The sequence below is a fragment of the Stegostoma tigrinum genome, chromosome 30 (genome assembly GCF_030684315.1).
Source record: "Stegostoma tigrinum isolate sSteTig4 chromosome 30, sSteTig4.hap1, whole genome shotgun sequence".
Taxonomy (NCBI): domain Eukaryota; kingdom Metazoa; phylum Chordata; class Chondrichthyes; order Orectolobiformes; family Stegostomatidae; genus Stegostoma; species Stegostoma tigrinum.
Genome location: NC_081383.1, coordinates 29,018,268 through 29,090,356, shown reverse-complemented (window position 1 = coordinate 29,090,356; position 72,089 = coordinate 29,018,268). Strand labels below are relative to the sequence as shown.

The window sequence follows — 72,089 nt, the reverse complement described above, 5'->3', positions numbered from 1 at the left end:
GCTCCCATTATCAGTTATGCCTTGTCTCTCGCCTTCAATCCTCTACCTATTCTTCATCACCAACTGCTCCCTGACCCACTCCCATACTGTGTCCAAAGAAAAGTGACTGAGTGACTCCCTCCCTTGCCTTGTTTGGGACATGTCTGCTGTATACTCTTCACTCAGCCAACTGGCTAAACAATTGAGATAGAAGGCACATTCAGTCAGGATTCACAAGTGCAACCCTGCAGTCTGTCACTCTCAACTTCAACTCATTGGATTTCCCATAAGAAATTTCTGTTCAGGAGAACCTCATTGTGCAGTGGGGACAGGCTGCATCACGATTAAACAGTAACCAGAGCTATCATTCTGATTGAGTGAAACCACAATTCTCAGAACTTTGTGACAATTTATTATCCATACACAAATACATTTGAAATATCCTCCTTGCAGCCTTCCTGAAGCTTTATTAGTTTCACAGTGAACAAAATTGAATGAACAATAGAACATACAGATGAGTAGCATTATTGTTCTTCCAGTTACTAACTGCATTGAGCAGCTTAAGGCTTTGGCTTAGTTCCCAGCAAACTTTCAGACCTTTGACCTTAAAAAGGGTTATGAAACATTTGTGGTAAATACCAGACTGGTCTTTGTAATATTATGGTCGCAGTGTGATGTGACAACTGGGGATCAATGTAGGTCAGGGAGTCTGGATCACTGGAGCAGCCGTCAAGTCATGATGCAGCCTGTCCCCACTGCACAATGAGGTTCTTCTGAACAGGAATTTCTTATAGGAAATCCAATGAATTGAAGTTCAGGGTGACAAACTGCAGGGTTGCACTTGTGAATCCCGACTCAATGTGCCTTTTAACTCAATAGTTCAGCCAGTTGGCTGAGTGAAGAGTGTAGGGCAGATATCTGAACTGAATTTACTTTTGATATCCTCCCTTTGTTGTTGAAGGCGTTGCCTATCATCAGAATGCAGATATCACGAGCACCAGGCACCACCCTGTCAAGCTACAGTTCTGCAGCAGGTGTTGTTAGACAGAGATGTCAGATTCTCATACCTGCTCCAATACAAAGCTGACAGGAATTACCATCTCTACTGATCTTCTTAGCACCAGGGTCTTTTAAACAAACGGTACTATCCTTTTTGGTAGACCAGCTGAATAAGAAATTCAGAGCACATTGAACTTGGGGTCTCCCCACCCAGTCAAAACTCTGAAAAAGTGTTTGGGCAATGGGCTTCATTTATCCACTGAGCACCAGGAAGAAAGTCTATTTCAGGACAAATTATGAGATGGGGCATAATGGCTGTGAAATTTTACCCAATGACTTATGTTCAGAACGCAAACGGTTAATTTCATTTTGTGCTGTGGTGTAGAGGTTGCTTTCTCCCATTAGCCATGGTATAATCAAATGGGTCATTGTTAAACCTCACAAACAAGCTTCTTTACCTCCTGTGGAGACATCCCTTTCACCAGGCCTCTGCTTCGCAAGGTACAAAGTCCATCAGTCCTTGCTCTTTGCTTCCCACCCATCCCCCTACCCCTCCCCACCCCAGTCTTTATCCCTTGTCTCCCTCACCCCTCATTCATAATCCTTGCAACTTATCCCTGCTTCTCACCCCTGGCATTTCTTTCAATTTTTACTGTTATTACTCACCCCATAGCCCGCATTTCTGATTACCTTTAGTCTGTGAACCAGGTTGGCATGAGAAATTTACAACTAGACTGCGAAAGTAAGCAGCATCTGATAACTGACAAGGCACACCATTCAATTTATTGTTTTTCAATTTGCTCCTCTTCCTTCCTATGGACACACTTTCATTGTTTCAGTACTAAGGAGAGCACAACACTGGCACCATTGAAAGATTCAGGAAGTTGAAAGCCCTCAAGGAGGTTGAGGGATTGTTTAAACTGAAAATGATGAATTCCCACGAAGTTGGAAAAAATGAAAGTGGCTACCAATACAGGCAGTATTATTGGATATCTATCTATGCCCCCAAATACAACAACCTGAGAAAAGCTATGCTGCATAGGGAGGATAGAAGTTTACAAGGTGGGAAGATATACAATGTGATGGAAAAAAGGGACCTCCTGTTAGTACCTGATTCAAGTGAATTGACTTTATTATTTGTGTGTGTGACTCTAATTCACCAAATATCTACAATTTAAATCACCATTGATGACATTATGTTCAGCTGCCTGGGTTCCAATTACCTTCCTACACCTTGATTTCTCTAATTGCTTCCTGCTTTAAAGGTGCTTCTTTAAATCTAAGATTTAACAAAGATTTGTTATCAGCGCTAATAGCACCTCCTGTGACTCAGTGTCTAATATTCCCTCCTGTGCTGTATGTTGTGACATTGACTTCTGTCAAAGCCACAAAATGTTATTGTTGAGTTTTGTAATTACTGAGTGCAATCCTATCCTGAGCATGTAGATACACATTGACCGGTAGGAATGACAGTAAACTGGATCAGGAACATCAGCCATTTTCCTCTCTTTATTCCAAGACTGCTGATCTGAGCTGTTTTTATAACTAATGCTATATTTAATCCCTGGGTGAATATCACCTGTTGGTTTCAGTTCCGAATGGATACTCCCAAATGGTTATTCTCCTGGGTGAGATTGTATGAACTGGATCAACTTCTTAATTCAATCCCCCTCTGTTTGACCAACAGAGGTTAATAGATATATGAATGGGAAGGGTTTAAGAGGGATTTGGGCCAAAAAAGTGGTAAATAGAAGTAGATCAGATGGGATGTCTGATCAGTGTAGACGAGTTGGACAGAAGGATCTGTTCCTGTGCTGTATGATCCTATGACTGTATATTTAAAAAGAGCCTTTCTTGTGTTAAAGAAAGGATGAGATTATTAGTTAATGAACTGGACAAAGGAATAATAAAATGTGACACGTGTACAGATTAGAAGTGAGAATTGAGTAAAAGAACAGCAGTTTAATAAGATATGTGGATTAGTCTCTGGGTTCTATGAAGTCTAGATGGTGGAATGTTACAGCCAGTAAGTTGGATGATGCTGGTAATGTTGACATTGGTAATGAAGGTGTTGATTTGGTTCTGTGTGTAGCTGACAGACTTTTGTATGGTTTTGTACCCAACTGTGACAACACTGGCTTTTCAGTCTCCCAGACAATCTATTTTACTAAATTGCCTTTGCCAAGAGTGTGTTCAGGGGATATTGCTGTATTGGAACAGTTAATATATATATTATTTTGTCAGACATTTTGATAGAGTTACAATTTAGCAATCCTTTTATTTTTATTTTGTCTGTATTTTTACACTACAGTGAAAATAAAGTGTGTTTTGCTTAAACTTGAGTACTTTGTATCTAGAATGCAACACCTTACACTTACCTTTAAAATAAGTAAAAGTTTGGGTCTAGGCTTTCTTCTGTGTATATTTTGAGGGGTTTGGTCTGGTTCATTACACATTCTACAGTCTTTGTTCCTTAAAGGATGAAGTGTGATCCATACAGAGCTTTGTCAAGCACTGCTGAAATTACAAATGCAATCACCTTTTGGCTGCATGCCCTCTTCTTAAAAAAAACCCAATCAGACTCACTATTGTCCTTCAGGGAAGAAAATCTTCTATGTGATTTCAGACCAACAGCAATGTGGTTGATTCTCAGCTTCCTTCTGAAATGGCCTTGCAAGCCACACAGTTGTCTCAACAAAGAAATGAAAACAGACAGACCCCCTGATATTGACCTAGGCACAAAAAAAAAGGCAAAAACAGTTCTTTGGACTCTGCAAAGTCCTCCTTATTAACCTCTGGGGGCTAGTGCCAAATTTGGGAAAGCTGTCTCACGGACTAGTCAAGGGACAGTCTGACATTGTCTGTAAGGTCTGATTCCATCAGTGTGACTATGTCCCAGACACCACCATTACCTTTCCTGAATATGTCTTGCCCCTTTGGCAGGATAGACCCTGCAGAGAGGGCGGCGCAACAATATATGGTCTAGACGGAGTTGCCTTAGGAGTCCTGACCATCGACTGTAGACGCCATGAAATCCAAAGGCTTCAGCTTAAACATGGGTTGCCACGTACCGTCCTCTCTTGGTTGGCGAATCAAATACTCATCCATGTTGAATGATACATGGAAGAATCACAGAGAGGCAAGGGTACAAAATGTACTTTAGGAGGGGGATTTCAATATCTACCACCAAGAGTGGCTCAGTAGCAACACTATTGATGAAGCTGATTGGGTTCTAAAGGATGTAGCAGCCAAACTGGCTGTACAGCTGCTGATGAGGGAATCAACAAATGGGAAAAACACACTTGACCTGACCCTTACCACTCTGCTGGTTTACAGGTGAATTTGACAGGGACAGACCTCAAAGAATTCTCGCAACCGAAGACTGGGTATCCATCAGGCGCTGTGGGCCATCCATAACAGCAGAATCGTACTCCAGCACAATCTGCAACCTCATCTCCCAGCATATACCCCACTCAACTATTACCATTAAGCCAAGGTTCAATGGAAAATGCAGGAGGGTATGCCAAGAGCAGCACCAAGCCTATCTAAAAGTGAGGTGCCAAGCTGGTGAAGCCACCAAACCGGACTACTTGTGTGCCAGACAGCATATGCAGCAAGTGATAGAGCTAAGCAATCACACAAACAACAAATCAGATTTAAGTTTGCAGTCCTGCCATGTCCAGTCACAAATGGTGGTGGACAGATAAACAACTCACTGGAGAAGGAGGCTCCACAAATATCTTCATTCTCAATGTTAGAAGAGCCCAGCACGTCAGTGCAAAAGATAAGGCTGAAACATTCGCAGCAATCTTCTGTCAGAAGTGGCAAGTGGAAAATCCATCTTGGCCTCCTCTCGTGGTCCCCAGCATTACAGATACTAGTCTTCGACTAACTTGATTCACTCCACACAATGAGTCATTGGATACTGCAAAGGCTATGAGCCCTGACATTTCAGCAACAGTAGCGAAGAACTTGTGCTCAAAAAATTACCACTCCCCTAGTTAAGTACAGTACTCTTCCAGTACAGTTATAGCACTGGCATCTACCCAACATTGTAGAAAATTGCCCAGGTATGCCCTGTACACAAAAGTCAGGGCAGGTCCACCCCAGCCAAATAATGTCCCATCAGTCTACTCTTGATCATCAGTAAAGTGATGGAAAGGGTCATTAATAGCGCTACCAAGCAGCACCTGCTCAGCAGCCCAGTTTGGGTTCCACCAGGGCCACTCAGCACCTGACCTCATTACAGCCTTGGTTCACACATAGACAAAAAGAATTGAATTCCAGAGGTGAGGTGAGAGTGATAGCCCTTGACATCAAGGAGTCCTAGCAAAAATAGATTCAATGTGAACCTGGCAGCAAACTCGTTGCTGATTGGAGTCATAGTTGGCAGTTAGTAAGATGGTTGTGGTTGTTGGATGTCAATCATCTCAGCTCTAGGACAGGAATGAACTCTGCAGGAGTTCATCAGGATAGTGTCCTGAACTAACCATCTTCAGCTACTTCATCAATGACCTTCCCTCCATCACATGAGGAGAGTGGAGATGTTCGCCGATGATTGCACAATGTTCAGCACCATTTGCGACTCCTCAGATGCTGAAGCAGCCCATGTTCAAATGCAGTATGGAGGTTTGGGCTGACAATTGGTAAGTAGTATTCACAACACAAAAATGCCAAGTAATGATCATTTCCAATAAGAGACAATCTAATCAACACCCCTTGTCATTCAGTGGTGCTGCCATCACTGAATCCACCACTATCAACATCCTGGGGTTACTATTGACCAGAAACGCAACTGGACTTGCCAGAGAAACACACAGCGGCTACAAGAACAGTTCAGTGGGTAGAAATACTACAGCAAGTTACTCACCTGGTGACTCCCCAAAGCCTGTCCACTACAAGACACATGCCAGGATTGTGATAGAATATTCCCCAATTGCCTTGATGAATGTAGCTCCAACTCACAGAAGTTTGATACCATCCAGGACAAAGCAGTCTGCTTGATTGGAACCACATGGACAAACATTCACTCACTTTACCAGTGACACTCAGTGCATATTGCTGCTACTATCTACAAGATGCACTGCAGAAATTCACCAAAGATCCTTCAACAGCACCATCCAAATCTATAACCACTTTTATCAAGAAAGGCAAGGGCAGCTGCAAGTTCCCTTCCAAGTCACTCACATCCTGACATGGAAAGTCACTGATCCTTCACTCACACAGGGTCAAAATCTGGAATTGCCTCCTTAATGGCATCATGAGTCAACCCACAGCACATGGACTGCAGTAATTCAAAAAGTCTGCTCACCACCACTTTCTCAACAACAGCTAGGGACAGGTGATAAATGCTGGTCATTCAGCAATGCTCACCTCACTCAAGTGAATAAAAAGAAACTGCCCCAGTATTCACTCCAAGTGATTTGCAATTTTCTACTGTTAAGAGTGAAAAACATACTGATTTTAATCCCAAATGTGTGGCCAAAGTTTATAAATCCTACTCTTCTATTTCCCCATATCATTCAGGGAACCATATAACATTCCCATAACCTTGAAAGGTCACCACCAAGCCATGTGGGTTTGACAGTGGCTTCCAAGGGGTGGAGGGAGGTCCTTTATAGTTAGGGAGCTAGATTGTGGGGGCAAGTGCACTGCAAGCTTCCTCACTGCTCTTACCTCTTATCTCTGATCTCTTTACCTTCAACTTTCATGACATCCGTCCCACAAAGTTCCTAGAACCCTGGTGAATTTAATCAGGAGACCCCACTCCCATTGGCAAAAGTATCAATGATTACCTGCTAGTCTCTGGTTGGCTGGCAGCTCTTGCTAGCCTCTGGTTTCACCAGCAAGAACCTTAATTGTGGGAGAGACCTATTAATGACCACTTAACTGCTTAAAAGACACTTCACTCTTCATCTCTAGACCCATCCTATGAATTTGCACTGATTCTCTGACCATGGGATGTGTATCTGTTGGTTCCCCAATATTAAGCTCCTGGCCTCAAAAATTGGCCCTTTAAGTTCTAGCATAATTTTGATATATCTATACATACCCCTGTCTTGCTGTCCAATGGTCAAAATGGAACTGGGTATTCCGGTCAGGTCTTGCCAAACCTGACAATAAATCAGGCATCATTTCCTTAATTTTGAATTAGAATCCTCCTAGGGTATTGATCACTGCTGCAGTTGTCTGTTTGATTACTTCTTGTATCTGTGCACCAATCTGTAATAATCTGTAGATGTATACCTAAATCCCATGGCTACTCCACAGTCCTTCATTGTTTCACTTTGTTCTCCTGGATCTAAATGGTTGGCCTCCTGCTTTGACACACTTAACTCCATGAGCTGAAGTTTTCTTCAGTAATGGGAAGTAGGAATGGGAGCTGTTTCTGATTCCCAAATCCAACCCCACTGGAAAATAGTTATTGACCTCAGCTTTCACAGATGAACCCTTTAACTGAGTTACAATTCTGTTGTTGTCTTACAGCACCCAAATCACAGTGTTGTCCTTTTTCCTGCTAACCATCTCTTGTGTATTACCTCATCAAATACCTCCCAAAGTTCCAATAGACAACCCCAGGCACTGCCTTATGCTACAAGCTAGCCATTTCTTCAAAGGAAATCAACTGGAATGTGCCCTGCCCTTCCCAAATCCATTCTGACTTGTTTGACCAGTTCATATCTGTTTCAAAAATTAGTTTGATTTAGTGTCGATTAGCAGATGGAGCCCTCTTTCACCAAGTAAAAGGGCTGTTGAGGGGATTTTACTGATAATTCAATCAGCTAATCTTATCTATTCCTGATTTATAAGATTTCCTCAGTAATACCTCCTTAATAATGGGATAATTTTATGAAAAGTGAAGAGTCACTCTGGCATAAATTTTATCTTGTGGAACTATGTGGCTTTGAAAGTGGGTGGGGATTAAAGGTATAGAAATTGACCTGGTGCCAGGAAACCAAAAGAATCCATCAACTCCCACATTTACTGTGCTGTGTGAAAGCTAGATACGAATAGACACCCTCAAGGGAAGTGGGATATCAATTTCACTTTGTTAATCACTCAATCCCAGTGATATTTGTGCAGCTTCAGGAATTTAATATGTGTTTCTCTGGTTTTCATGAACTTTCCAATGAAAACCCAGCACAAATAGCAGAAATTGAGGAGGCTGAAGACATGACAGGGAAAGCTGCCAGTATTATTTAAAGCCCCCAGCTGTCTGATTTTATGTAGGCTTTGTTCATGGTACATGTACTAAGCAGTAACTTTAACAATCTAAGTGGTTACTTTCACAAGTTTAGTAGTTTGTTTATCTGATTTCCACTTCAAAGGTAAGATCTACCAGATCAGCTCTGGATATTTTAGGGCCTGGTTTGGTCTCATCAGGCAGCCCATTAAGCTCGTTATGATTCTCATTTTTGTGCACTGCCAGGAGGCTGACTCAGAATTTCCATTCAGGGTCAGTCTAAATGCCTCGAGGTGCGGGTGCATCTAAAAGATGACCTGGAGAGGAATTATTCCACTGTTCTGTTCCCAACACACAGTGCTCACCTGGCTGACAAGGTGGGAGCCAAACATTCTGCCATGTATCTCAGCACAGCATGTGAGTACGCACCCTCAGGACATTGTTGATTCTGTATACCCTTCCACTAGTTTTGTACATCACGTGCACACATAGGTTTAACCACTGTAGCAGTGATGTTATTAAACGATGCACCTGAAAGTTTGCAGAAGGGAAGTTAGCAGTCATACGGAAACTAACCAATAAGAGGTAGATGTACTCCATTCTCTTTAACTCAGAGAATGGTTAGAATGTGGAAATCATGACCACATAAACCGATTGAGACAAATAGTATAGATATATTTGAAGGAAACTAGATTGGTCTATGATGGTGAAAGAAATCGAAGAATATGTGGATAGGATTGGATGAAATAGCAACATAGGAAATAGGAGCAGGTACAGATAGTCTCTGGGTTGCAAACGGGTCCTATTCCTTCGCCTGCTTGCAAGTTGACTCGTATGCAAGTTGGAATACAATGAAGGACAATATAAAGTGGCTTTTCAAAAGCACAGGAAATGTTTGTATGTCAGATATTTAAAATTACAGCCCTGTAGGGGAATCAGTTTGTTAAGTGTGAGCATTCTTAAGTTGGACATGTAAATTGGGGACCCATTGTACAAAACCATTCGGCCTTTCATGCTTGTACTGCCACTTAACAATATCATGGATGATCTTCTATCTCAATGCAGTTTTGCTGCACAGATCTCTTGATGTTTTTAATAACTAGTTGTTAGTAGTAACTAATGGCAGGTAATATCTAACAGAATGAGCAGAGGCCTATGAGGAATATAAACAGTCTACTTGGACTCAATTGACTGCTTCTTTGCTATAAATTCTATGCAATTCGACGTAAAATATTGCACTAAAATCCAAGTGTCCATGTTCCCTTCAAGAACTTTGATAAAAATTTGTAATGTTTTAACACAAACAGGGAATCCCTTCAAAAAGTTGTTACCAAAAATATCCCCCCTTGGAATCCCACCACATGAGGTAATTTCCTTATGAATTGATCTATGAAATTATCATTTTGAATTGTAGAAGAATTACACATATTCAGTTATATTTAGTGTTTATCGTGTGAACAGTACATTTTTCTAACTACTATGGTGACTACATGTTTCTTTTAACTTTGGACTCTCTGGAATATGGGACCTAAACTGTATCCTTGGACACATTCCTTTGTATTTTAATGTGGACCTTTGTGTTCACAGAGACATCATGGCAACTAGCTGCATTCGTTTTAAATTATCCACATTTAAATAATAAATTCAGGTCTTTATAATTGTGAAGTGTTAGCCTGACCTGCTTTACATCACTGGAAGCATTTTTTTGCATAACATTTGTTCAAAATGTTGTTAAATTCCTAATCTAATGTTACAGAGAAACTACACAGATTTTACTTAACCTTTGCTTTCCAAAGTATAAATATAAAAAGACAGATTAAGATTAATCAGGTTGTTTCTACAAAAAAACTTGAAATGCTCTGTTAAGGAAGGAAACGTATTCACATTCCAAAGGCATATGTATGTATGTATTTGTACAGAAAGATGCTATATATGGTGATGGTAAGTGGTCAAGCGAAGAGTCCAGTGTAAGATATGTAAACTTTGGTAATAGAGATAGATCTAGGCTAGCTTAAATAAGCAGTAGTTATGTGCTTCTAGTTATTGACTAGAAACAGATTGTGCATGTAGCAACACATCCATGTCCAATATGGGATGGAAGAGCTTCACCAAGAAACTACCTCCACAATGGAGAAAGAATAACAACACGATAGGCCTCTTTATGATAACATTAAGGCATGACAGCAATACATAGGAGATAATAAAGGACTGCCAAAGGAGCCTGCTTCACATCCCAGAATTACAAGGCATATAATATCTGTCACAAGGTATTAACCATTGCATTGTTTGTTAAATTTATATTATTTATATTTAATGGATTTTCCCATGTTGTTACAAATTAATCTGCCCCTCCTATTGATCTCTTCTGTAACCATAGAATTCACATTGGATTCTCACACAATCCTCCCTTGCTTTCCTCAGTTTATTCCCCTCCATCGACCACATCAATTGGTTTTCATGTATTCGGGTAGGGTTACCACAATATCTAGTTCTTCACACACAGACCTGGACAGCGTGTCTGGGCAGAAATTAAACCATAGAAATCAAAACATTATACTTTTGCTTAACCATGAGGACATCCTTATTCAATCTGTACCACTCCATCCAGCAGGACCTCCAGGGTTGGGCATGCAAAGCAAGGTGTCAGTTTCCCCTTGCTTGCCATGTCTAACCCTAACTCTATCGCAGGAACCATTAGGGCTGCTCCAGACAGACTGGCGGTGTTTAGGTACACAGTAGGATTTTAAAGATTGAGAACAAGGGATGCCAGTCTTTCACGGGATATCCACTGAGTGGTAAAGTTGTTCCAGGAATAATGTGTGCTATGATGCGGATAGATTCAGACATGGAGACACTATAGGGGCTGTAAAGATAGTTAATAAAGTGAGTTTGGTGAGTTTTGTCAAGAAATCATGTTAAACCTTATGGAGAAAATTACTCCAAAAAACTCAATATACCTTGCACTTAACCTCAAAAATATAGGATTGTGCCCATTGATGATGTGGATGAAGAAAATAGTGTTCAGGGAATGCAATAGGATCACAGGATTCCATGAGCTGTCATAGAGTCATTCAGCATGGAAACAGACCCTTTGGTCCAACCAGTCCATGCTGAACATCATCCCAAACTAAATCAGTTCCACCTGTCTGCTCGTGACTCTCCAAACCTTTCCTATTAATGTACTTATCTAAGTGTCTTTTAAACGTTCTAACTGTGTCTGCATCCACCACTTCCTCAGGGATTTCGTTCCACACACCAATGACATCTGTGTAAAAAATTTGCCCCTCGTTTTTTTTAGATCTCTCTCCTCTCACCTTAAAAATATGCCCCCTTATCTTGAAATCCGTCATCATAGGGAAAAGACACCTACCATTAACCCTATCCATACCCCTCATCATTTTATAACCTATAAAGTCACCTCTCAACTTCCAGTAAAACAAGTCCTTAGCTTCTCCCATGTTCTTCTTGTCTGATGTTTTTCTTTCCAAGAGTTTTCAGTTTTTTTTAGTGAGGGAATAGAGCAGTTGGAACACAGCAGATTAGAGGCATGAGATAACAAGGTGTAGAGCTAGATGAACACAACAGGCCAGGCAGCATCAGAGGAGCAGGAAAGCTGATGTTTCAGGCCTGGACCCTTCTTCAGAAATGGGGGAGGGGAAAGGGACTCTAAAATAAATAGAGAGGGGGGAGAGGCGATGACGGAACGTGGATAAAGGAACACATAGGTGGAGAGAAGACGGACAGGTCAAGGAGGCGGGGTTGGAGCCAGTTAAGGTGAGTATGGGTGGGGAGTGGGAGAGGGGTTGGTCGGTTGAGGGAAGACAGACAGGTCAAGGAGATGGGGACAAACTGGGCTGGTTTGGGGGTGAGGGCGGGGTTAGGGAGATTTTGAAGCCTGTGAAGCTCACATTGAGACTATTGGGCTTCAGGGTTCCCAAGGGAAATTTGAGGTGCTGTTCCTGCAGCATTCAGGTGTCATCATTGTGGCATTGGAGGAGACCCAGGATGGACATATCATCCAAGGAGTAGGAGGGGGAGTTGAAGTGGTCCGCGACTGGGAGGTGCAGTCGTTTGTCATGAACTGAGCGTAGGTATTCCACAAAGCAGTCTCCAAGCCTCCACTTTGTTTCCGTGGTGTAGTGGAGGTCACATCAGGAACAGTGGATACAGTATACCACATTAGCAGATGTGCAGGTGAACATCTGTTTAATGTGGAAAGTTTTCTTGGGGCATGGGATGAGGGTGAGAGGGGAGGTGTATGGGTAGGTGTACCACTTCCCGCGGTTGCAGGGAAAAGTACTGCGGGTGGTGGGGTTAGTGGGGAGTGTGGAGCAGACAAGGGAGAGAGCAGTCCCTCCAGAGGGCAGATAAGGGTGGGGGAGGGAAAAAATGTCCTGGGTCGTGGGGTCAGATTGCAGGTGGCGCGAATTGTGGAGGATGATGCGTTGAATCCGGAGGTTGGTGGGATGTTAAGCGAGGATGAGGGGTATTCTGTCTTTGTTGTTATTGTGGGGAGGAGGTGTGAGGGATGAGTTGTGGGAAACACGGGAGATGCAGTCGAGGGTGTTTTTGACCACTGTGGAGGAGAAATTGCGGTTCCTGAAAAACGAGGACATCTGGGATGTCTGGCCTCTGCCGCATTTGCTCCCGAGATGAGGCATTCCACTCCTGAACATCCCTGATGTCCTCAGTTTCAAGGACCACATTTCTCCTCCACTGTGGTTGAAAATACCCTCAACCGCATCTCTTGCGTTTCCCACAACTCATCCCTCACACCTCAATAACAACAAAGACAGAATCCCCCTCATCCTCACTTATCATCCCACCATGCATTATCCACCGCCATTTCTGCCACCTGCAATCTGACCCCGCTACCAAGAACATATTTCCCTCCCCACCCTTATCTGCCTTCTGGAGGGACCACTCTCTCCGTGACTCCCTTGTCCACTCCACACTCCCCAAAAGCCCCACCACCCCTAGTACTTTTCCCTGCAAGCACAGGAAGTGCTGCATCTGCCCCTACACATCGCCCCCTCACCCCATCCCAGCCCCAAGAAAACCTTCCACATTAAACGGCTGTTCACCTGCACATCTGCTAATGTGGTATACTGTATCCGCTGTTCCTGATAAGGCCTCCTCTACATCAGGGAAATCAAGCGGAGGCTTGGAGGCTGTTTTGTGGAACACCTACGCTTAATTTGTGACAAACAACTGCACCTCCCAGTGATGAACCACTTCAACTTCTTCTCCTGCTCCTTGGACGACATGTCCATCCTGGGCCTCCTCCAATGCCACAATGATGCCACCTGAAGGCTGCAGGAGCAGCACCTCATATTTCGCTTGGGAACCCTGAAGCCCAATGGTCTCAACGTGGACTTCACAAGCTTCAAAATCTACCCCCTCAGCTGACCTCATCCCAAAACCAGCCCAGCTCGTCCCTGCCTCCTTGACCTGTCTGTCTTTTCTCCCAAGTATCCGGTCCTCCCACCTCACTGACCAACACCCAACCGCACCTCCTACCTACCAGCCTCATCCCCGCCTCCTTGACCTAACTGTCTTTCCTCAACTGACCCACCCCCATCCCAACTCCCTACCTACACTCACCTTTACTGGCTCCATCCCCGCCTTCTTGACCTGTCTGTCTTCTCTCCACCTATCTGCTCCCTTATCCACCTTCCGTCATCGCCTCCGCCCCTCTCTCTATTGATTTCAGAGTCCCTTTCCCCTCCCCCATTTCTGAAGAAGGGTCCAGACCCAAAACGTCAGCTTTCCTGCTCCTCTGAAGCTGCCTGGCCTGCTGTGTTCATCCAGCTCTACACCGTGCTTTCTCAGATTCTCCAGCATTGGTAGTTCCTACTATCTCAGATTAGAGGCAAATGTTGAATGAGAATAGCTAGCTATCTTCCAAATCTTAGTGACTTCTCTGCAGGGGGAGGAAAATATGTCATCTTTTTAGAGTCTAGAGACTTTCTGCTGCTGCCCACCTGTCCAGGAGAATTGTTGTCATGCTGAGTAGTGCAGACCTACATGACTGGTACTGATTGAAAAACCAGTGAACAGACTATGTCTGTGATAGATGTGCAGAAAACACATTCATGATGCCATCCTCGCCCATTGCTTGATCAAAGCAACAGGGCAATACGACTCACAACGAGTTCCAGTAACTTGTTTTAAAACCGCAATATCTTCTTCGACTGTTTCCTTTGTTGAAGCAATATCCCAGAACCTCAGAAATAAAGAAAATTTTTAAAAGCATTATCTTTACACCATCAATTTACCCAGGAAGCTTTAGTGGCCCTTTCATCACTTCCTGTTGTGACTCTTCAAGTGGAGCTATGAATTATTAAGAAAAAAAACTCAGGTTTGTAGTGGGTTCTTAACGGCTGTGAAACCAATAATAGAACTGAGTACACATTCAACAGGATTTGACAGATGGTGCAATTGATCTCTTGAGTTTCACATTGACTCATGGTAGAATCATGGGGCATAGAGGCTGCAAACAACGAGAAATAATTCAGTGTGGTTTTACCTTAGTGTTTGTCCTAACCACAAATGCAGAGCACTCGACTGCACCAGGTAACCTATCTGACTCATCTGTCAATGCAATCCAAAAGAAACTACAATTTACTGTGTTTTCTCATGAAGTGAGTGCATTCTATACTGTGCAGTAGTTTTGCTTTTGTTGCTTGAAGCTGAAATTTTGTGGTGAACACATTGATAACAGATTGTTTTCTGGGCTGTATTAGGTCTGCATGTAATTCAAGTAACACCCATTGTACAAAGCTTTGCTGGTTCTCCTAAGTATGTTACCCATGCACCAATGAGCTTCACAGGACCAGAGTGACAAAGGAGCAAATAGTACATACATTTCTAACAGGAGGCTCCCCTTTATTTTTCATTAGAGAGAACATTACAGACTGAAAATGGATGAGGTGTTCTTCTTTGAAACCACTCTTCAAACCAATCAAACTACCTTCCCAATCTAGCACCCCTCCAGCACCTCATACCATCCCACCCTACAACTCCTTGACTTTGACCTTATGTACATGATCATCCTTCCTTTTGACCAGTAATTGATGCTACGGCCTTCATTTACAGAGATAGTGGCCTCGTGGAATACCACTTGACCAGTGATCCACAAGTCCAGGCTATTGCTCTGGGACCGTGGGTTTACATTCTACCACTGGTAGAATTTACATTCAGTGAATAAATCTATTATATATAGCTAATCTCAGCAATAGTGACCACAACAACTACCACAAATTGTTTAAAAACCCAACTGGTTCATTAGTGTTCTTTAGAAAAGGAAATCTGCTATCCTTACCTGATCTGGCTTACACGTGGCTCCGGACCAACAGCAATATGGCTGTGTCTTCTGAATTGCTGAAGCAATTTCAGTTTTTGTTTCAGGAAATAAGACACATTGGCTCAACATAAATTCCATTTTTATGTTTTCCTCTGTATAGCATCCTTGAATATTCTGTTAAGGGACTGTTATAATTTCATCTTGATCTTAGCCTTGTCTGCGTTCCTAAAAATATTTCTGAACTTGGAACTCTTTGCACTTGTGCTAATATTTTTAAAAAGTCTTACCCTTTTCCTGTTCCATTTACCAGGTGGCCATCCTATTTGTGCTTTTATTTTCCCTTTCATGCCTCACCCATTCTTCGTGCATGAACCAGTGGGCTATTCAACTGTAAAGGCCTTCACAATCAGGCCTGCTGCTGCCTTCACATGGGACCTGCTGTGAGGCAGATGACTGCATTTGAAATTCATACAAAAAGAGTTGAAAGATTATTTTGTTAGATGTGAATAAAACTATGATAAATCGCAAACCTGTCTGTTTTGCGTTTTCTTTAGCAGGAGGGTATTAGATTGAGACCAGGACCTGCAACCATTGCTGAATTTGCTGCCTTATCCCAAACCTAGGGAATCTCTAGATAATTGTACAGCTCAGTTTTCCCCCACCCATTTCAGAATGTGGACCAGTGCCATGGCAAATAACATGTTGACTTTTGAGCCATTTTGATTCTTATAAAGATCTACTACTTCTGCTTTAGCTGTGTTGGCATCACAGACTAATATCTATAGGCCACCCATGTTAAATGGATAGCACTATATAAATGAGGTGTAACCTGCTGGTATTGTCATTCTGACAAGGAAAACTTATAAATGGAAATAACCTACCTATGATGAAATTGAAGGTTTCAAGTGGTTGGGCTGTGACTATTTCTTTTGGCAGTTCATTCCATTGTAGGAATTTCCTTGGCGTGAGAGTTTATTGATCTGTTTTTATCATCTATTATTTCAGTTTGGACTCAAGACAGAACGGCTGAGGAGAAGGCAAAGTCAAGAACTTTGTTCAGGCTTAGACTTGAAAGTAATATTATTTATACATTCATATTAGCTATTGCGATACATAGTAATCATATATTTACCAGGTTCTGGTCTTATAGCTACAATAGTAAGGACTAATGTATCTTTGTCATGTCTTCATGTCCATGTGTACTTGAATTCTTGTATTCTGGTTCCAGAATATTCTTACTCAACCCACACTCTGCTATTTACGCCCTAAGCTACAGTTCTATGACATCATCATAAGGTTGCACCCAGATCCTGAAATCCTTATTAACAATATATTGTCTTGAGGTTGTAGACATGCTCGCTGAGCCAGTGCATTTGGTTGCAAACGTTTCGTTACCCTGCTAGGTAAGATTGTCACTGTGCCTCCAGGGAAGTGTCGGTGTTTTGTCCCGCTTGTTATTTATATGCCTCAGTTTGCTGGGGTGGTTGGTATTACTTCTGGTTTTGTTTCTTAGTGGTTTGTACACAGGGTCACTGTGCTTGTTGAGGGAGTTCTGGTTGGAATATCAGGCCTTCAGGAATTCCCTGGCATGTGTCTGTTGGCTTGTGTGATTATTGATGTGTTGACCCAATTGAATTCATGTCCCTCATTGTCAATGTGTACTGAGACAAGTAAGAATTGGTCATGTCTCTTGGTTGCTAGTTGGTGTTCATGTACCCATATAGTTAATTTTTCTTCCAGTTTGGCCTATGTAGTGTTTTTCACAGTTCTTGCATGGTGTTATGTATATTACGCCAGTTTTGCTGGTTTTGGGTCTGGGATCCTTTACATTCATCAGTAGCTGTTGTAAGGTGGTTGTCAATTTGTGGGCTACTCTGATACCTATTCAGACTTACTCAGAAGGAAATGGACCATACCTTGAAACAAGGTGTTACTGCACCTGAGACAAAACCAACAAACTGGTGCTTGAGAGTAGTCCCAGAATCAAACCCCAACAAACCCGTATAGATCTTACATAGATGAATAATGCAGGTGAATGTGAAGTTCATCCTATGTCATCTGTGAACAAGAGTTTAGCAAAATTATAATAAGACTTCAAATAAACCAAATACAAGTTGTGTTTTTCATTTGGAAACCATCCTTTAAGGAACAGTGTAAGTTGCTCACAGCTTTCATGACACTGTTTGAACAGTTTCATTTCAAGATCATCACATCAGTGTCAGAAATCTTCCAGGAGACAATGTCAAACATTCTAGAAAGACTGGATAGAAATGTATGTCACATGGATAATGTCCTGATACTTGGATCCACTCAGACACTGGAATGCAAGCTGTGCTGCAACACCTACATGAAGCCTGACTTGCTGTCAACAACAGATTTGAATTATTGTAGTCAATTATCAAATTCCTTAGTTATAATATGGATTTGTCCAGTGCCAGAGTTGATCCACAGACGACAACAGCAATCAAGGAGTTTCCAGCTCCTCAAAATATGACTGAGCTCCACACATTCTTGGATGATAAGCCAAATTGGAAAGCAGTTAGCCACCTAGATTTCATTGATGAGCCACTGTTTCATCTGTAATGACAATATTTAGTGCTGGAACGAAGCACAACAGAAGTCTTTTGAGAAAGTTACAAAGTGATGTTAATGTTTTAGCTCAGTATAACCCAAAGTTGCCCTTTAGCACTGCCGCAGATTCATCTTCTACAGGACTCTGAGTTGTGCTTTTTCATAGACACACAGATGGAAAGCCTGAAGCAGCTTATAATGCAAATCATTTTCTGACAGAAACTGAATAGAATTCTGCAGTGGCAGAGGAAGATGCATTAACTGCAACATTGCCTTGTCAAAAGTTTGTGGATTTTGTTGATGGTCTCACTGCAAAGTAGAGACAGACCACAAAACTTGAGTTATACTTTTAAATTATGAGGTATAGAAACTTGCCTCAAGTGCTTAACAATTTACATCGAGAATTGTGATCTCTGATACAAAGGCAGAGTATGTTCTGGGAAAACAGCAGACTACAGCAGGTGCTTTATCTTATACCGCTGTAGCAAAGCCTGCAAAAGGAGTTGTAGTTTTAGTTGAAGAAGTGGACATGTCCACATCAATAATAAACAAACTCTCACATCAACAAATTACTCAACTGAAAGAAATCAAAGATGCACCAAGCTTTGATGATGGATGTGCTCAGGTCAGAGAGTACTGTATCAAAGGATGGCCAACATGCATACCACACAATCCCATGCTCAGATGGTACTGTAAATAGAGAGGCCACCTCAGTGTGGTGGATGATTTACTCGTTTACGAAGAGAAATTGATCCTTCCAAGAATCCTGAAACTCGACTGCATATCTGTGTATCACAGAATGTAAGTCAGAGTCAAATATTCTGTCTGGAGGCCATATATCCCAAAACCATTGAAACAGGTATATCAATCTGTATTAGTGATACAATTCGTGGCTGGGAGACAACAAAATTGTTGGTGTCATTTTCTTTTTCATCGAGACCAAAAGAACATCTTGGAACGAACCTGTTCAATACAGAGGACAGATATTCATGATAATAGTAGACCGCTTCTCCAGACTGATTGAAGTCAAGCATCTGCAAGGCCACACAACTGAAGCAATGACTGCATAGCTGAAAGAAATCTTTGCAACGAAAATCCCAGAATCCTGGCTCTTATAATCTTAGACGGCAGAACACAGTTTGCCAATGAGTATTTTAAAGCATCCACCCTACCTTCTGAAGAGATAGCAAGGACTGCCAATGCTGGATTCAGAGATAACATAGTGTGGAGCTGGAGGAACACAACAGACCAGGCAGATTCAGAGGAGCAGGAAAGCTGACCTTTCAGGTCAGGACCCTCCTAGAAGGGTCTCAACCTGAAATGTCAGCTTTCCTGCTCCTCTGATGCTGCCTGGCCTGCTGTGTTCCTCCAGTGCTACACTGTGTTATCACCTTATCATTTAAATGTGTCCATGCTGCCAGCTCACTGTGTTATCCTCAAATCAATGGTGAAGCTGCAAGAGAAGTGCATACAGTGAAAGTATCACTGACAAGAGCGATGATATTCAACTTGAAATTGTTAGCTATCATTTACAGAACTCCAAAATGGGTTAGCTCTGTACAAACTCATGATGGAAAGAAGACAGAGAGCCCAACTCTGTGCTCTCTCATAGACACTCATTCCACATGTACAAAATACTGACTTGAGACAAGTGAGGGGAAAAAGGATGAGTACTGCCCCAGTCAAATATCACCAAAGGTTACCAGACCAGGAGAGAGACATCTTGGATTCAGGACCATGCCCACTTCTGGCAGAACAGACTCGCATCCATGGCCCTACTGCATTCTGACTGAAAATGTACAGTCTATGCACTTATATCTGCACAGAAACATCCTCTTTACTATTGAAGCAGCATCAACGCTGAAACAGCCCAGAGATGCTACATTACCCAATTGATCCAGATACTGGCCTGATTGCTGAATTGGATCATTTGCCAAAGCTCCTTCTTCCCAACAGAATCTGAAAAATCAGAGGAATCAATTTCTTGATCCAAAGGAGTGGACTAGTTACAAGTCGTCTCGGTAAAAGAGAAATAACTCAGAAAGGTGTAATATATTTCGTAGAATCAATGACTTCAGGGGAGTAGTATAAGGCATTAAGTCTGATTGTCGCGTGATAATTAGATAGTAAATTTCATCACATGAAGTAACACAATATCATATTATTGCTCTTCCAGCTTCATGTCAAGGTGAAACCACAGTGAGGTATTTCTTCAATAAATTTAATATTTCCCTTTTCTCAGTAGACTATAAATATTCCTTAGCAGCACAATAACACCAAGAATATTATAATTTTAGTATATATCTGACTGCCCCAGGTCAGGAAGATGAGCTTTGCTGCTGCATGCTAGAAACAATATGGATACAATCAAGCGTAGTTAAGAAGCCCCACACAGTTGAGTAGCCAGTTAATTGTGTTTAAATTCAAATATGAAATAGGCATTTGGGTGTGACACTGTGTCAGCAACTTAGGAAGGAGACGTAATTACTAATGTCCCTGCAAGCGATGGTGAAACCTGCTACAGATCAATGGGGATTCAATGAAACATATATCTCGTGTTATCAGGAAGCGTATGTTTCCAGTGCTACACTTGCCCCCACACCTCCTCCCTCACCCCTATCCCAGGCCCCAAGATGACATTCCACATCAAGCAGAGGTTCACCTGCACATCTGCCAATGTGGTATACTGCATCCACTGTACCCGGTGTGGCTTCCTCTACATTGGGGAAACCAAGTGGAGGCTTGGGGACCGCTTTGCAGAACACCTCCACTCGGTTCGCAATAAACAACTGCACCTCCCAGTCGCAAACCATTTCCACTCCCCCTCCCATTCTTTAGATGACATGTCCATCATGGGCCTCCTGCAGTGCCACAATGATGCCACCCGAAGGTTGCAGGAACAGCAACTCATATTCCGCTTGGGAATCCTGCAGCCTAATGGTATCAATGTTGACTTCACCAGCTTCAAAATCTCCCCTTCCCCCACCGCACCCCAAAACCAGCCCAGTTCATCCCCTCCCCCCACTGCACCACACAACCAGCCCAGCTCTTCCCCTCCACCCACTGCATCCCAAAACCAGTCCAACCTGTCTCTGCCTCCCTAACCTGTTCTTCCTCTCACCCATCCCTTCCTCCCACCCCAAGCCGCACCCCCATCTACCTACTAACCTCATCCCACCTCCTTGACCTGTCCGTCTTCCCTGGACTGACCTATCCCCTCCCTACCTTCCCACCTATACTCTCCTCTCCACCTATCTTCTTTTCTCTCCATCTTCGGTCCACCTCCCCCTCTCTCCCTATTTATTCCAGAACCCTCACCCCATCCCCCTCTCTGATGAAGGGTCTAGGCCCGAAACGTCAGCTTTTGTGCTCCTGAGATGCTGCTTGGCCTGCTGTGTTCATCCAGCCTCACATTTTATTATCTTGGATTCTCCAGCATCTGCAGTTCCCATTATCTCTGTTTCCAGTGAGCATTCATTTACTTTGTCAGCATGTAGTGTGACATTTGCGCAGCAGGAGGTTATTGTTCCTCTGCCAGAGCACATGCCATCCTCCCATTGGCATTTACATTCACGCTATCATAATCCCACAAAGAGGTTTCACAAGTGTGTCCCAATATTGTCTTCATAACTGTCATATTTGCGATCAGTCAGCTATTAACTCTCTCATTTTTGAACAGCTTTGTTTTAATAGACACCCTCTTTATATTTCACAATTCTTTAAAAAAATCCTGTCCTTTATGTGCCCATTCTAATTTCAGAGCTGACAAGAATGGCTGTAGGAGCTGTTTCAAGAGATAGACTTCTTATTAAGTTACTCTTCTCGTGCTGGTAGCACCTCCTCAACTCCTCCTTGCTAAGCATGGTTCCTTAACTAAGCAAATGTGCGCACACGCACGCGCGTGTGTGTTTCTGCCTTGTTTTGGATGTTTATCTTGGGATGAATGAGCAGATGTGTCTTTCACGTGTATCTTTCTTTGCTCCTGCGTTTCTGCGTGTTTATATAGAGTCTCTGTGCATTTGTGTCTGCTGTATGCTTAATTTGTGTGTGTGTTTTTGATAATTGAATGTCAATTGTATTTTGTATCTGTTGTCTATGTGTGACTATGTGTTTATAGTTGGCCATATATATCTTTTAATGTACTCACCGTACAGTGACGTTGAATTCCTTATGTTGAACCTTTGAAGATTTGTTTATTGCCATTTATGTATTATAAAGTACCTATGCACAATTAATCTAAATTTGTTCTTCCTGGAGAAAAGCACTTCAGTTACCTGTGTGGACTGATCAATGGAAACCAACTATCTCAGAACATTTCGTATACAAAATAGGGCATTACAAAGGGGCGTCAGATCTATATGTACAATGAACCAACGCATTGTCCCAGTCAGGCCAAGTTCCTTCTATGAACCTGCTGAGTAATGTAATTTCTATTGAGACCCTGAGTGGTAACATGCTTCTTCGCCTTTTTCTTTCATACACTTTGGATTAAAGTGGCAAAGAAAATGAGCAGCTGGGCAAATGTTTGAAGCTGAGGAAGCTGACTGAGATAGGTCTTCCAGCTGATTATGCTGATGGGATACAGCTTGGCTTTGCTGTTACAACTGATACAGGACCCACCTTTCCAAGTCAGCCAGAAAAATATACTTTACCAGATTGCGTTGATATTAAGTTCAGCCGCTCGAGTCAAGAGAACAGTGGCTGCAGAGCAGAGGTGATTGGAAGATCTTGTTGGGTCTCACAATATTAGGTTAGATACTGCTGTGTTACATTGCATTGACCATGATACAATAAACAGAGGATCCAGATAATAACTGGAAGCCACTGTCACAGTTTAGAATCAAGGAAACCACATTCTCCGTCTGTTATGCAAACTTAAATACTCAATGCCTGATCCAGTAATGATTATTAAAACCAGATTTGCATTTAGCCAGCATTTCATCACATTTCCTTGGAATTACTTAAAGGGCTTCAACAAAAATAACAACTCACAGATAAACAGTGCCATCAAAATAGCACATAATTTTTAAGAACGAAAATAGTGGCAAAATGGTAAATTCATTAGATTAAAAATTCAGGAGCTCAGGCTAATGCCCTGAGGACATAGGTTTAACTCATGCCATGGCCGCTACTAAAACTTTTTTGTGATGATTGCATGGCCTAATGATAATGCCATTGTTGTGGGTCACATTCTTGTAAAAGCTTTTGTGGCACAATGGTAGAATCCCAACCTCTGAGCCAGAAGGTTCACCATTTCACTACCACCCTTCTCCCTCCCCCCTCCACCTCTTTATCTGTGGTTCCACATCCAGTCCTGAAGAAGAGTAATACCCAAAACGTTGACTTGTCCTTTCCTCCAGGTGCTGCCTGGCTTGCTGTATTCTTCCAGCGTCCTGTTTGTCTACCTTGGATTCCAGCATCTACAGTTTTTTTTTGTCTCTAACTGGGTTCAAGTCCAACGTGGCCTGATTATATGTCATATCATGTCCAAACAGATTGATTAAAATAACAGTAATTCCAGGGCACTTCACAGGTGTAATGAATAACTTTGAAATGTAGCAACCATTGATAAGTCATCAAGTACAACTACCATTCGGTAAGGGCAAAATCACACAAAAAAGATGCTTGTGAGACCTCAGACCCTTTGTGTCATATATGCCTGCTATCTGTTTGCTGACTATTTTAAGCTTATCTTGTAGGTCCCACTACCTTCACATTTCATGTTATATCATGTTCAAATCCTGTCTCCATATTCAGAAACCCCACCATGACCTCTTCCTTTTTCCCTCTACATCCACTTTCACCTTGTGATATTCCTTCCTAAACAGTCCATTCCTCTAATTCCAGCTTTCCAGTTATCATCCTTTCTTTATTCAGTATTGGCAGCAAAATATGAAGTTCCATTGTTCCTATTATTGAACCTTCCCCATTGAAACTCTCTGCTTTTTAAAAATAACTCCTTAAAGTGTAGAATGCTAAAGGACAGAAACTGACCATTCTGCCTGTTGGGTCTATGTCTGTGTTTATTCTCCTCTCATGCCTTCATCAAACTGCATCTCCCCTATTGACATATTCTAATTTTTGCCTGCCTCAAGTATGATCTAACTTTCTTTCATTAAATGCATCAATTTATCTCTTCAACCAAGCTTTCAAACACCTCTGCTGAGCTCTTCCTTCCTGACTTGGATGTCTGTTTCCTCCCACCTCTTTGTGAAACATTTTAACGGAGAAAAGTTTCAAAACAAAGCCAGTCCGTTTGAATTAGCAATTCCATCTGATCTTGTTGGTATGGCCTGAGAGAAGAATGAATACTGACGAGGACAACTCCCTGTTCTTAAATAGTACATTTGAATTTTGACTCAAACCCTGACTTTAACTTTGTATTCTAAGAACAACATTTCGACAAAGTAGCACACCCCATTAATACAGTTAGTTTGCATATGGAGATTGTGGGTTCCAAGTTTGTACTCAGAAAAAGTAGTGTAACCATATGAATGCATGTTTATGTGTTTCAGTGGCCCATGTGCTCTAAAGTATTTTAAAACTCCTCTCCAGAAATGAATGAGGAAAGATATTTTGTTAATTGGAGTCAGTTAGCTCAGTTGGCTGGATGGTAGCATTTGCAAAGTAACACCAACAGCATAGGTTCAATTCCCACATTAGCTGAGGTTGCTGTGAAGGACCCTCCTTCTCAACCTCTGTTTAAATGACCACCAGTTGTCTCGCTAACTAGAGAGTAGGACTAAGGCAAAACTTTTTACTTTAACAATTATTTAATTGGGCGCAAAAAATGCAAAACAAGTTTGTCAACCATGGCCAACGAAAGAAGTTAAGCATTGCTTAATATTAAAGCAAAGGTTAAAGTTTCCAGATATAATAGTAAACCTGAGGACTGGGAGGATTTTGGACTACAGCAAAGGAAGACCAAAAAACTGATAAGGGGAGAATAGAATATGAATGCAAACTAGCGAGGAGAAATTTTAAAGACTGTAAGAAGATTCTACAGGTACGTAAAAAGAAATGTTTGGCCAAGCCACCAGAAGGTCTGTTACAGGCAGTTCAGGGAAAATTCATCATTGGGGAAAGGGAAACAACAGAGAAGCTAAATGATTATTTTGTATCTGTCTTCACTGGGGGTGATACATCTCAAAGAAATCACCCAGAATTAGAAATCCAAGGAACTAGGGACAACGAAGAATTGGAGGAAATTAGTGTTTGTATGAAGGTCATGTAGGAGAAAATGGTGGGAATGAGGGCTCATAGATCCAAGGACCCGATATTCTGAAGCTCAGAGTATTGAAAGAGGTAGCCAAGGAGACAGTGATGGTCATTTTCCAAAATAGCAGTATGACATTTGCTAGACTGGAAGTTGCAAAAGTCACACTACTAATGAAGAAAAAAGAAAGAAAGAAAATGGGGTCCTACAGACTTGTGAACCTGACATTAGTATTAGAGAAAATGCTTGATTCTGTTATAAAGGATGTAATAAATGGACATTTGGAAAATAAAGATTTTATTTGGTTTCTTCAGCATAGATTTATGAATGGGGAATTGTGTTTGACAAACTTGGATTTTTTTTGAGGATGTTACTAACAGAATTGTTAGAGTCAATGGATACATTATGTATGGATTTTCAGAAAAATTTTCATAATGTCCCCAACAGGAGGCTAGTTAGCAAAATTAAAGTATATGGATTGGAGATATTGTACTGACATAGATTAAGGATTGGCTAACAGACAGAAAACATTGAGTTGAAATAGTGATAATGGGAACTGCAGATGCTGGAGAATCCAAGATAATAAAACATGAGGCTGGATGAACACAGCAGGCCCAGCAGCATCTCAGGAGCACAAAAGCTGATGTTTCGGGCCTAGACCCTTCATCAGAGAGGGGGATGGGGTGAGGGTTCTGGAATAAATAGGGAGAGAGGGGGAGGCGGACCGAAGATGGGGAGAAAAGAAGATAGGTGGAGAGGAGAGTATAGGTGGGGAGGTAGGGAGGGGATAGGTCAGTCCAGGGAAGACGGACAGGTCAAGGAGGTGGGATGAGGTTAGTAGGTAGGAGATGGAGGTGCGGCTTGGGGTGGGAGGAAGGGATGGGTGAGCTTTCCGGAGAGACCACTCTCTCTGTGACTCCCTTGTTTGCTCCTCACTGCCCTCCAACCCCACCACACCCGGCACCTTCCCCTGCAACTGCAGGAAATGCTACACTTGCCCCCACACCTCCTCCCTCACCCCTATCCCAGGCCCCAAGATGACTTTCCACATTAAGCGGAGGTTCACCTGCACATCTGCCAATGTGGTATACTGCATCCACTGTACCCAGTGTGGCTTCCTCTACATTGGGGAAACCAAGCGGAGGCTTGGGGACCGCTTTGCAGAACACCTCCGCTCGGTTAGCAAAAAACAACTGCACCTCCCAGTCGCAAACCATTTCCACTCCCCCTCCCATTCTTTAGATGACATGTCCATCATGGGCCTCCTGCAGTGCCACAATGATGCCACCCGAAGGTTGCAGGAACAGCAACTCATATTCTGCTTGGGAACCCTGCAGCCCAATGGTATCAATGTGGACTTCACCAGCTTCAAAATCTCCCCTTCCCCCACCGCATCCCAAAACCAGCCCAGTTCGTCCCCTCCCCCCACTGCACCACACAACCAGCCCAGCTCTTCCCCTCCCCCCACTGCATCCCAAAACCAGTCCAACCTGTCTCTGCCTCCCTAACCTGTTCTTCCTCTCACCCATCCCTTCCTCCCACCCAAGCCGCACCTCCATCTCCTACCTACTAACCTCATCCCACCTCCTTGACCTGTCCGTCTTCCCTGGACTGACCTATCCCCTCCCTACCTCCCCACCTATACTCTCCTCTCCACCTATCTTCTTTTCTACCCATCTTCGGTCCGTCTCCCCCTCTCTCCCTATTTATTCCAGAACCCTCACCCCATCCCCCTCTCTGATGAAGGGTCTAGGCCCGAAACGTCAGCTTTTGTGCTCCTGAGATGCTGCTTGGCCTGCTGTGTTCATCCAGCCTCACATTTTATTATATTGAGTTGAAATAAGTGGGTCATTCTTACGTTAGCAAACTGTGACTAGTGTGGTACTATAGGATCTATACTTTGGACTCAGTTGTTCTCAATATTTATCAATGATTTGAAAATGAAGGCCCAATACAATATTTTTAAATTTGTAATGATAGAAAACAAAGGTGTGCACTGTGAGGAAGATGTAAAGTGTTTAAAGAATACTTGGTTAGACAGGCAAGAAGATGGCAAATGAAATATAATCTGGAAGAGAGTGATGTTATCCATTTTGGCAGGAGAAACAGATGTACAGAGTGTTTCTTAAATGGTAGGAAATTGGAAAGTATGGCTGCATGAAGGTACCAATAAGTCACTGAAAGCTAATTTTCAGTTGTAGCAAGGAATAAGGAAAGTTAACGGTATTTTAGCCTTTATCTGAAGAGGATTTTAGTACATGAATAGCAAACTTTACTTTAGTTGTATGTAACTTTGGTTAGACTGCACCTGGAATATTTTGTGCAGTTTCTGAAGAAGAATATAGTTGTTGCAGAGGCAGCATTACTCCTAGGATGCCAGGACTGTTACTTGAAGGGAAATTTGAGAAACTGAGTCTTTATTCTCTAAAGTTGTGAAGAATGAAAGATGAGTTAATTAAAAAGTACAAAATACTTAAATAGATAAACACTGTAAATGCTAGTAAGATTTTCCCCTGTTTAGGGAGTCTAAAAATAGATCCTAAGTTCAAAATAAGGGGGCAACAACTTAGAACTGAGGTGGATAGAAATATTTACACTCAAAATGTTGTAAATCTTTGGAATTCTCTACTCCAGAGTTCTGTGGAAACTCAGTCATGTTTAAAGTAGAACGTGACAGATTTCTAAAAGCCAGTGATGTTAATGGATATGGGGATAGTATGGGAAAAAGGCATTGAAGTGGATGCTTAGCTATCACCATCTTGAATAGTGGGGCAGGTTTAACTGGATGAAAGGCCTACTCCTGCACCTGTGTTCCTATATTCCTATAATTTACAAAACATGCTTAAAATAAAGGACTCAGTTCCTAATCTTCTTCCACTTGTCTGTTCATTATTGTGATACAGGACTGCTTATTCTGGAGGAACTTGGAGAGTCACACATCTAGTGGGCAGACTGGTTCACGTGGAGAGGAGCAGGTAACGGGCAAGAAAAGAGCTTCCTCAGGGAAGATAGTACTGTTATGGCGTGACCCAAATTAGATTTCATTGGTGACTGTCATTGATTGTGTCACAGCCGCTAACCCTTCAAATAACACTGCCATTTCTGGAACATCTACTGGGCTGCAAATAAAGTAAGGCCACTCTCCCAACAAATGCTTTTAATGTTCATTAAACCTTGTCCCATGCACTGTGATCCTGAAATATAGCGACTAGGACAACTTCGCCTTGTGCTAAATTGGTTGATCTCAGCTGGGTGTCTATGACTGACCTTACTTCCCTGGAGTTAGGGAGGGAATAATTTTTACTGACAATTTACAGTCCATATGTTGTGTGGCCTTTGCAGAGATGTGTTTGCAAGTGAATCCCACAGTGAAAATTTGGCTGCCACATTCTGCCTAGGGTTGTCCATGAAGAATGGCCAATATAGGGCCGGTCTCAAGGACAGTTAACACCAGGTGAACTGGTACCCACCTGGATTAGTACTTTCAGGAGATAGAAGGAAACTGATGGAAAAACTTACAAAGTCCATGCTATAACAAAAAATACTACTTGACAGCGATTCAAAATTGTAATTTCTTCTTGAGATGCAAATAATAATTAGCAACCTTCTGGGATTTATTATCAAACATCATCAGAAAGTATCTGTTAGTCTCTGCCTTGTAATCACACCCTAGCAACTAATGCAAAAATGGAAATTGCAAGAGAAACTCAGCAGGTCAGGCAGCTTCTGTGAGGATAAAGCAGAGTGAATGTTTCAAGTCCAGGAACCATTCTTCAGAACTGACTGTAGCTAGGAAATAGTGATATATACATATATAATATATATGCTGATAATGGGGTTGGGGGGTGGGGGGGCACGAGGCAGTGATTAGGAGTGAATGGATCTGTGGAGATGGAGCGCAGAGAGAGAGATAGATAGTTAGGGAGACAAGGGGATGGGTATAGTATGCTTGGGAGAAAGGAAAACTGATAATGGAGAACATAAGTAGGTGAAAATGGATTGACTGTGCTGAAAGCAGCCCATGTCATCACAGGGATAGGGCTGTGGGGGTGGATAAAGGCCATGGAAGAAGGTATTCAGGCTGTAAAATTATTGAACCAGATATTGAGTCCTTAAGGCTGCAGGATCTCCAAGTGGAAAATGAGTTGATGCTCTTCCAGCTTGTGCCGAGCTTTGTTGGAGTCTTGCAGCAAGCCTGAGACAGAAATGCTGGCCAGGGAACATGGTGGTGTGTTAAAGTGTCAGGCAACTGGAAGCTCAACATTATTCTGTAACAGAACCTCGGTGGTCTGCAAAACAGACAGTCTGCATTTCATCTCCCAATGTAGAGAAAACCACATTGTGAGCAGTGAATACAGCAGACTAAATTGAATGAAATGCAGATAAATTGCTGCTTAACCAGGAAGGGGCCTTGGATAATGAGGAGGGAGGAAGGAAATGGGCAGGTGTTTTTCCTTCTGCAGTTGCAGGGGAAGGTATGATGGCGGTGTGGGGATTGAAGGAGGAGTGGACCAACATGTCCCAGAGGAAACAGTCTCTGTGGAAGGCTGACAAGGAAGGGGAGCGGAATATCAGCTTGGTGGTGGCAGATATGGCGGCTTATGATCCTATGAATGTGGGTGCTGGTAAGGTGAAAATTGAGGATGGGCTGACCCTAATGGTGTTGGAGGCTGAAGTGCAGGGAATGGATCAGGTATGGCTGAGGGCTCTATCATACATGGTGGCTATGAATCCTCAGAGAAAGAAAAACTTGGATATTTCTGAGGCTTCCCTGCAGAAGGTGGCATCATCAGAACAGCTGTGGTGGAGATGAGAAAAGTGGGAGATTGTGAGGAGTCCATAGAGGGAGCCAGTAGGTTTGTAGTGAGTATCTGTGGCCAAACTATCCCCGGAAATGGAAACAGAAATGTCAAGGAAGAGAACGGGGAGTCAGAGATGGACTAGGTGAAGGTGAGAGCAAGGTGGAAATTGAAAGCTAAATTGATATTTTAATTCTGGATGAGAGAGGGAAGCAGCACTCATGATGTTGTCAATGTACTGGATAAAGAGTTGTGGGGACAGACAAGAAATGTTCCACATATCCCACAAAGAGACAGGCATAACTGGGGCTCACGCAGGTACCATGGCCACACTTTTGATTTGAAGAAAGTGAGAGGAATTAAGAAGTTGTACAAAGTGAGGATGAAGGTGTTGGTGGATGGTGCTTCAAGCTTTTTGTTCCAGGAGGAAGTGTAGAATCCTGATACTATCCTGATGGGGAATGGATGTGTAAACGCATGTTGACAACGAATGGGAGGCGGCTGGTACCTGCAAACTGGAAATTCTGAAACTGGCATAATGAAGAATTGCAGATGTAAGTGAGAAGGGCCTGGACAAGGGGAGAAAAAAATAAATCAAGTCAAAGAAGGAAGAGATACATTCCAATAACCAGTTACTGAATTGAATTAATAACCTGGTAATCTGTTTAAAGGTGTAACTGAACTTGTCACTGCAAATTACTTGCCTGAACTTGCTTGCCTGAACTCAGTTGCTTTGCTGGGAGTGTCCACGTAATAATACAGCTCAGACAAATACCATTTGGCTCATCATGCCTGTATTGTTGTTCAATCAAGTTATGCAGTACATCCAACAGCCCTGGTCCGAACTCTATGATCCTGTAAGTACCTTTCTTTTCAGCATTTATCCAGTTCCCTGTTGAAAATTACAGTTGCATCTACTTCCCCCACCAATTCAGATGATTCAATAATTTCATTTGGTACTATTTGAAGCACTGGAAATAATTTTGTGGCAACAATAACACGATTTACATTGTTACATCAGAGCACAGGCCAGAGCAGTATTCCCTGCTGCTGTTGTTTAGGGGAAAAGGCCCTCTTGATTCAGTGGTAATAAAATGTGAGGCTGGACGAACACAGCAGGCCAAGCAGCATCTCAGGAGCACAAAAGCTGACGTTTCGGGCCGAGACCCTTCATCAGAGAGGGGGATGGGGGGAGGGAACTGGAATAAATAGGGAGAGAGGGGGAGGCGGACCGAAGATGGAGAGTAAAGAAGATAGGTGGAGAGAGTGTAGGTGGGGAGGTAGGGAGGGGATAAGTCAGTCCAGGGAAGACGGACAGGTCAAGGAGGTGGGATGAGGTTAGTAGGTAGCGGGGGGTGCGGCTTGGGGTGGGAGGAAGGGATGGGTGAGAGGAAGAACCGGTTAGGGAGGCAGAGACAGGTTGGACTGGTTTTGGGATGCAGTGGGTGGGGGGGAAGAGCTGGGCTGGTTGTGTGGTGCAGTGGGGGGAGGGGACGAACTGGGCTGGTTGAGGGATGCAGTAGGGGAAGGGGAGATTTTGAAACTGGTGAAGTCCACATTGATACCATATGGCTGCAGGGTTCCCAGGCGGAATATGAGTTGCTGTTCCTGCAACCTTCGGGTGGCATCATTGTGGCAGTGCAGGAGGCCCATGATGGACATGTCATCAAGAGAATGGGAGGGGGAGTGGAAATGGTTTGCGACTGGGAGGTGCAGTTGTTTTTTGCGAACTGAGCGGAGTCCCCTCCCTACCTCCCCACCTACACTCTCTCCACCTATCTTCTTTACTCTCCATCTTCGGTCCGCCTCCCCCTCTCTCCCTATTTATTCCAGTTCCCTCCCCCCATCCCCCTCTCTGATGAAGGGTCTCGGCCCGAAACGTCAGCTTTTGTGCTCCTGAGATGCTGCTTGGCCTGCTGTGTTCGTCCAGCCTCACATTTTATTATCTTGGAATCTCCAGCATCTGCAGTTCCCATTATCTCTATTACTCCTGATTCAGTGGGATTGCTTTACATTACCAGGTACACGATCTTCCCTATTAGAGTGCTTTTCATAGAATCATAGAATCCCAACAGTGAGAAAGCAGGTTATTTGGCCCATCGAGTCTACACCGACGCTCCAAAAAGCATTGCACCTAGACCCACACCCCCGAACCCTATCTCTTTAACTTTGCATTTCCCACGGCCATTCCACCTAACCTGCACATCTTTGCGCTGAGGGAGAAAACTGAAACACCCAGAGGAAATCCATGCAGACCTTGGGAAAATGTGCAGACTGCACACAAGTCACCTGACAGCAGAATTGCGCTTGAGTCCATGGCACTATAAGGCGGCAGTACTAACCACTGAGCCACTATACTTCGGTTATATTTCTTGTCACTTTTCGTGACACAGCTAAGATTTATTTCCTGAATGCTGTTCTGCCCACGTGACCGTTCTTCATGTTTGAACCCAGAAGTTGCGAGTCATACAACTGCGAAGATCATCACAGCTGAGTCTGGTCTCGCTTTAACCTGATTTAAAGTTTTCCATCGGGAGCAGTTGGTGGAAATTCTAACTGATATAGTCTCCTTCACGTGTGCTTTTCTCAGGCCGCTACTAATACTCTGACAAGACCAGAGATTGAACCTGGCACCTTCCTGCTCTGCAGCACACTGGGCACTGGATTAAAAGTGCTGCAGGCAGCTCCTTAGTTGCAGTGTCTCCTGGCAAGCTTGTGTCTGTATATTGGATTACGACACGCTAGGACGAGAGAGAACACCCCGAGGGCGAGGAGCATTCCGATTAGAGTAGTCACTGTCAAGATGTGGTTTGCGCACACTGGACGTTTAAAAGCATATTACAAATGCGTTTTTACTGAAATCGTAACAGTCTGTAATAAATGCAGGTTTGATGTTCATAAATAATGAGAAGGGTGCAGCAGAGGGTAGCGTTTATCTGCCTCTCGCAGCTGGAACAACCTCCTTTCATTTGCCTTCCCACGCCTCCTCCCTAAATGCTTTGTTCAATACAGATGTTTTTCATGGTATCAGGTTCAGCTCCTCTACAGTCATTTAAGGCATTAATCATCTGTGTGAAAATAAAATCTAACTTCCCCGTTAGCCAAAGGCTTAAAATATCAACATGCAATTGTTGGCAGCCCTGTATGCGTGCGTGTTCCGTTTTTATTCCAGGTTAAGACTTTACTGAAGAGCCCTCGCTCTCAGCACAGCGCCTATTCTCAGTGCGATCCAATGATATGTTCTGGGTGGTAAGAAAAGGTGATGTGACTGCTTGACGTCAGTTTCCTGTCTGCCCCCCGTTTCCTGCGGCTTTCTCTGTGAATGAGCCAAAGATGTAGAGAATTGGAGAAGGGGAGGTCGGTTCCGCCCAGCCTGGAATTTGTCAAGTTTCTGCCCATATATGGGCACGTGTTCACTGATCGGGCGGGGGAAAGAAGAGGTGTTTGGTGAAATTTACTGAACCTCATGCAGAGGACGCAGTAGCTGCGCTGTTTTCTGCAAGCGGGCTGAGTTTAAACTAACATCACAAAGTCTACAAAAGCATGGCTGGAAAGCAGTTTAACAGCGGACCCGCGTACGGTCTCTCAGCAGAGGTGAAAAGCAGAGTGAGTACAACTCTTAGTTTGAGATTTGTTTTTTTAAAAAAAAGTCTCAGCCAGTTGCTGTTTGTAACTTGCTAAACACAGGTCGTTTCGTAGCGGTGGTTTCAGCTTCGCTTCAGAGTTATCGATAAGTTTTGTTTTGAAGTTGGGCGTTGTCCCAGTTGCTGCTGCCAGATTAATTCAAGTATTTGTTCCTATATCTCCTATCATCTTTTGTGTCTCAGTCCTCAGTTAATTCTGTGTGCCAGAGTTATTCTATCCCCCATTCCAGCTAGAGGTATTTGGAAACTTTCTTCCAAGATACAGTGGGCGGTGACACTTATTCAAGCAAGGATTAATTTCCTGTGTGTTTTGCTTTAAGCGGTAGTTGAGAGAGAACCTTTTAAATTCTTGGTTTGTTGCATGTCTTTTCAATTTCCAGTATGTTACGCAGTTTTTCAAATCCAGCAAAAAAACCGTTTCATATTACTTAGAAATGGGATTTCAAATAGAAGATTCCGATCGCGTGAAAATTATTCATTGCAATAATGAAATATTTTTGGGATGCTTTGTCAGGAACGGACAATGACTCCGAGGGAATCCGATTTTCGTTTTGATTTTTCTTCAGTGTTTGAGCTGATTAATAACCGCCAGGGAGCTAGCTCTGCACTGTTTCTGTACCTGCCCTGGATTAGGATTTAATCTTTGTCACCTGTCCTTCCACTTTGTGTGCAAACAGTTGTTTTTCTTTTGTTTGAAATTGCCCATATAAAAACTTTTCCAGCAACAAGGGAATCCAAAACAGTAAAAATTATACCAGAAACTGAGGCTGCACTATATAGGTTGTAGTTCTGTACTTTGAGTTAACCATTGAAGTAAGCCTCATGTTATCATTTAAAGCCACTGATTTGCACCGCTGTAACATCAGCTAGCTGTGAACCTGCATCTACTGCTGTAACCATGCCTTTACTGCCAGACTTGACCACTAAGTGCACTCTTTCCACATTAAACACTTAAACTTGAAATTGCCTAAAACTTTTCTGCTTTGTGTTCAAGCTTGCATCATGGATGTGGTTAAAATAAATAGTCTTTTTTTTGCTAAGGTGGAGAAGTCCAAAACTAGAGGGCATAAGGTGAGAGGGGAAAGATTTAAAAAGGATCAGGGTGGGGGGTAACTTTTTCACGCAGTGGGTGTTATGTGAATGAGCTGCCAGAGGAAATGGTGGAGACTGGCACAATTACAGCATTTAAATGACATCTGACTGGGTATAGGAACAGTTTAAGGGGAGGAAAATGACCAAATGCTGGCAAATGGGACTGCCTGGTTGGTGCTGATGATTTGGACCGAAGGGTTTATTTCTGTGCTGTGTGACTCTGTTTTGTCCATCTATCGCACTGTTTGCTGACTCCTGTTGACCCCTGGATCAAATATGCCTTAATTTTAAGACACTCATGCTTGTTTACAAATTTCTCTCTGGCCTCTCTTAAACTTTGGAATTCATTCCAGATCTAGAACCTGAATTAACATCTGTTCTCCAAAGCACTCCCAAATTTAATTGTTCCATCATTGGGTGGCAATATCTTTTTGCCTAAAAAGTCCATTAGAAATATGAGTAGGCTATTAAATCTTTTCAGCTAGTCAGCACCTCCAACAAGATCAGTTTTCAATTATTAAAGCTCAGACCTTTGGAATTTCCTCAGATGTTCTGCATTGTTCACTAAACTTTGGGACATCTGCCTGAATATCTCCTTTTGGCTGATATTAAACGCATCTGCTCGTGCTCTTGGGAAGAACTTTTGGGAGGTTTTTGGTTGAATTAGCTCAATGCAGACAGTGGTGTGGGGACTACAATTAGTGTGGATTTTTGGGGCATCCTCAACTTTCATACAGTAAGCTCCCTCTGTGAGTGAGAATGATATTTCTTAAGCAGCATGACTGAAATGGGTTACTTTGGTCACGATATTGGGAAGACATTCCTAATTCTGTTCAATTTTCCGCCATACCTGAGCGAGCAGACCAGAGCTTGATTTAAACATCTCAAATGGAGAAGTGCCTTTAAAATTCAACACGACCTGGTAGGGAGAGGCTGAATAGGCTGGGGCTATTTTACCTGGAGTGACTGGCTGAGGAGTGACCTTATAGACCTTCATAAAATTGTGAGGGGCATCAATAGGTAAATAGGCATTTTTTTTCCTGGGGTGGGGGTGCAAAACTAGCAGGTATAAGGTGCAAGGGGAAACATATAAAAGGGACCTGAGAGGCAGCTATTTCTCGCGCAGGGTGGTGCATGTATGGAATCAGCTGCCTGAAGAAGTGGCAGAGGCTAGTATGATTTTACAGCATTTAACAGGCATCTAGGTGGATATGAGTAGAAAGGGTTTAGAAGAAAATGGGCCAAATGCTGACAAATGGGAATAGAATTACTTAGGATATCTGGTTGGCATGCATGATTTGGACTGAAGGATTTGTTTCTATGTGGTATTATCTATGACGACTGTATAAAACCACTCTTGTATTAGGTAGGTTATATGCTGGAGTATCTGCAGTGGATGGGATCCAACAATCCCTGGATTCAGAGGTAGGAGTGCAATCACTGAGCGAGTGATGACCTTTTTGGGACAGGATTGAGTTTGGCTGTGGTAAGTGTAACCTGCCTACCTGGAGTGATTGTTGTGGGGATGGGCAGGTAATGGTTTATGACCCAGGTATTCTAGTAAAGATCTCCAGGAGAAGAGGGAAGAAAATTTAAAGGTAGAGATGTGTTTTTTTTTAAATTTCATAGGGGTGCTCCTGGGTGTCAATGTTATAAACTTTGGCTTTTTTCCTCTAAATGCTTTGCTTTTGGCTTTGTAATAAGGTGACTTGAGTTACCCAAGTAATGAATCTTCACATTTATAACCGAGAAAGGTAAAGAAGTGAATGATCCAACAGCACCCCAGTGAACAGTAAGGTAATGTGAGAAGAAACAGAAATTGTGACCAATTGAGGTGAATTTTAACTAGTTTCCATTGCTTGTGGATTGTAGGAAGAGTGATACCGTCTCAAAGCTTTGGGGAAAGTGTGTAAAATGATGCAGTGATCTGTTTTTAAATGTGTTAAGGATATAGGAAGACTGGGAGCTTTGGAGAACTGAAAAAAAGAGAAGTTGAGAAGAGCTGACTATTGCAGCTTTAATAAATAATATGACAACATCTCTCCCCAACAGTTGATGAGTTCATAGGTTTTTCTGTAGTCTTGTACTAATCTGGTTTAATCAAGATCTAAAAGTCACCATAACTTGGTGTTACATCAAAACTGTCAGAAATTGATAGAATTGTTTGTTTTCCCCTTAAGTTTCTCCCCTCTCTACTAACAATTTTGCATGTTCTACCCTTCTCTTTCTCTAAACATCATAGCCAAGAACCCAAACTTTACTTTTTAACTTCTGAAATAATCTATGCTCGTAATCAGTTGAATCCCTGCTCTTCAAAAATTGGCGGGTTTGAGGTTGAGATTTGTCACCCTCCCACTTAATAGAAACAGAACGGATACCATCAAGTGATATGATATGTTGGTGCTTTGAGATCTGCTGTCCTTTAGGTTGCTCATGGTAGAACAATTTTTGGGTGACCTTTGTAGAGTTTTATAAAATCATGAGGGGCATAGATATGGCGATTGGAAAGGTCTTTCCTTGGGGTGGGGGAATTCAAAACTAAGGTGCAGCTTGTAAAGGTGGGAGGAGAAAGACTGAAAAGGAACCTGAGGGGCAGCCTTTTTGAATAGAGGGTGGTTCATGTGTGGAATGAACTGCCAGAGGAAGTTTTAGATGCAGGTATAGTTATAACATTTAAAAGACATTTGGGCTGGTACACGAATAGGCAAGGCTGAGAGGGATCTGGCCAAGCGCAGGCAAGTAGGACTAGTTTTCAGTTCAGGGAGACTTGGCTAACATGGATGTGTTGGACCAAATGTTTCTATGCTGTATGACTGTCTGTGGATCATCCTGTGCAAAAACTTCCAGTTATTTCTGGCTGCAAACCTTTCCTGGTTATTTCAGATTTAGCTAATGCTGGGGATGATTGGGGGGTTGATGGTTTGCAAAGCTCCTGGCATCTTTAAATAGCTGGGCCTGCAGGTAACCTAGAGACATTTGGAATAAAATTGTACAAATCTGGAACCATACTGGACTGAATTGGTTGCATTTTTAAAAAAAAATCCATATCCAATTCAAATGATTTTAACAAGTTGAATATTAGAATTAACACTATGAATGTTGAATTGAATTCTCCCACTTAGTGTAATCCGTTTTGTAGCCAGTTTCTTCTGTAGTGGCTTAGGACGACAGTGACAATGTTAACATGGTTGGTATTTGTTTTGGTAGCAAAGACTGTGACTGGTGCAACCACTGACTTCTAGGTAAATGTAGCCAGGATGCTTTAGCAATGAAAGCTGAGAGTCAGATCCTCACCAGATTTCTCAAACAGTTGCAAAAAAATTTGCTCAAAGTTTTGCACTAAAGTTCTTTTCATGCATTGTGACCTAACATACGTGCATCTTGTCTCTTTGAGGTTTTGTCATGGATGTATATTTCTATAAAATCTCCCTCGTCTCCCCTGCCTACTGATAAATGCTTCTCCAATAGTTGCTACTCAACATTGAGAAATTTCCTGACTTGGTGAGCTCGCTGTCATTAACTGAAAAGTGTTAGGTCATTGCTTGCACAATCTATGCTGCAGAATTTTGGATGTTTCAGGCATGAGGGAACTGAGACATCCTGGACAGCAGGGAGGTTGTAGCAAGTGACGCAGACAACAAAGTACCTATTACTTCAGAACCTGTGGCATCAAATCTTTGCCAAATTTCATGGTGCTTGAGAAAACAGACAACCAGCCTATAGTTTGAAAGTCACCACCTCTAAAAGATGTCTGAGATAGTAGGAACTGCAGATACTGGAACATCTGAGGTAACAAGGTGTAGAGATGGATGAACACAGCAGGCCAAGCAGGAAAGCTGATGTCTCAGGCCTAGACCCTTCTTCAGCTTGGCCTGCTGCATTCATCCAGCTCTACACCTTTTTACCTCTAAAAGATGGTTTTGTTTGGTTGCTGGATTTCACCTGGGAATGTCTGGAGGGCAGCTTGGAGCTGTGAGCCATCCAAGTGGCCTGACCATCATGGTAAAGATTGTAGCCATTTGTCCTGGAAAAATTCAGAGCCCAAAGTGTCACTATTTGTTCCAGACTTTATTTTCCTAGTTGTTGTATCGTTTTTTTTTAAACTTCCCTTTCTCAGGAATCACAAAGCTGCTGGGGGGAAGGCTGTTTAGTCTGAATAACTTAGGCATCAGGATAGAGTAGGTTTGGTTGAGCAATCTTCTGCTTTCTGTCATCTGTCTCTGTAGGTGCAGTACAGCTTGCAAGTTGTAGAGCTGTTTCTAATCCAACCACATGTAGGAGTGATATGTTCTGAAAAACATACTGTCTGTGCCAGTCTTAATATTTTTCATTTTCCCACGCCAGTAGCTGCACCTCACCTCCATGCTTTTTCTTGAGGTTGTTGGCTCAGAACTTAAAACAATTAAAGAAATTAGGGGCACAGGTAATATTGACAATACATTGACTGCAATAGTCAGAAGACATGGCTGAATTTCGCCATACCTTTGTGCAGTGAAGCAAGTTGTTATACGGCTAGCAAAGACAACGAAACTGCTGGTGGATGGTATAAAGTAAGTGAAATATTCAGGGCAGGCAACATTTGTGGCGGGAGAAACTGAAGTTAACTTTGTAGCATTTTGAGATGAATGTCTCTTGCTTGGAAGAGTTCTGAAGTACAGATGTTTGACTCAACATTAGCTTTATTCTTTTTCCTCTCTCCACAAATGTTGCCAGGCCCTGTTGAGGTTTTCCAACAGTTTCTATTTTTAAAATTTATTTTAATTGGGGATGTACACAATTGGTAATATACAAAGTTTAGGTTTCTTTTGTACAAATCTCTAGCTGGCTTTTTCAGCCATGAAGGCTGCTAGATTTGTAGTGAATAGACATTGACAGTGGAGAAAGAACAAAGGCTGTTGCACGAGACTTTATTGAAAGCTGCTTCAGAACCTGCAACAATTGAAAAGGTCAAATAAAGAGCATGCAAGTGAAAGCCCCCAGAACTTGGCAACACGTCACCCACATGAAATGTATGTCAACTTTGCATTCTTATCTTCTGGATAACAAAGAGAATTAAAGTTGTTTTGAATTTGTTGGCTTTTTTTTTCAAAAATGTTGGAAGTCAGCCATTTCAGTATTTATTCTGGCAGAAGCGGAATCATTTCACCTTGAGTAAGGCAGTACACCCTGTGGTGCATGTATTCTGTATTTCATAGTGCATGAACTGATTGGTCTGTCTTTCGATGTTTCAGATGGTGTGTATGAATTTTTTACATACATTAAAATGCTTGGTGACATGAGAAAAATGTTTTAATTCTTCAAATCTTTTATACAATCTAGAATGCACCACCTGAAAGATTGGGGACACACTCAGTCATGGCTTTTTCATAGGGAATTAGATAAAAAACAGTTGAATGGAAGATTATTACAAGAAAAGGGCAGGACAATCTGATGCTTTACTGAGAATCTTCTTGGGTTGATGGGCAAAATGGCTGCCTCCTTTGTTGAAACTGTTCACTTCCAGGATAAAGAAACCAGAACTGAACTAAATGATCCTTTGCCTGGTGTTCACTCTGATAGTCCTCAAAGACTGAGCTATATGTACTAAAGGGAAAAGTTCAGGTTCATTTGGCAAAAAATACAATGTTTTATTATGGAGATAGTAAGAACTGCCAATGCTGGAGTCAGAGATAAGTGTGGAGCTGGAGGAACACAGGCCAGGCAGCATCAGAGGAGCAGGCAAACTGACATTTTGTGTTGGGACCCTTCAGAAAATGTTTTAATATCCTTACTTTATTTTTCTCCTAGACAGCTTGCGTTAGCACCGCAGGAGCTTTCAGGGCAATCTGGAAATATTGAAAACTACAACAGAAACTAGAAGCAATATTTATTTGTATAATACTCATTAATTCTGACTGTGCAGAACATGTATAAGCCAACTGTATTGAAAAATGAGGGGTTCTCATAAGTGACTCTTTCCTGTTGTTCCACTGGTATTCAGTAAAACTCCCACACTTGCATGTTAATGCACACTGTCGTGTACTTGGGGATGTTTAGTTTCCTGACGATGTATGCTAACCAGTTGTTGCTTCTTGGTTGAAACAAGTTGTTTTGATAACCAGTAACTTCTTCTTATTTAAGAAAGAAAAACCTGGTTGATGAGTTTTAATCAACAAAATAAACAGATTGACAATAGTGATGTAGACAAAGTATTTAATCAGTCATCCTGGCAATTTTTGTTGTGACCCTGTAGAATAGTAGGATTAGAGACACAGTGCAGTTGTTTCTTTTAGTCTCAATTGTAACAAATACCAGCTTTTTTTATAATTTATAAATGCTTAGTTCCTGATTTTCCTTGCATTGTTTAACGGTGTTGAATATTACTGTTCATCTAGTGAACCCTGTTCCCGCCAAGGGCCATCTTCTGATTTCCATCAGATTGATCACTCTCTTTGGGTTTTTTGGGGAATAACAACAGAAGCAAAATAAGGTTTCTGGTCTGAGCAGAGTCTGTTCACTTCAAGTAGATCAGTCGCAAGAAATTTAATATTAGCTTACCCTGTATACAGGAAGGGGAAAATCAGTCAGTGCATCTGCTTCTGATCTTTGAAACATTGGCTGTGAATAATTGCTAAGAACAGGGTCAGCTTTCACTATGACGACAATCAATATTGAACATTACTATTAATACTCACCAATGTCATTTGAATGGGCACCACTGGCCAGCCCATAAAATTTATAACCCAATAAGAGACAGCAACCCGAAACTTGCTCTTAAGTGGGTACTAAGAAAACATTTCCGAATGTCACTTTGATTTCACCCAAATATTTTGGGGAGTTTCCACCAGAATGCTAGAAATATTTTTAATCTTGTATTCACTATCAGTTCTGCTTGATATCCCCAATGGTTAAAAGCAGGCAACTTACAAATTGAGTGGAAGACTTATTCATGCTCCCTCATTTTTTGATTTGACAAATCATAGCATTGCTTGTGTATTACGTATTGCTGAGCATTCCAGCTTGGTTATTTTTAATCTTAAATCCCTTACCTTGACCATTGGGAAATAAGGATTAGGCTGCTCATGTTCGTTGAGGTCCTTCAATAACACACTGTGCCTGAATAAATTGGAATCTTTTAAGAGTATCTTTTAACTGTTCTGGTTCAGTAGTTTTTTGTTTGTAATTGTTGAATGCATTCGACAATCAGCTGACTGCTTCTTTATGAAGATTCTCTGAATTGCAAATGAAGGATCTTTGTTTATGGGCGACAGTCTAGCTGGATGTGACATTGTTTTTCAGAAAAAATTGACCCTCAGAAGGAAGGACATTTGGTTTTCTTTGTGTGCTTTAATGTCAAGTGCAGCTGCTGCCTAGTGGAGGAAAGTTTCAGCAGATCAGCCAGATTTGTACATTCCATTGCTTTGGACTCTACCTAGACTGGCTATTCTTCCAAAACATTGCTTAACACACACACACTTGTTACAAGTTACAACACTCTGTTTTATATTGCATCTGATGTGGGTTTTGTCCATAGTAGGGCATTTTACCTTGTGGCAGGATTTATATCATTTATTGTAGTTATAAGCAAACCAGGCACCTATATCATGGTATTGAGGAATCCAACAAATGTTTGTTACAATTCACTAATAAATACAAATAAGACAATCTTCAGGCACATAAGTGTCTGTGCTTAAGTTTTTGGGTTACAAAGAGCAGCATACTTGTATCTCATTTCAATGATTCATGTAAGATGATGTATAAACGTGTTTCTTTTCAAAGTATTGTGTCTCTAAAAGTATGTTGACTGTGAGGCTCAACACATCAGTATCAAGGGTTCATTTCCAGTTGTCAACTTGGGCAGCATGGTGGTTCAGTGGTTAGCTAGCACTGCTGTCTCCCAGCACCAGGGTTCTTTTTTTTTGTCCTCAGACACCCTCTGGCAACTGACTGGGTAGAGTCTGTGCTCTCCCTGTGACTGCATGGATTTCCTCCAGTTGCTCTGGTTTCCTCCCAGTATCCAAAGATTTGCATGTTAGATGGATTGGCTATGCTAAATTGTCTATAGTGTCCAGGGATATGCAGGCCAGGTGTGTTAGCCATGGGAATTATGGGTATTGGGTGGGATGCTGTTCAAAGAATTGATGTAGACTAAGTGGGCTGAATGGCCTCTTCCCACACTGTAGAGATTCTGATATAATAAAAGGCTTCACTGTCAGGACTTGGGATAAGTGAGCTGGAGGTTTGGGGTGGGGGTTGCGGTGCGTTTGCCAAAAGAAATTCCCATCCTCCAGTTGGAAGGGGATGTGAAACTCTGGTTTGGTTACACTAGAGGAACTTTTTGTTTCCTGACCTCTTGGTTTTGTTTTTAAAATAATCCAATACTTCAACTCTGTAAGTAGGCAGGGAGTGCAGAGAGAGAGAGGATAACTTGTCCCAAAAAGTTATGTTTACAACCAAAGTACAAGGTACATACAGTTGATAGGGTATCCCATATGTCAAACTGAGCAAAGGAAACTCTCAAGTCATGATCTTCTTTTTGTTCTTTTAACATTCTTTCAAAAACCCTTCCTCCAATACAACCAAAGCTTGTTTCCAGAGTATTGTGTGGTTACTGCTTTGAGGCTGTGGATGACTCGTGTCGATATTCAATCTAGTAAGTGTTTCACTCACATTTCCAACCAATCTCCAGCTCTGTAACTCTACATTTTTTTGGTATTCCCCTGAGCCAACCATCATGGGTTTGAGTATTTCATGGGTGCTCGTTGCTGACTGACATATGATTTTACAATCGCCCAATGCCTGATTGAACCTTCCTTCTGTCAGGCATTTAACCACAAAAACCAAAAGAACTCTAGATTCTATGAACCTGGAACAAAAACGAAAAGTTCAGCAAGTCTGGTAGCATCTGTGAAGGAATAAAGAGTCAACAGGAATGTGAGGGAGGGTCACCAGACCCAAAACATTAACTCTGTTTTCTCCTTCACAGATGCTGCTAGACCTGCTGAGCCTTTCCTGAAACTTTTTGCTTTTGTTCCAGGTTCATAACCAACTTTTTAGGCCAGCCTAGACAGTGAATTCTGTTTAGCTCTTTGAGCATACAATGCATCAAAGAGACCCTAATTCTGTTCTCTAGTGTTCGCACAGGCATTTCCTAGCACAAACCAGCATATTACGATCAGCCATTTTATATTCCAGCCCCTGGTGCCTCTTTATGTCCATATTCACCTGAAGCCAATTGCGGCCCCTGCCCTCTTCGATACAATGCAAGCAACCAACTGTTTTCTCCTGGAGCAATTTGTGACTTGCACACTTGGTGTAACCTAAGCCAGGATGGCAACAGAGGCACTATCACTGTCATCAGTCATGGTTTAGTGGTGACATATTCAATTCTGACCCAAGAAGGACATAACCTCCACTGGTGAAATGTAACATTGACTGACTCTACAGTACATGACAGACTGATTAATTGCTCTCGCTCATACGTATTAAATGAGGCTATGAGATGATAAAGTGTAGAGCTGGAAGGACAGAGCAGGCCAAGTAGTATCCTGCTCCTAACATGTGACTTGGCCTGGTGTGTTCATCCAGCCCTACGCCTTATTATCTTGGATGAACCATCAGTGTTTGGCAGGCATGTATAACTTGCAAATATTAAATGTTTTCAAGGTAGAAGCTTAAGCATTACTTATAGATCTTGTAACAATATTTATTGAGCACAGGCATGTGTATTAAAGACCATATGAATATAGAACAGTACAGGCCCTTTGGCCCATGATGTTATGCTGACCTATTGTCCTACTCTAAGATCAAACTACCCTGCACAGCCTACATTTTACTATCATCCATGCCCAAGAGTCGCGTAAATGACCCGAATGTATCTGAATCCACTACAACTGCTGGCAGTGAATTCCATGAACCCGCCACACAGTGTGAAGAACCTACCTCTGACATCTCCCCTATACCTTCCTACAATCACCTTTAAAATTATGTCCCTCTTAGTGGTCATTTCTGCCCTTTTGTTTTCTGTTCTGATTTTTCTCTTGCTTCTGTGAAACTGCTTCAGATTCTGACCTGTACTGGGACTTAACTATTCCTGGATTTGGACATCTCCCTTGTAGGGTATCAGGAGGCTCTTCCTAAATTAATACTCATCTGCACACGTAGGCAAATCCACTGACCCAGGACCCTGATTCTCCTGGCTAGACTGAGGGCTGTATTCCTTCAAATAACTTAAACAGTTAATGATGAGCCAAAGGTTTGTCTCTGAGCTTTTTCTGCCTAGGGCTTTGATATTCCCAATGGAGAATTTGGGAGTTGAGCTGTAAATAATCCTCGTTTGTAGTTGTGGGAATGATCTGTGCAGCTGGTGGGATAGGCTGTTGCCTTTTTCCATACTTTGAGGATAGTTTTTGTTTGTTTCCACAAATTTAAAACTAGGACCAAGTTCTCTCAAACCCCAATGTATATTATATGTGAGGACAAACTCGAGCCCAGCTGTGCTGCTGCTGCTTCCCTGACCCACCCCCTCCTCAATGTTTATCCATCCTGTTGACACACCATCTTCGCTAACATGAAGAATGGCCACTGGAAATGTGTTAGAGTGTAAGCCCAAATGTTGACAGGTGCAAACGGGTACCTGGTTGCTAGTCAGTACCTAGATCTGAATCAATTCCTCAGCTGGGTGTGATTGTTTTGATTGTCAGCTTAATTTCTTGTTGACTTGATCCCTCAGTTATTGGTTTCTGTATTCAACCAGTCACAGCTGTTGAAGACTATGAAATTACAAGTGACCAAACTACATGCTGTAGACTTGGAAATGTGGCCTTTGAATTTCCAATTATTTCTAATCGTGATGTGTTCCTTTTGAGTCCCAATTTATCATAACCATAAACACTGCTGTTGGCTTCCTATACCTTTTCTGCCACAGCTTCAACAGGCACCTAACCTCCCAGCCTATATATATATATATATATATATATATATATATATTTTTTTTTTTTGACGCCTTCAGTCTCGACTGCTTTAATGCCTTCTATCCACTTAAACTCGACCTTTTAAACATTGAATGAGAGGAGATCTTATAGAAACATATAAGGTTATGAAAGGAATAGATAAAGTGGAGGCAGGGAGGTTGTTTCCACTAGCAGGGAAACTAGGACTAGAGGCCACCGCTTCAAAATAAAGGGAAACAGATGTAGTACTGAGGTCAGGAGGAACTTCTCCAGCCGAAGGGTTATGAATCTGTGGAATCCTTTGCCCAGTGAAGCTACCTCACTGAATGTTTTTAAGGCAAGGCTAGGTAAATTTTTGAAAGGTAAAAGAATTAAGGGCTATGGTGAGTGGGCGGGTAATTGGAACTGAGTCTCAGAAAGGTCACCCATGATCTTATTAAATGGCAGGGCAGGCTTGAGGGGCCAGATGGCCGACTCCTGCTCCTAGTTCTTGTATTCTATACCTGGAGCTTTGCTGTCTAAATTCTACATGACACTGCATTTCACTTAGCCATCACCTCTGCTCTAGCTCACTGGTTTCAGGACTCCTGACATTATAAATTCAAACTTACCTTGTTCTTTCACTGCCTCACACCACCTCCAATGTTTATAACCCCAGCCCTATATAACTCTCCAGATTTGTCTGTTAGCTGTCTCTCTCTCAGACCTTTTTGTGCATCCCTCCCATTTTGAGACTGGCCTCGCTGTTGTCCAATTTATTCAGCATTTATTGCCCAACCTAAATTGCTGTTTAAAGGAAGTTTGTTGCCTTCCTGTGTGTCAGACATCTTAGTACCTGTTTTCTTTGTTCCATCTTTGTAATAATGCCTCTGAAATGACATGTGCAGCACAATGGCTGAGTGTTTAGCACAGCTGCCTCACAGCATCAGGGCCCCAGGTTTGATACCACATTTGGGTGACAGTCTGTGTGGAGTTTGCACATTCTCTCCCCATGTCTGCTTGGGTTTTCTCCCACAGTGCAAAGACATGCAGGTTATGTATAGGCCATGCTGAATTGGTTTGCATTGTCCAGGGATGCCTAGGATCTGTGGATTAGCCATGGGAAATACAGGATTACAGGGACAGGGTGGGAATATGTTTTGTGAGATGTTCTTTGGAGGGTCAGTGTGATCTCTTTTGGGCCAAATGGCCTGTTTCCACACTGCAGGGATTCTGTGATTTGCATATTTGTCTATATTTTAAGTTTACCCTGTAAATGTATAATAACGTGTAATTTTGTCCAAGTTAAATATTCTAGGCCTGGTGTTCTGGAAAGTTATAGAACATCGAACATTACAGCACAGTACAGGCCATTCGGCCCTCGATGTTGTGCCGACCTGTCATACCTATGGGGATGTAAAGTCTTACAGCAATTTGAAAACACAGGAAACATTTGGCTCCCAACATACAGAGAGAACTGAACAGTCCACAGAACAGTAACCAGCTCCCAACACACACACAGAACTCAACACCAGGAAATCAGTAAGAATCCTCAGACAGTCTGCACCTCCCAGAGAATTACACCTCACCTTCTCATATTCAGGGATGAGCCATCAACAAAACTCGGGCTGGAAATCAGAAGGGAAATGCTTCCAATAAACACACTCAATATCCAACACACAGCTCCAGTCTAACAGTTCAGCACAAAGCACCGAGTAAACAGCTCTCTCAGCTGGATCTTCTCATACAGCATAAGGGACATTTCCACCCCTGATTGCCCACAGGATAGTCAGACTGCCTGAAGACTGGTGTGGATATTATGGGATACAATTTGTATAAAAGCTGCTCCTTCACTCACATGTTGTCATTGACTATTTACAACATAGAAGGAGGTCATTCAGCCCATCATATCCACAGCAGTCATCAAATATCTTGTCCCATTTTCCAGCACTTGGCCTGTGGCCTTAGTTGCTATAATGCTTCAAGTGTTACGCCAAATGGGTTTTTAAATATCTTGAAGGTTCCTGCCTCTAGTGCACTTTTCTTTTTCAGACAGCAATTTCCACAAATCGACAGCCCTCTGGGTGGGGGGGAAAAAATTTCCTCCCATCTCATCTAAGGCTCTTGCTCCTAATCTTGCAACTATGCCCCTTGACTCTTCCGCCCACAGGGGCGGCACAGTGGCCAGAGATATGCAGTCTAGGTGAATGGGCGTGGGAAGTGCAGGGTTGGAGGGGTCGGGTCTGAGTGGGATGCTGTTTGGAGGGTCAGTGTAGACTCTGAAGGGCAGAATGGCTTGTTTTTTTTACATAGATTCAGTTTTTTTTTTCTAAAAGAGAACAGTTTCTCTCTACTGCTGAGAGGTTCAGAAAGGCACCAAAAGCACATTTGGGAGGTTGTTGAAAGATGGATTTTTTTTTTAGTCGAGAATGCCTGAAAAGTTTGTAGATCATAGAATCCTGACAGATCCAAACCAACCCCCTGAAATCCATCCTACCCAGATGCACCTTGCCCTTATAACTCTGCATTTCCCATGGCTAATCCACCTAACCTACACATCCCTGGACACTGTGGGCAATTTACCATGGCCCATCCAACTAACCTGTATGTCTTTAGACCTTGGGAGAAAACTGAAATACCTGGAGGACACCCAAGCAGACATAGAGTGCAAACTCTGCACAGACAGTCCCCCGAGGCAAAAATCGAACCCAGTTCCCTGGTACTGTGAGCCAGCAGTGTCTGGGTAAATAGGCACTGAGGACTTCACTGCCACCTCATTCAATAGTACAGTGAGTAGGTGTTGTGTTCTTTTTAATAAAAGTTTCCTTTTTCATAGGTTCTGTTATGAACAGAAGTAATGAGTAATAATAAAGGGAAATTCATTATTCCCTCTATATTAAACAAGTCTGATTGTCCTCTGAGTTTCTGTTTGACTCCAATGTACTTATGTTAAAATAATCCCAATTTCTCCCACTCACTTGCTAACTGTAAAAAGATCAGGAAGACTCTAAGTTGGATGAGTTTATAATTTGGACTGCACCTCTTTGTATGTTGTTGACCCAAACCACCAAAGGGCTTTGTTTTTGATTTGAGTTTTTTGTGAAGGAGATAAACTGTTGAGATTTCTTCCACCCATTCTCCCTTGCTGCATACAATTCAAAGTAGTCACTGTCGAATGGTCATGATTGAGGCCCAGCAAGATATACAATTGTCATTGGTGTGGGATCACTACAGGGCAGTGTGGTCCCTCCTCATCCATTTGTCCCAGGGAGTGTTTTTGTTTTTGTTTTGGAAGCCCTAAATCTAGACCGGGAACAGGAATCTTCTATTACGTTAAGTTTTCTTCGTCTCATCCTCCCTCTGTCACCAACCCAGGACACTGGGTTAATGAGGAAGACCTACACAAGATGAGCTGATTCAGCTTTGGCTGAAGGGCTGCGTCAGGTCATAGGCGTACTATTAAAGTAAGAATGTCCAATAGGAAGTTCTCTCTCCGATTCTATTGTAGTGATGTGGTGCTGGTGTTGAACTGGGGTGGATGAGGTCAGAAATCGCACACCTGTATATAATCCAACAGGTTTATTAGAGATCCAAAGTTTTGAGCCTTACTCCTTAAGGTGTTAGTGAGAGAGGTAGTATCAGATGCAGAATTTATATGTAAAAGATCAAAGAGTCACCACCACTTATGAGAATGTGCTAAATAAACCTAACATGCTGTTAAATCTTTAATCAGTTAGAAGGTTTTAATTGATGTGTATATGTAAATCTCTGAATTCCTTTCAAGTCACAGTCCTGAGAAAACTAAAGCTTTTATCAGTGTAAGGAAGAGATGACATTTGTTTAGTGTATCCTCATAAGTGGTGTGACCCTTTGATCTCCTTAATTATAAATTCTGTGTCTGATGTTATCTCTCTCAAACACCTGAAGAAGGAGTAGGACTGCAAAAGTTTGTTTTCAATTAAACCTGTTGGACTATAACCTGGTGTTGTGATTTCTGACCTTCTATTTTAAGAGGCTAGCCATTATTAAAAGCTAATTTTGGTAGTAAAATTTGAACTTGAAAACAAAGTTTCAAACTGAGAGACCGGAGAATCTTGTGATTAGGATTTCATTGTTCGTCCTTGGGTTTAGGCTGTCACTACACAGCATAACTAACTCATCACATAACGCAGCCAGAATGTGAAGTAATGTATTCTTTCCAGTATTGATTCAGGAAATATGGACATAATTAAAGAGCAGGGGGAGGAGCTGAACAGTGGAGATCTGCCATCCGTCTCCTTTTGGTATCCATGAGCAATATCTATATAATTATTTAAGAGATAATAGGAACTGCAGATGCTGGAGAATCTGAGATAACAAGGTGTAGAGCTGGATGAACACAGCAGGCCAAGCAGCATCAGAGGCGGAAAGCTAACGTTTCGGGCCTAGACCCTTCATCAGAAATGGGCTTCATTTCTGATGAAGGGTCTATGCCTGAAACATTAGCTTTCCTCCTATGATGCTGCTTGGCCTGCTGTGTTCATCCAGCTCTACACCTTGTTATCATTAATTGTTTGGCCCATTTATCATAGCGCATAGCTTGGAAATTGCAATATCAGCCCTTTCAAAGGAGCTATTCTAGAGATGTGGCTGAAGAGGGAATAATTAGCTACAGTAGTTGCTCCAAATGAGTGAGGGGGTGCTTCAGTGCTTTGTCTGACTGTTGCAATTTCTGTACATATCATTGTCAGTGTGTATTGAAGTTCCACAGTGGACTAGGGACTTTATTTAGGGCTGGTGTAATAGTCATTAAACAAGGAAACAGGCCTTTCTGTGCTGATCAACAAACATCAAACTATACTAATCCCATTTGCCTGCTATACTCTAGCATTTGAAGTGCTGTTGCAGATTCTTAAATCTTGGTTGTTTATTTCAAGCTTTTGTCAGTTCTCTTAGTTCTTTCAAGTCATCTACGTTTTTGTTTGCACAGGCTTTAAACTTTTGCCAAGTTTACATTTTTGTTCAAATCACTTAAAGTCATAACTTGAATTGGCTCAGCCTTCATTCCATCCCTTTAACTTTTACAGTTCTTGCATTGACGCTGGCTTGTGCTTGAGACCTAGTGCACACCTTTTACTGCTGCTTTGTTAACAGTACTGTTATCCTGGGTAATTGTGTGTTTATTTAGGTTGCTGATCACTCCATTGTTTAGAACTGTTTTCACACTTAGCAGGGACTCGCAGAGGGCAAAAAATTGAGATTTTATGTTCTGAGGTTGCTGAGCAGCACAGTATCTTAAATGGCCAAAATAGAGGGGGCCAGGGATGAAGGAAATTGGAGTTTCATGTCTGTTTGTTTTTGTGTAAAAAGGCATGATTTCTTTTCACTTGTTTTTGTTTTCATCTGTGTCTCAGCAATGCCACCTACTCGCTCACCCAATTGATTTAATTTTCAGAAGCATTTATGCATCTAAAGTTGACTTTAAAAAGGCAGTGTATGTAATGAAGGTCACTTTATACTGTGTTATGAGAGTGTGAGTTCGGGATTTCAGGTGATCAGAAGGAACTGCAATTCAAAGTCCAGGTGTCTGAGACTTGGAAATGGTGGGATTTTCATGCACTTTCTACTCCTGCCCTTCCAGTTAAGGGACATGGCGGATTTCAGAGATGGTTGGAACGATGGGAACTTTTAGGATGAGAAATCGGTGGTGCATTGGGAGTTCCTGTGGAAATAGTGAATTGGTACTTGAAGCAGTATCTTTTTGAAAATTAGCAGGCTGGAAGTTCATAGATCAGATCATAGAATCCCTATAGTGTGGAAACAGGCCCTTCGGCCCAATAAGTCCACACCAACACTCAGAGCAGCCCACCCAGACCCATCCCCCTATAATCTGCCTAATCTAATCTACAAAATGGCAGTTTAGTCTACACAATTTAGCATGGCCAATCCACTGAACCTGTGCATCTTTTGGACTGTGGGTTGGAACTGGAGCACCTGGAGGAAACCCATGTAGACACAGGGAGAATGTTTGTGGCGAGTTTACACAATCACCCAAGGGTGGGATCAAACCTGGGCCCCTGGTGCTGTGAAGCAGAGGCGTTAGCGTGCCGCCAGAGTTCTTCAGAGCGCACAGGCTGACAATGAAGCAATTTACTACAAGCTAGTTTCCACGTCTTTGTAAGCCAGCTGGTGAACAACTGCTGTGGATGAACTATTCAACTCTAACAATAATTCCTCTAATGCTGTACTCCCAAGTGTGGAGTTTTGATGGGTATCCTGACTGCAGAATAGGACATGGAGGTTATTTAGCTACTGTTATGATCCTCTCGGAGAAAGACTCTTTTAAGAGATTAATTTTCCTAAAATGACTGGAAGAATACAAGGGCAAGATTTTTCAGACTTTTCATGAAGAAACATCAAGCTTGACATGAATTTAAAAGCTGACTAATACACCACATTCAAAGAAAAGTACTTCTACATTAACTAATTAATGCGATCAATCTGCCTCACAGCCCTTTTTCATTGAACTGCAAACTTGTTCCTGTGCTGCTGCATGAAAATTGACTGCCAGCGGTCCAACAGACTCGCTTCTCAGTCAAAATTGAAAATCCAAACTCTGTCCAAACTTCAAGGATCTTAATTTCATCATTAAGGCCCATCTCTGACTCCTTTTTTGTTTTTTCCAAAAATCCTCAGGTCCTGTCTATTTTGTTCCCATTCTTCCCACTTCCCCAACCTCCTTTGCAACAAGATCATAACGGTGCATCTTCAGGCAGAGATCATTGTGATGATTTAACTGTACCTTTTCAGAACTTTAAAGGAACACAACCATCTTGAAAAGTCAGCATTTGTGGCACTTAGTGTAATGACAAGCACTGCAAATTAGGAATGCTGATTGCAAATTTAGTTCCTGGATAGCTCATCAATTTTTTTTTTGGCAACAAAGCGGAACTAGATGGTGTAATGACCACTATCTGCTGATTTTAATCTGTTTGGAAAGATTACCACATTTTAATGTAGCAAGGCAGCTATTACATTTTAATGTTTTAAGAGAATTTTCCAGAACAATTCTTGTTAAAACTTGAAACATTCCTCATTAATTTCAGGTTACTGAATGCTGTTTTGTCAGCTTGACTGAATTTTGGCAACTGATGAACCTCAGAGCAGTGGTCAGGTAGAAGAGGAGAACTACAGTCCCAGGAAAAAGGGCAGGTGTAACTCCGAAAATGAGAAACCTTCACATCCTGATGCTTCATTCTGACCTCATGAACTCATGAGAACATGAAAATTGCCAACATTATCAACTATGAATATGTCCCTTCCATTCCTTGTTGATGATGCCTCCTGAAGGATTACAGTTCCATGGGTCCCAAGCTGATTATATCCTTGAGATGGTCATTGTATACCTGTAGATATTTTCAATCTGGTCAACCATGTTATGACACATGTCTGGAGCAGGACTTTGAACCCAGATCTTCTGGCCCAGATGTAGGGACATGACTACCTACAGGCTGGCTTATTGATCTTGGTGGGGCAGTCTCAGTGGGCCTAATTCTGCTGTTGCCCATCCATCATGGCAAGTGGTGTTTATGATAACTCCACAAGACCAAGGTCAGTTGTGGCACGTACTCTGTATTATGGCTGCAAGGACGTGACTCTCTGCTCAAACAAGGATCAAAGTTGTGATGTCCCTGATCTAATTTAGTCCCTTTTTATGGGAAGTACTGATACCACTGGAGTAGGAATCCAGAAGCACGGTTATGACTAGAAGAGCTGATTGCCTTCTCCTTTTTTTAGTACCTCTTTTTCAGTCATTTGCAACAGTTTTAAAAATTATCTCTGCCTGCAATTAAACAAGTTTAAAAATAAGGGATAGTCGATTCCAAGGTGTTCTCAAATAAGAGACTGGTGTTTCATTACCAATGAAATCCGAGGAGAAATAAGAAAATACACCATCAAACACATGCATTGACACAAGTAATGAGCTGACAAAGAAGGGTTCAGGGTATCTAATACAGACAGGAAAGTAAAGGCATTTTCAGTTTAAAAGCTATAGATTTGTGTTTGAGTTGCCTAAGACCAGCTGTTTAGCTGCTGACTTGTTGCCTCAGTGACGTTGAAGCTGCAGATATCCAGATACTCTAAATTGGTTTTCACGACCTAGTTTCTGTGCTCGAAGGAAAAAGAGCTTGCGGTATCCTTGCTGTTATCAGTCTGTTTTGCTCTCTCATGTGCTGTCCCTTTTCTGTTCAAAGGCTATTGTTGATATAAAATTTCCTTGTAGATTTTGGTATCTGTTTCATTTCATGCTGGATAGGCAACCTTTTATCTCGATATGTGGAGCCATCATGTGTAAGTAAAATGATCACTGCAAATATCTTGATGCCAGAGTTTCAGTACTTCTGGATTAAAATGGTAATTCTGTGGCTGGTTTCATACATTCCATGTGGATTGCCTTAGCTTGCCAGCTGACCACACTAGTTATTTTGGGTCAGCCTTTTTAAACAGTTCAATTTCTTTTTATTCTGTCAAAGACCAATGATGAAAGTTATACATAAGACAGCCCATTTTCACCGACTGAAATAGTAGTAGGTTACTGTTCAGCCCTCCTGATAAGTGGCCTGGCAAGCCACTCCATTCAGACAATTAGGGATGGATGATAAATGCTGGCTTTGGCAGTGATATCCATATGCCATGAAAGAATAAAGAAAAATGACTTGGGCATTGCTGTCTTACTAGATAAATGCGCATCTAAATGATCACAATGGGGCCTGATTTTTGAGCTCATATCAAGTTTTAATCCTTTCCCAATAACTTGGTGCATGTATCCAGTTGTACAAATAAGATCAGTGGTGTTAAGGTGGAAGTGTTCCCTTTTGTCCACAAACAACACTTCTTGGAAAACCCTACATTAAGCCATTTGGGAATTTATAATGTCTCCAGAATTGTTATTTTTCTGCATGAAGTTGGACTTCCCAACCAGTTGGGAACTTCATAATTGTCTTAATTTAATCAATTTATTCTGAGAAAGGAACTTCTGTATTTTTAATTATCTTGTTGGATGTGTTATACCAGATTTGTGTCTCTTTCTGTCTCAGTTCTTAGAAAGTTGGTTTCAACCTACTACACGACATCCTTTTTGAGAAGGTTTACTCAAATGCAGCTGTGTTGTGAAAAGGAAAACTTTAATGGATTTGATTTTTTCTTTTAAAAATGCAAATGATGCAGGGAAGCGTATGTCAAACAGGGCTACCCAAACACTGGGCACTATTTCACTTCAATATTAATGGAATGAAATCAAAAGATGAAGTATTTACCTAGATAATTTTAGCTAGACATTGCATTGGTACAGTCTCAATCCAAAACAGAATGCTGGCTTTGCCCTTCTGTGCTGTGTGACCTTTGACCCCAAGCTTGGCTTAGCTTGGCTTAGCTTGGCTTAGCTTGGCTTAGCTTGGCTTGGCTTGGCTTGAACTAGCCATGGCCCAAACTCTTGACCGGAAATCTGGAAAGATTCAAAATGCAGAAGGGCCTTAATCCTGAGGGTGCCAGATTTGTGGTGCTGTACCTGTAGATGAGTGTTGAAATTGTGATTCCTTTTGTTTTACTATATAACTTAGACGCCAACCCCAGATGCTGACTTCCAGTTAACCACCTGTCTGGTTGAGCTGTAAAAGCAGTGGTGCAATTAAGAGATATCTTGATTCAAATTGATTAAGTACTTGTGGGATTTTATTAAATGAAAACCATTTAAATTCAGGTAACTGCAGAATTAAAGCAGTTACAGGAAACGGGAATAACAAATTAAGTCAACATGTCTTTTGGTAGCTAAAAAAAAAGCTATTTTTAATGTTCTTAGAACATTTTCTTTTTGAATTTCAAACATCAGTCATTGGTTAATTATGCTCTTTATTTTCCCCAGAATTTAAAATCATTTATTCAATTTTTCTGGGTAATTGGGAAACTTCATTGTAGTGTTCTTGCAAGTGTTTTAAGATGTATGCTTTTACTTTGTCTTAATAAGGAGCACAATTTACCGTTGACCTGAAATTGGAATGGTGTACATGTTTTAACACGGGTATGTAATATGTGTTATGTCAGGGAAATTGAAGAGAGGCTGATGTGAAAATTTCACGTCTCAGTGTTTGTGGCTTTTATGTTGCTCTGGGCTAGCAGTGAATGTTTTGTGCATTGCTCAAGGCCTTTTACAGGGCAGGGATAGAATGATCCTGGTTTTTTTTTAATATTCATGAAGAGATTAAAAGCTCATCAAAATACCACTTCTCAGCTCGAGTCCCACAAGTATTGCACTGATCTTGTATGTGTCTGCTCTATGTACTAAACTACAATGGGTTATGGATTTTTTTATTTCACAACATAACTTATTCATCAAGATTTTTGTGCCACTGTACTGTGTGTGCATAAAAGAAACTCACGCATTGGAGTTTGACTCTAAACAAATAAATCAAAGGCATCTCTTACTTGAATCAGACTATATTTATATGCATTTGAGTCTCCCAGAAGGCCCAATAACTGGACGGACTCCCACGTGACTTCTTCAGGAAGACCTCAGACAGTGGCCTTTCCCCACTGTGCCTTGGCAGCAGCAGCCCCAAATTTTAGTGCATCCCTTAGCACGTCGTCCTGAAGCTTTGTAAACTGGCACGTTCCAACACTTGGTTGAGGTCCACTCCTTGCTCTGGAAAACCAACACATTTCAGGCAGACCAAAGAGCTTCCTTCACAAAGTGACTGCGGCTGGAGGACCATCAAATGTTTGTTCAGGATGCTCCATTGCTATAATAATGCTCACCTTTGTAACTGCTGACTCAGGCTCCTTCTGGGATGCCAAAAACTTGCGAGTTCCCTTTTAGTCACTGCTTTATTTAAAAGTAGACAATGCAAGGAGAATGTATTTGTTTGCACATTCCACAGGCAACCACACCATTAAAAGAACAAATGTTTGTTTTTTTTATATAATAATAAAGTCCATCTGATTGTTCTGTTTTCTTGCAGATTGCTCAAAAGTATGATCTTCAGAAGGAGGAAGATCTGCGACTCTGGATCGAGGGGATGACTGGGAAGCAGATTGGGGACAACTTTCAGAAAGGCCTGAAGGACGGTGTAATCCTTTGCGAGTGAGTACAAAGCCCTTTCCCACTTGATGATTTGTCAGTAAGTTCGATACTGGCAAATTATTAATTTGTTTGGCACAAGACTAATGAGATACAGTAAGATTAATTGCTGCAATATAATTTGGCCAATTGGTGTAGGCTGAAATTTTGATTGAGTTGTCACTTGTAGGTGGAAAGGCAAGTTGCAAGAAGATTACAGTCAGGTTTAGCAAGTGGACAAAAGGTTGGCCAATTGAGTGTAACATGGGAAAATGTGAAGTTGTTCACTTTTGAAGGGAGAACAAAAAAAGCTATAAAATGCAGAAAGCTGCAATGAGAGGGACTTGTGCATGAAATGTGCACATGGGTGTGGCAGGTAATCGGGAAGGCTAATGAAATGTTGGCCCATAACTCAAGGGAGTTGGACTATGAGTCGGGAAGCCTTGCTGCCAACTGTACAAGGTGTTGGTGGGACCATGTCTAGAGAACTGTAAGCAGCTTTGGTTCCATTATTGAAGGAAAGATATTATTTCAACGCGGGTATTTCAGAGAAACATGATTCCTGATATGGAGGGATTATCTGTCTTGAGAGCGAAGGTTAAATAAATTGGGGCTGCATTCACTGGAATTTAGAGGAATGAGACCTGTTCTCATTGAAACATATAGGACTCTTAAGGGGTTTGATAGGATAAATGCTGAGAAGATCTTTCTCTACTAAGAGTTTAGGACCAGAAGAGAGAGTCTCAGGATTAAGGGGTTCAAATTTGAGACTGGATAAGGGGGAATTTCTGAGGGTTGAGTCTTTTTGGAACTCCTTGTCACAAGGAGCTATGGGGACTGAATCCTTGTGTGTATTTAAGGAGATAGGCAGACAGGTTCTTGATCAGTAGTGGAATCAAGGGTTAGAGGGAAAGGGTAGGAAGGTGAATGAGAGGAGTGACAGATCAACCATGATCCTATTGAATAGCAGAACCAGCTCCAGAAGATGAATGGGTAGCTCCTATTTCTTATGATCTTATAACAACATACTATTTCCTTGCTCACTTAGCCAGTCACTTAATTTCTGTCACCCCATTGTTCTGATGATTGATTGATTTCATACATTTTGGGTGTGAGATTATGATGCAGATAAAACAAGCTGAAGTTAACAGAGAAATCTCTCTACATATATATATATTTTTTAAAATATGATCAACAGATGTGAGGACTAGATTTCAAATGTTTTTCCTTTTTAGGACACTACCAACAGCTTACACTTCAGGTTGTACACAGGCTGTGGCCTGGTGACATTATCACTGGAGTATTAATCCACAGTACTATCTAGGTAATAACCTGGGGTTCAGGGTTAGAATCCCACCATGTAACTTGGTGGAAGTTAAATTCAATATTTAAAAAAAAAAATCTGGAACTAAGAATCTAATGATGACCTCGAATCCATTGTCGGTTGTTGGAAAAACCAACTGGTTTACTGGAGAAGGAAATTGTTATCCTTACCTGGTGTGGCTTAAATATAACTCCAGACAGTCTGGACCAATGGGCAATAAATGCTGGCCTAACCAGTGTCACCTCCATCCCCATGAATTGTGTCCCGAGGGTGTGAGATACAGATCCGCACTTGTTGTGTACTGTACTGATATTGCAAATCACCTCCAACGCCAAAGTCTGGTTTGTCCACCGGATATTCCCACACCGGCTCTGGTGTAGCTTCTGAGTTAGATTGCTAAGTTAAGGACAGCTTTGGCGCTTGTTCAAAACTGTTAAGTTGTCTGAAGCTCATTATTGAGATCCTTACAGTTAACAGAGGCAGTCCATCATTTTGGCTTGCATGCATTAACCCATCATCAGAGATAAGGTAGGGAGTTGGACAGGATGCTCTTTTGGAGGGTCAATGCAGACTTGGGCCAAATGGCTGCTTTTATTATGGTAGTGATCCTATTCAAAGATTCTAAATTATCTTGTTAAAGATTTCAGTTTCACGTGACAAAGCTTACATGTTTCATATTTTGACCAAGTTTGCAGAAAATGCCCTTGGGGAGCTGATGGCCTAGTGGTATTATTGCGAGACTGTGTTAATCCAGTTTGAATCCTGCCGCAGCAAATGGTGGAATTTGAATTTTGATTTTTTTATTTAAAGAACGGAATCAAGAGTGTAATGCCATTGTCAATTGTCAGAAAAATCCATCTGGTTTACACATGTCCTTTAGGGAAGAAAACTACAATTCTTGGCCTGGCCCACATGTGATTCCACACCCATGGCAATGTGGTTGACTGAACCGCCCTCTGGACAATTAGGAATGGGAAATAAATGTTACCTGAGCATTGGTTCCCCCCTGCCCATCCCATGAATGAATTTTTAAACAATGGAGTAGCTTTCTGTTAAAAGAATGAGCCTATGGCTAATATCCTGAAGTGTCTGGACCCTCTGCATTGGACCTTTGTGAGAGGCAGTGTTAGTGTTACTGAGCCTCTACCAAGAGGTACTATGGAAGGCTGACAAGGGAGGGGAATATGTGTCTGGAGGTGGTGGAAACGTTGGCTAATGGTCCTCTGGATGTGGATGTTGTTGGGATGGTAGGTAAGGACAAGGGTGACCCTTTTGCTGATGTGGGAATGAAGGCAGATTGTGAGGACTGAAGTGTGGGCGATGGGTTGGAACTGGTCAATGGCCCTATCAATTACAATGCTGGAGAATCCTTGGGTGAGGAAGATTGAGTATCTGGTTTTGGTCATATTGGCAGAGCTGAGTTAAGTCAGGCACCTCTCTACAGAGCAGACAAAAATAGCAGGACAGCCTTTAACTCACCAGGTCCCTTCTACCTGGGTGGTTGGCTGCTTTAGGGCGGCACGGTGGCTCACTGGTTGGCACTGTAGCCTCTTAGCACCAGGGACCCGGGTTCAATTCCACCCTTGGGTGTCTATCTGTGTGGAGTTTGCACATTCTCCCCGTGCCTGTGGGTTTCCTCTGGGTGCTCCAGTTTCCTCCCACAGTCCAAAGATGTGCAGGCTAGGTGGATCGGCCATGCTACATTGCCTGTAGTGTTCAGGGGTGTGTGGCTTATAAGGGAATTGGTCTGGGTGGGATGCTCCAAGGGGCAGTGTTGGGTTGAAGGGCCTGTTTCCACGCTGCAGGGAATTTAATCTAATCTAATCTTAGTTCATTTGAAGTGATTTTTTTTTTGCCTGAATCAAAGTTGGCTTTTGAGAGATCTTTAATTGTAGAAGCACTGTATCTGATCCTGATCCTGGACCTGCTCTGAACTGAATACTGACCAGGACAGGTGATTAGAAAGAGCACTTGGAACCTGGATGATATTTCCCCCTTCCCCCTTTCCTGATCAGGGAGGGGGCGCTGAGTTGAATCGTGGCACTTCAGCATCTGTTCAGATCACAGCCACCCACTGAATGTGTGCACCATTACAATAGGTGGAATTATTGTAAAACATGAATTTTAACCCCTTCAGAACCTCTTTCTCTCATACACTTATACAGAGGTGAACTGGTTCACATGTAAACCTCATAGGGTAATGAAAACACAGTATCATGTAACCTGGGATTGTTGGGCAGTTCTGGTGTGAGACTGTGTACACCATGGGGCATAGGTTCAGTACTGTCCACAATACAATAACATTAGGATTCATAGTTTCCAGGGCCTGTGTGGTGAGTCCTCCTTTATATGTCCCAATATATATGGTATGTTAGATTGACAGTGAGGAGTGTGAGTGAGATTGCCTGGTGTGTGACTGAGCCATGCAAGCCACAAGGCTGGATACTTGATACGATGGCTCTTTGCACCCCCAAACATGGAGAGAGTAGATTTTATGGCCACTTGCCTCATTCTTCTCATTAACCTTTTTTAAATTTAACTGTCTCTTTCCTCTCTTCCAACCCAAACCATTCTTCCTTTGTAACAATTTTCACCAAATTTCAGATTTATTCCAGCTAACCTCATATCCCTAATATAATAAACTGCTAAATTAACCCAATCCTCTGGATGCTAGAGATCGGCAGTACAAATAGTGTTGCAAGAATTCTGTATGTGAAGTGAGTAACAGTTAGTTTCAAATGTAGCATGACCTCTCTGTAGAAGTTGCATCCCCCTGTTGCGGGAGGGTTTTGAGGAAGATAGATCAGCTGCTGGTTGAACAGTGCTGTGAACTTTTACGTCCACTTGAGACAGGAGATGAAGCCAATTGCTTTGACAACTCAACTGAAAGGCAGCACCTCCAACGAAGCAGTATATTCCCTCAGCAATGCATTGAATGTTCACTTTAGAGTAAAGCTTATTCTAATAATCTTTTGATTCTGAGCATGCTGTGAGATCCGCCAACCAGAGTAGTCTTTAGAACAAAAACTCTTAACTTTTCAGTAAATGTAGGCCAGTGATCCTGAGTTTGTATGTTTATCCCAAATTTTAAAATGTTCTGTAACCAGGTAATCATCTTTTCCCTTCTCTCCACCTGATTAGGCTGATGAACAAAATCATGCCCAACTCTGTGAAGAAAATCAACCGCTCAGCTTTAAACTGGCATCAGGTAAAATATTGCACCAGTGCCTTTGTAATAGTTGGAGGACAAAGTGATCCAAAGATTTTTGATAACGTGCTTCTTGGAAATTTCCAGCCTCTTTAGGTATTGAGGAAATTTACGTAGGGTTAGTGTTACAGCAAGGACAGATGGGCATCAGAACAAAGGAGCTGGAGGGGTCTGGCTATAAAGGGGATGAGCTCTTAAGGAAAATCTTTTTTGTTCTAATGAGGTGTTGGTTAAGGCGTGTAACCTCCATTTGAGGGATAGAATACCTTTAAATGGAGTTTATTGTTCAGGACTGAACAATTAACCAGGAAAGCAAGACCTGAGACTAGACCATGAAAAATACATTCAAGTTCTTTCAGGTTAAAAATTTATCTGTCCTTGTTTTGAACAGCTGGAGAATTTGTCCAATTTTATCAAAGCAATGCAGAATTATGGTATCAAGGCACATGACACATTTGAGGCAAATGACCTTTTTGAGAATGGGAACATGACCCAGGTACAGACAGCACTGCTAGCCCTAGCAGGGATGGTAAGTACCAGCCTACCACCAAATTAAGGCTATTTTTAAGTTGATGACTGTTTCCACTACGTGACAGCCTTTTAACACGTTGCGATCCTTAACTCACAGTCTGTGGCCCAGAATATCTGGCAGATTGATTTTATTTCTCTCATTGTCAGTCCACCTACTTTTAAATAGTCAATCTTTTTAATTTAGTTCCTCCCTCTCGCTCTCCTTATCTTGTCCTCTTCCCTCTTCTTTCTCTCCATCCTTACCTACCTTAATCTCAACAGCATTGGGCTATGTAAACAGAGCTAATATATTGCAGGAATTTTGATGTAGAGAAGAATAGAAGGCTGCCCTGGAAGGTTCCTTCATAAATTTTGTCTATCTTGTGCATAGCTTTCCCCATTGTTTTCAACTACAGTTTTCTCTGTGATGCTGACTTAATTCTTGTCATGGTTTCCACATGTGTTGAATCCACTTGCCCTTCTTAAGATATTGATTTGGCCATCATGACCTTCTAAATAGTCAATCTTGTCCCTAAGTGTTCATTTACTCGCATGCACCAAGGTTAGAACTCGGTAGCATCATTCAAAATTGGGGTCTGCATCTTCCAATTGAGATACTGGGGAAGAACATTGGTAATACAAGTTTTTAGTACACAATTTATCCCTAGAAATGGAAACATCAGAGTTCAGAAGCGGTCGTATGAAGGGCGCATTCAGTTACAGATCATTCTTTCGGTTGGTGCAGAGATTTATATCACCAGTAGGGGTTCAATTTAATTTCACCCGTATGGTGAGAGGTGAATCTGCATGGTAAAATGGTAAGCTTATGCTAGGAGTGTGTGGAACTTATTTAGCTGTAGAATGGGCCAAATAGCTTAATGTTTACTTGGAGTTTTTAAAAACCTATTCAATTCCCTATCATCCTAGGCAAAAACAAAGGGGGTGAATGCTGGAGTTGATATTGGTGTCAAATATGCCGACAAGCAGCAGCGCTGTTTTGACCAAGAAACCTTGAATGCTGGACAATGCGTCATTGGACTTCAGGTATTCATATTTGACTTTTAAAGATCCAATTCCTGATGGCAGTATGTATCTGAATCATACCAAGCTGTAAGGCTTCTGGTTGTCCTGTTAGATCTCAGCATGACCTTAGGGCACTGAGAACAGAGGATTTCAGGATATGCTCTTGGTCCCAGTTGCAGTTCAGTAATCCCTGCTGGAAAATTCACATGCAGGAACGTTTAGGTGAGGATAGGCTTGGACTTTGCTCGTGACACTTTTTTGATGTTGAAAACCTTGACATCTGCCACCAAGGATTGCATGTGGATGAAGGCCAGGGGCTGGGGAAGTGGAGGAAGCTTGATCCATCCAAAACCAGTGCTTTCAGGGATGGTGGAAGGAAAACATTGAAAGAGAAGTGTGTTGTAAGATTTTGTAAATGGTCTCTATCTCTGCTTAGCTGTCTCTTCTACACCGGGGCACTGTGTATTCATTATTTTTTGTCTGTCTGTTCCTCAGATGGGGACTAATAAATGTGCCAGCCAGACTGGGATGAGTGCCTATGGTACCAGGCGACACCTTTATGATCCACGGTCCCAAATCCCTGCTTCCATGGACCAGTCTACTATTAGCTTACAGATGGGGACCAACAAAGGAGCAAGTCAGGTTTGTGTCATTTGTTTGTAGTTTCTATTGTTAGGGCCACTTTTCAATTTAACAATCAAAACAGGAGAGCAAAATTACAATTTTCTCTGCTAACGTGTGCACAGATCAGCCCTGCAAAGTTACATGTAGTCCAGGGATTGTATTTCTACTTGAATCAGAAAGCTGTTAAGCCAGTTCAGAGCCTTTTGCATCGCATGTAGGCTGACACTGCAGTGCAGTGTGGGAGTGCTGAACTGTGGGTTGTCAGCTTTCAGATGCAACTTCTGATCGAAGCCCATTCTTCCTCCCTAAGCATAAACCATATGTCAGTATCCAAAAAAGAGATGGGAATTGATCACGTTTTCTAGATAGATTTTAACCTTAAGTTAGCATCACTAAAACAGATAAAATAGATGCACTTCCTTGCTGTTTTGTAACTGTTGTTTAACAGAGGGTGCATGGTGGCTCAGTGGTTAGCACTGCAGCCTCAGCACTAGAGATCCGGGTTGAATTCCAACCTTGGCTGACTCTGTGTGGAGTTTGCACATACTCCGTGTTTGTGTGGGTTTCCAGGGTGCTCCAGTTTCCTCCACAGCAAAAATGCAAATCTTTTTTCCTGCATGTCCTGAAGCTTTTTTTCTCATTAATGACATTCTGGAGTCATGGTATTAACTTTGTTCATATTTGAGACTTGAGTATTTGATAAGGTATTTACAGTGTCTGTGTAATGTTCAGTAAATTCCTATTTAAAAACATGAGAAACAGGAACAGGCATGGAGCATATGGCCTCTCTAGCCTGCTTCTCCATTCACTCAGGTCTGAGCTTATCTTCTGCCTCAAATCCCACATTGCAGCCCATGCCCATGTTTTTCAGGCCCTTTTGGTGCCCACAGAAACCCATTCTTCTTGGTTGTGAATGTACTCCCCAACTGAGCCCCCATATCCTTCTGGGCTGAGGAGTTCAAAACATTTCATAATGCTAGGGGAGTGAAGATACTTTGCCTTCCATCTCTATCCTAAATGGCTGACTATTTGATAAGTTCATATAGGAATGCTGTTGGGAAAACACCCTCTGAGAATGATCACCCATCTCCTAGTTGGTGGTTGCTGGATTCTCAATCCATTTTGTCTTGTGAATGTCTTATTACTGTGTGATCCCCAATATTCCAGGGAAGCGAGCAATTTCCTGTTCCAGGATTTGATTTACTGCTGGGGTTGAAACAACTGCTATGAATTTGTTGGTTATCCCAAATGGGATTTATTTATCACCTTTCTGTTAGAGCTGAAATTTAATCCTGGCTGAATATTTACAGTTCTTGGAGCTGAAGAGCCCAGACATTATGGGGAGAAAGTGGGAATAAAGTACTGAGTAGGATGATCAGCCAAGCTCATGTTGAACGGCAGACCAGACTCAAAGGGCCAGATGACCTAGTCGTCCTCCAAGTTTCTGTATTTGTGTCCCTTATCAGACTTTGGCTGCAGATCATATCGCTTTAACCAGCTTTTTTGAATGACTGACTAACCTTTTTAATAATTTCATTGTCATTCAGGCTGGCATGACTGCACCAGGAACCCGGCGACCCATATACGATAAGAAGCTGGGCACGGAACAGTGCGACAACAGTACGGCTTCACTGCAGATGGGCAGCAATCAAGGTGCCAACCAAAGTGGCACTAACTTTGGTCTAGGCCGTCAGATCTATGATCCCAAGTATTGTCCGAATGCTGGGCCTGGACTGAATGGAAGCAATTCTGATTACAGTGGAGAGCCATTTCCAGAAAGTCCTGCTGGTTATCCTGCACAATACGATTGAATCTCTTGTGCTACAGCGTTTCCAGGAAGGAGAAAGCAACTCATTGTCCAGCTTCTGCATGTGGCCAACTTGCAAGTGGTTAAAATTCCCCTTGTGTCTCAAACTATTCTTACACATCTCTCCACTTGTTTTATTTTACTTTAATGAATATGATCCAAAATTGGTTTTTACTTCTTGACTTCATAAAAAACTGAAAGAACTGCAGATGCTGTAAATCGGAAATAAGCACTGGAAAAGCTTAGCAGGTCTGGCACCATCTGTAGAGAGAAATCAGAGTTAATGTTTTGGTCAGCATTGAGTTCTAAGGAAAGGTCACTCGACATTAAAAAATGCTAACTGATTTTTCTCCAAAGCTGCTGCCAGACCCACTGAGCTTTTCTGGCAATTTCTACTTTTGTTGCTTTTTGACTCAGTTGTTTTTTAATCCTTTAGGGTCATTGAGCAAAAGAATTTTTTTTGTTTTAAGGTCCATTTTATTTTGTGTCCAAGAAATTTTAAAGGAAACTTTTTTTGGAGAAGTAAGATTCCACGCTTGATGGGTTGTGGAGGCTGTGTGCAGGAGGTGTAGAGGGTTGGGTGAATCTAATCTCTGCTCCATTAATGAGGTGACTGAAGAATTAACATTTAGGATTGATGCAGCTGAAACAGTATTTGGAGATTGTTCCTTCAAACCACTCTATCTGTCACTTCTCACCAGTTATGGTTCTCACTGATAGTTTAACCATACATATCTTTATGTATTATTTTTGAAACATATATATCCTTTCCTTCCTGAAGAAGGTGGGAATGATCCAGAATTTCAATGTCGTCAAAGACTAATCATTCATGAGAGCTGGCTTGTGGGAAAATGCAGCCACCTGTTTTCAATTTTTCCACTCTGCCAAATCCAATAACATTCCAAAGTCATTGCGTTTACATTTTTTTCTTTTTGTTGCTTTTAAAAACAAACTGGATTCTCTATTAAATCTGCCTAACATTCCAAAGGATTAGGAGTGTGGTGATTATATATAAAGTAAACCCTCAGAACGAAGTCTTGCACAATACTTGCGCCCATGAGCTATAGAGCTTTTGGTTTTCAATACGGGGCAAGATGGATTCTTAATGTTTTTGTTTTATTTTTCTCAAAAGTCTGTTCTTATGATTTTGATAAATTTCTTTAGAAACTTTGATTCCAGTTATTGTTGAGCCTGTCGAGAAGTCAGGACTTTGTCATGAGTTATTTGCTTATTTTGCAATGCTCTTTAGTTTAATTTGCTGCAATTCTGTATTCAAAAACTTCAGGCTGTTGCTACTATAAGCGAGAGTTAAACTGCTCCAAATACCCTCATTAGAAGCATAGTTTCAAATCTGAACCAGGTATCTTACAGTTCAAAATACAGTATGAAATTGTCACCCACCTATTATTACTCATGACTGAACTCCTGGTCGCAAAACTAGTAAGAATTTGTAGAAGGAATGTCAGGGTAGGGAGAGGGCCTTTCCTGCACCTGTTGTGCTTGTGGCCATGTCCAAAAAACAGCTCCAGGAATACTGGTTGTTTACTTCTGAACTTGGAGAGAGTAAATGCCAAATCCCCCATAGAGGTATCCTGAATAATTCCCTTCAGAGACAAGGGTCTATGTCAGCAGCATTTCCATACCCCACAATTTAATTAGGATAATGAGCAAGTACAGTTTGGTTTCATTTGCAAAGTAAAGGCTTCAACTCGAGGAAATGTTTGATTCTGTTTACTCCAATTCCCACATAACCTGCTGAATGGATGATTTAAGCTGCTGCTACAATAGAAAATATTGTGCCTTCAAACTTTACTATCTCTCTCTCTCTGTCCCCTGTGGACCACTTGTCAGTAATGATGTGTTCCCTGTATTGTATATGCAGATTATTTGTAACTTTCTTATAATTAAATGTTTTTGTAATTTTCCAAGTGTCATTTTATTTGACATTATTCATCTTACCTTGCAACTTGTGTGGTATTGCTGATGGGTGGCTAGGAATCTGCAGTGATGGTTCAAGTAATTAGCTGTTAACTTGGCCTGTCCCTTTTCAAAACCAATTGTTCCAAGTCAGTATTTCATTTGTGGGATGTGGGCAGCATTTATTGTCCATCCCTAGTTGTAAAGAGGGCAGTTAAGAGTTAACCACTGTTGTGGACCTGAAGTCACACTTAATTCAGATTAGCCCAAGGGACTTGGATTTCCTTCCATAAAGGAGATGTCTGAACAATTGTGTTCAGCAAATCTAAAGTCATTACAATTAGAGCAGTTGCAATTGCTTGTACACATCAAGCTCACGGTGAAATTTTGATTTTCTCTTCTATTTGTAATGAAGTGTGCTGATGGATGTGGAAGACCATGTCTAGTGATGTTCATTACACTTTATTGCAAATGCAAACTTTTTAATCAGTCCCATAGCTTAATGCCAACATGCCAAACCTAATTTACAAAGTATCCTCAGCAAAAAAAATCTCAACTCTGTGCTATTTACTTGATTAAACTTTATGACCTTAATTGCATGATATTACATTGATAGAAACATCCAAATTCTGTAAAGCTTGTGACTAACTATTGCATCTGTCACCATGGTTATAGTATTGTCTAATTTGCAATGATTAATTTTTTGCTCCATCCAATAACCTTTTTGTGTCACTTTATCCCCCTCCCCCTCCATGCATGTTGCTTGTTCTGCACTATCCCATCCATATGGCGAGTCTCCATGTGGGAAAGAAGTAGGGAGTCAGTGGACATGTAAGTCACCTTGAATCCTGATATCACATATGAAACTAATTACGTTTGTCCCTGTTCAAACACTGATGTGGAAGTCAGTTCTGGAATTCCATAATTGAACACTGCATATCCAGCACATGTTCAGGATTGAAACTGGGCCCTTTTCTCCCTGTATTTTAAAGATTTGCTCTTGGGATGCTGACAGGGTCACATTTATCACATCTGTACTTGTCCCTTTTGCTTGTGGACCCTATTAGTTCTAGATTTGTTCCTGTGATGGTTTTGAGTAAGAAAATTCCTGATATTGACTCCAATGATAATGAAGAAATGGTGGTCTGTCTTCATCATGATGGTGCGTCTTAGTGGTGAGTTCAGAGATGATGCTCTTTATTCCTGTGGCTCTTATCTTCAATGGCTTTAATCCTGGAGACTGTTGAATTTCATTTTAGTGCCCTGCATTCTGAGAGTGGTCCAACCTGCAGGCTGTGTTCCCCATCATTAGGCATTCAGTCCAATGCGTTAGACATGATGAGCAGACGGAGAGAATGTATTAATGGGGTCAACATCCTTCAAGCTGGATACCTTCAGGGAATGATGATACAGCAGGCTGCTAAAAGAAGCCAAAGAGGAAATAGTGGAAGATCGGAAGACCGTTTTCTAATCCTCACTGTATGCAGATATGGTGAGATGATCGGGGTGTGCAAATTGTTGATGTTTCTTAGCAACCAGTTTGGGTGTGTTATGATACATCTCCTGAAGCAGTTGGAATTCGAACCTGGGACTTCCTACCCAGAGGTAGCTACCACTGTGCCACACCTGCCTTAGTGTTAAAGTTGTACTTAAGAGAGACTGAGGGATTGAGTGAATATTTACAGGCCAGTCAGTCTAACTAGAATTGTGGGCAATATGCAGGAATTGGTTCTGAGACAGGAGAAGTTTTCGTATAGGAAAGCGCAGGTAATCAACTTGGATTTGTTAAACTTGAACTTTGAGGTCACCTAAGAATGTTAAACGGAGTGAGGTTGATGTAGTCTGCATTGCTTTTAATGGGGCTGTACACCAAGATGATGCATGGCAGTCTGTTTGTTTGCCTTTTTAAAAAAAAAAATCAATTTATTAGATGTAGCGGAGTGTAACAGTTGGATACAAAACTGGTTAAGTGGCAGGAAACAAGGGTAAGTGTTGAGGTTTGAGGCTGGAAAGTTGATTCCAGTGGGGTGTTTTTTCTCCTGCAATCCATTGCTATCAAGGGACTGGGCAGATGTGTAGGAAAGTAGCAAATGCTATTTCGTTAAAGGAATTTTGAGGTGATGCATTTAAAGGAGGGCAACAAAGCTAAGAATATTCTATTGATGGAAGAGTCTTGAATGCTATTGAGGAAGTGAGGGACACTGGAATGGAACTTCACACATTCGTGATGGTAACAGGCCAATTAATGAATTGGTTAAGAAGCCAAAGAAACCTAATTCTTTTACTCATTTGAGGTACAAAACATAAGAACATGGAGGCTAAGCTTGAATTCTGTCTCACAGGAGGTAACTGCCCTAGATTGGGTGCAGAGGAGACATAAGAGGATTTTAACAGGACTGGGAAAATGCAGCTATGCAAGGTTTGCGTTGGAGTTCTGCTTAAAACAGGAGGTTGAAGAGAAATTTGACTTCTAAGAATAGAGTGCACTGAAACAATCTGTATACCTTAGTAGAGAGGTCAGTGACTAGAGGACATTGATTTTAAAGTGATTGGTAGAAGTATTAAAAAGTTTATTAATATAGTGACTTGCACTAATCCTGCAGAGGAAGCTCTGTCTGAGGCATGAGAGCCTGAGGTATTTTTTAATTCATCAGGCCTTCTATGGGTCAATTACCCTGCAGCATAAAGAGAGGTTCCAGACCCTACTGTGCTGACCTCCCCCTTGATACCCCTATCAAAATGAGAATGCTAATATTATTCTAAACTCCTATCACTTTCTAACAGATGAAAAGGATTTTTTTCTGAGGGCTGAGTCTTTGGACTCCTTGCCACAGAGAGCTATGGGGACACTGTCCTTGTTTGTATTCAAGGCTGAGATAGGTGGAAAAATGCTTGATTAGTTGGGGAATTGAGGGTTACGAGGAGAAGGCAGAAATGTGGATATGAGGAATGTCAATTCAGCTATGATTCTATTGAACAGAGAAGCAGGCTGAATGACTTACCCCTGTTCCTATTTCTTATGGTCTTATGTCAGGATGATCAGTTGAAACCTTCCTGGAGTGTAGGTTGTGATGTCTCAACTACAACAAGTTCTCTATTTTCTTAATCTTTCACCTTTCCCAGCCACTACCCAAAACAAGACTAAAGACTGCGATTGGTCCCACAGCTGTTTGTTTGGGTAAAGCAGTGAGAACTGGGGTATTCCTGGTTAATTTTATTAAAATGAATCATTTGTGGGATGTGGGTGTCACTGGCTAAACTAATTGTTTATTGCTAGCCCTTGCCAATAAGAAAATGCTGGCCATGAGTTGCCATTCTTGGGCTGTAAGGAAGGGAGTTCCATGATTTTAACCCAGTTCTGTACAATGAGACTTGCTGTGGGGCTTGTGACTCCTCTGAAGTATGGTCTTTTTGGAGGAGTTTGCAATTTATGACCAATTGTAGAACTATTATTTGACAAGAATCTGTCCTCCTTGGGGGTGGGGAAAGCAAGCTCAATCATATTAACAGAAAGCAGATGGGGGAAGGTGGGGAAAAAATCTAACGCTAGCATAGTAGTCTTCAGTGGATGGTTATTTCTGGTTGGTAAGAATACAAGGAACCACTTACTTGGCTAGAGAGCTAATGTGTTTTGATAATCTGAAGCTGACATACAGTACAGTAAGTGGATTCTGATAACAAAGGAGTATGTATCAAAATGAAACTTGGTGACCACCAGCCTGAGCTGCAGAAAAACTCCTCACTTGTTGTCTTTTTTCTTCACTTGTGTTGTGCTGCATTTAAGGAAATAGCAGCAGCAGCAGCAGCAGGCCATTCAGCCCCTCTAGCCTACTTAGATGATCAGCCGTGATCTAGCTGATTAGCAATCTCAATGTAATTTTCTGCACTATCCCCATAGACCCTAAGGTCTTTCATAATTCAAAGTGCATTAGGTTTATGAAGAACTCCTGCCAACAATGGCCTTTTTTAAAACAAAAAATCAGAAGTGCTCTTGTGCATAACTTTCTTTCAGTAACTAAATCATGCATGTTCTCAGTCATAATGTGCTAGGCATGTCAAGGGCAATGCGGACTATAGAACACTATTGCTATGTTGCTGATACAACTTGTCTAATAATGAACCCTTTTATGACAGCCTGAACAATGCCAGATTTGGATTAATAAGTGGTAAATCAGATAGCTCTGTACAGAACAGACATTGAACCTTAGACTTAGGTCATTGTGACACCAGTACATCTAAATTTTTAGATATGACCCCACTGGGCTTTTGCCCTTGTTGTTTTCATAAACTTTATTCTGCTGTGTATGCAATATATCTAACTTCCTTATTCTTAAACATGTATCTCTGAATGTAGACCTTTCTCCAGTGTACAATTTGGTGAGATTCGCTTTATCAACTGGAGCCTTGAAAATATTCCAGATTTGAAGCCTCAAACTTCTATCTCTCTAAATTTAGAAAAAACTGGTCACACGCAGTGACCCCTTGGTTTTCAACTCCCAATGACTCCAAGTTACCAATATTGTGTTCTTTGCCTATCCTCAAAGAAGGAATGCAATAAGTAACATTTGTTCACCAAAAGCACCATGACCATCTTCAACAAGAGAGTTCAATCTTTGTCCCTTCACTGAATTCTCTCACTATCATCATCCTGAGTGCTACCATTGATCATTGGTCATAAATTGCAAATTCCTCCAAAAGGACCATACTTCAGAGGAGTCACAAGCCCCACAGCAAGTCTCATTGTACAGAACTGGGTTAAAATCATGGAACTCCCTTCCTAACATCACCTTACAGCCCAATAATGGCAGCTCAGGGCCAGCATTTTCTTATTGGCAACTAAGGGCTAGCAATAAACAATTAGTTTAGCCAGTGACACCCACATCCC

The 72,089-nt window shown here is 41.8% G+C and overlaps 1 protein-coding gene across 1 annotated transcript; it reads left to right on the top strand.

Annotated features, from left to right (window-relative positions):
• The first annotated feature begins 33,336 nt into the window (after positions 1 to 33,336).
• LOC125465994 (calponin-2-like) lies at positions 33,337 to 67,211 on the top strand. Its single transcript, XM_048560063.2, has 7 exons — positions 33,337 to 33,659; positions 56,694 to 56,815; positions 61,257 to 61,323; positions 61,715 to 61,852; positions 62,761 to 62,877; positions 63,352 to 63,498; positions 65,028 to 67,211. Exons 1-7 carry the CDS (start codon positions 33,597 to 33,599, stop codon positions 65,289 to 65,291), a joined length of 918 nt encoding a protein of 305 aa, XP_048416020.1. The 5' UTR covers positions 33,337 to 33,596; the 3' UTR covers positions 65,292 to 67,211.
• Positions 67,212 to 72,089: the final 4,878 nt, after the last annotated feature.

Coding starts and splice junctions, on each gene's coding strand:
- LOC125465994 (XM_048560063.2), top strand. CDS start 33,597: ATGGCTGGAAAGCAGTTTAACAGCGGACCCGCGTACGGTCTCTCAGCA. Junction 33,660..56,693: donor CAGCAGAGGTGAAAAGCAGA/GTGAGTACAACT, acceptor GTTTTCTTGCAG/ATTGCTCAAAAGTATGATCT. Junction 63,499..65,027: donor CCAACAAAGGAGCAAGTCAG/GTTTGTGTCATT, acceptor ATTGTCATTCAG/GCTGGCATGACTGCACCAGG.